General features: G+C 34.3%; 2 protein-coding genes across 6 annotated transcripts; one reads left to right on the forward strand and one right to left on the reverse strand.

Moving 5' to 3' along the window:
- Positions 1-4,703: 4,703 nt before the first annotated feature.
- On the reverse strand, positions 4,704-35,223 carry LOC120334462 (uncharacterized). 3 transcript variants are annotated; one of them, XM_078109496.1, is made up of 11 exons: positions 33,421-35,223; positions 30,403-30,507; positions 29,937-30,032; positions 26,418-26,471; positions 25,065-25,498; positions 22,955-23,098; positions 17,932-18,076; positions 12,007-12,181; positions 11,085-11,260; positions 10,535-10,720; positions 4,704-8,424 (listed from the first exon to the last, which is right to left on the reverse strand). In XM_078109496.1, the coding sequence occupies exons 2-11, from the start codon at positions 30,412-30,414 to the stop codon at positions 8,245-8,247; spliced, it is 1,602 nt and encodes a 533-aa protein (XP_077965622.1). In that variant the 5' UTR covers positions 30,415-30,507; positions 33,421-35,223; the 3' UTR covers positions 4,704-8,244. The 3 variants fall into 3 exon arrangements, with proteins under 3 accessions (XP_077965622.1, XP_077965624.1, XP_077965623.1); XM_078109498.1 differs by lacking the exon at positions 30,403-30,507; XM_078109497.1 differs by lacking the exon at positions 33,421-35,223 and having other exon boundaries at positions 30,393-30,512.
- A 15,269-nt stretch (positions 35,224-50,492) lies between these two features.
- On the forward strand, positions 50,493-53,897 carry LOC120334018 (sorting nexin-24-like). Of its 3 annotated transcripts, XR_013480598.1 has the most exons (5): positions 50,495-50,859; positions 51,755-51,901; positions 52,157-52,311; positions 52,955-53,608; positions 53,647-53,897. XR_013480598.1 is itself a non-coding variant. In XM_039401459.2 (4 exons), the coding sequence occupies exons 1-4, from the start codon at positions 50,803-50,805 to the stop codon at positions 52,955-52,957; spliced, it is 423 nt and encodes a 140-aa protein (XP_039257393.1). In that variant the 5' UTR covers positions 50,493-50,802; the 3' UTR covers positions 52,958-53,031. The 3 variants fall into 3 exon arrangements, 2 of the variants coding, with proteins under 2 accessions (XP_039257393.1, XP_039257392.1); XM_039401459.2 differs by lacking the exon at positions 53,647-53,897 and having other exon boundaries at positions 50,493-50,859; positions 52,894-53,031; XM_039401458.2 differs by having other exon boundaries at positions 52,955-53,897.
- Positions 53,898-54,741: the final 844 nt, after the last annotated feature.

Here is a 54,741-nt window from a genome sequence, read left to right on the forward strand (position 1 = left end):
GCATATGGTTTTAATGGAGATAGAGATAGCCTACATGACGTCACAATTTTTTCTGTTGGATCTGTATGGAGATTGATGTATTGCCAACAACACAAATATAATCCAAGATTCTAGGGTTTATTAAAACTGAATAGGGCATATATACAAGTGAATTTCATTCATATTATTCGATTCGTCACCTGGTACATTGTTTCTATGCATAGAATCATTTTAAATAACCTCCATCTGTACAAGCCGTTGCCATGAACCGGTAGGGAATATTTCAGTTAACCAACCTTAATCTGTACAACACAAGCTGATAGGCTATCGTTGGTGTCTACTAGTAGTGGCCAAATGTCTTTATTATTTGAATGTACTGTGTCAACTTAACTTTACTTGGTTTACTATAATTTATTTTTTCCATCATTGCACGTCGTTTAACACTTTCCATTGTAACCTATTCGTCACCATCAAAATCACTAAACTATTTTTCATGGCAGAAGTGCCTTGGCTTCGGGTAACCAGTTGGAGCGGGAAATACCGCGTTCATCTGGTCTGTAACAAATATCTACCTCTAGTAAGAGAATTTTGTTAGATAGTTGGCAATACGTTACGGAATTCACGAAAATGGGAGTAGTTCCGCATATAAAATGCCCGATATTTTTTATTAGATATTGGAAGCTTGGGTGTCGCTTATTGATAACCAGCTTCGGTTCCTCGCGACTTCCCTTTCGCGGTCTTTCTGTGTGATTAAATTTTTTCTCGAACATTGTATATGATTGATTTTTTATCGGTTGGAAAAAATAAACTTGAACTTCTAGTAATGTCACACAAAACAATAGTGCAAAAATAATATATAATTGTGTCCTAATTTACACATCTAAAAAGACCAATTTGCAGATCGGTGACCTGAACATTCGCCGGTTGCACCCGAACTACTGCATTATTATGCATGAACACACGCACACATGCAATTGCAAACAAAGGCTAAAGCGGTAGACTCGGAAAATTCATTCTTGGGCATCTGAACTGTCCACAATATAGTGTATGGACACATAAAATTTCCGATCCCGGTGAAATTGAATTGTCCAGATCAGGGGTCACCAAACTTTTTTGACCGCGGGCCGGGTATGACTCAAGTTGTGTTGAAACGGGCCGGATGAATATTTTTGTCAATGCAATACAATAAATTCACAAATGTTGGGAATATCGCAGAATATAGATCGAGAACATCCTAGGAAAAAAAATGAACAAGATTTCTATATCTAGACAACTATCCTGAGTTTAGCTGTTATCAAAACGTTGCTGTCATGAATTAGAAATGTTACAAAATCCGCGGCAAAAAATGTACGCATCACGTCTGCTAAGTACCGTTACGCCGTGTTGAAATACCGCTCATAAAAACGACTGCCTGTTGTAGCTTGGAATTCTATGAAATTTTGACATAATTTAGATAGAATAAACAACTATTATCTGGTATTTGATTTTTTTCATTAGCGCATAAATTTCCGAACATTCGACGTTTTTAAAAATTACGCTCCAGTTATACGTAGTGCAAATTAATGATATTGTCTATGGACACCAATAAAATTTATGTGGATGTGTGTATTTCTTTCCTAACTTGATACAATTTTTATGAAGTTTGTACAATCAGAACATCGTTAATTATTACCCACAATGAACCACTGTCAAACTATCATGCACAACTCCAGCGTTTATTTGGGACGATCTTTCGGCGGTGTCAATGACCGTTGCCAGAATAAAATCCTGAAATAGTCTCAATATACCATAGATGTGACGCACATCAAAAGATTAGTGATTGATTAGTGTTCTTTGTCCATATTTAGTAAGCAGTACAAAAGTTAGTGTAGCTTTTGAAATTGGAGCCGTACGCGAGGGATTACAGTAGGGTAAAGTGGGGAAGGTTGGGACACTTTTTTTCTTTTTGCATATTTTGAGCCGTTAATTCAGCATATTCACTCAAGTTGGCGGGACAAATGCATAGAGGGGTAAATGTAGTTTTTATTCAGCGACTAAGAAATTTCCTTGCGACACACATTTTATTACCAAAATGCTTTGAAATCGTTTGTCAAGTGTTCCACTGTACCCCACTTGTGGGGCACATTCGAACAGACTCTGGGGCACAATGGGTCAGTCTGCCAAAATTCAACGAAGTATGCCCTTAAAAATAAGCACTTAATCAGCATAATCGTCTAAAGAACCGTGAGACTTCAAATTTGAAGATTTAATATTTTTTAAATCAATGTTCAACTGGAATAGTTCAGATATTTGGAAAAAAAATTTTGCAAATAAAACTGATTATTTCCTTCCGTGAATCTAAATGTGGAAATATTATTGATTCTCGAATATATTCCATATTGGGCCATGGGTCGAAAGAAACCATAATACTACACAAAATATAACGCATCTCTAGGTCTCTAAGCACTTATTGTATCAAACACTGTCGAATTGTGCCCTGTAGGGCATGTCCCACTGAACCCAGGTCCATTGTTCCCCATAGGAAACAAATATTTTCAGACCATCCCACGGCGAAATTCGGAAGGCACATCCACTCGCCAACGTTATGAATATTTACAGTGGACTGAAGCTGAAAAATATCAGACGGTGGTTTGTCATGTTGGGAAGGCTACAGTAGAAAAAAAAAAAACTGAAACGGTGAAATTTTAGTTTCAACCTCCCAAAACCAATTTCACCTTATAGCTTGCGCCGCTCTACCCGTCCGTTGTCCGTTCGCGGGGACGTTGTAACTCACCGAAGGGCGGATTGAAACATCGAACCGCGGACAAGATTGCGGATATAGTATCAGTGCGAGAACTGATTTTCCACTGTGCCCCATGTCCCAACGTGCCCCACCTTCCCTTACTGTTAGCACAAAATGCACAATCGAGTTTATTTTAGCACAAAAAACAAACAGTTTCGTCGGAAGCACGCGCCACGAGTGTACAAGTGTATCACAGAAAACGTTACGTACTGGTAGAGAATTTTAGCCTATTTTGTGTCCGAGCGGATGCGTTAAGGCCCATTATTACGTCACTCTTTTGCATCTTGCTGATTGGCCAATGTTACGAAATAAACAAGAAAGACGATGCTCGTGAAAATCTCTCTTGGAAATAAATTTAGCCATTTTTGCGTGTTATTGCGGATCGGATACAATGACGCCGCGGGCCGGATAAAATGACGCCGCGGGCCGTAGTTTGGTGACCCCTGGTCCAGATGAACAAATTTTCGGGCTTTGTCACAACTTCTACTCCATGGCGGTATTCTGTAATTTGTGGAATGTTTCCTACTACTCCAACTGTCAATCTGTAGACCGATCTATAGTTTTGCTTCCCATTCTGCCATTTGTTTCCATCGCTGATGGTTTAGTAAATGAATTCCGGTTGCTAGTCTGAGGGTAGTTGAATTATTTTGAAATCTAAGATATTGCAGTACAGACATTCTAGCATTTTATAAAGCAATTATGCCGTTGCAATTATGATTCACAACGTTGTCGGTGACAGGTATCGAGAGTGTTTTGGTTGACGCTTGAAACTGTTCATGTTACATGTAGGGCTGGGCATTTCGAATCGATGCAGACGAAAATTTCGAATCGACGCCATTTTGCTGTTTTTGTCCACCAAAGGTCGATGTGTATTCCTCAAATTTTTTTGAAGCCATATCTTTACAATGCAATTTCAACATATATATGACTCCTTTCTCCTCAACGGCCTATTCGATGAAACCTGTTTGTTATTGCGTGTGAACGCTCAGCGAATTGTCGAGTATTGGATTCTATGATTTCGGGAATTGATGTGTCTGGAGGACATATTACAATAAAAAAGTCGCATACAATTACAACCTTCCAAGTATTCGAGATTCGATTCGAAAAAAATATTCGATTAGATTCTTAAATCCTCAGGTATTCGAAAATGCCCAGCCCTAGTTACACGTTCAAATCGAATCATTTGTATTTATAAAAATATTTTTCCATACCGCTTACAGGCAGTAATAGCTAATTTTAGCCTTAATATTCTCAAATAATACAGAAGTAATTTATTGCACTATGATTGTGGTTTAGCAAATATATATTGTAAGATATAGAAGTGTTCGGATAATCCTCCCACCCATATGTGAACAGAATTGTCATTATAGAATTTGAATTTTGCGAAAGTGACGTTCGCCATTCTTCTGCTCGTATTTCTATTGCATCTGCATTATTTGGAGCTGAGTAAAAACTCCCTAGAGTCATCGTTGCATATAGAGCGTAGAAACAGGAAGTAAAGGAATACCTCACTAATAAATCTTTAGTGTTGCATTCCCCAAATATTGACAAAAGCGACAATACTGTCATAAAGTCGAAATGATTATACTCTTCAAAACTCGAAGGAACTTTTTATATAATACCTTCATATCTGGTCTCGTGTTTTAAAATTTACCAAACGAAAACTTGGTCTCATGAGGACATTTGATGTCGAGTTCCTATTTTACCGCAACAGACTGATTGCAAACTAAGCATGTTAGTTTATTGGAGTATATTGCGAAAAGGCACTTTTCCTTTCATATACAATTGAAATTTCGTCAATCGACATCAACTTTCGAATTTTGCGCCATATCTTTGTTTCTGTGACGAGATGATTGACAATAGACGATTGTTGTATATGGCATAATGCGAAAAATATTTATCAAACAGTGGTGCACCCTGCAGTTTAAAACGACAGCTCGAACATTGTTATAATTATAACATTTATTCACAAGGAGCTACAAGACTGGAATCCCAGTCAGTCAACAAGGAACATCAGAAAGAAAAAATATTAAAATTCAAACCGGTACATCTTTTAGCAAAAAGATAAGAAGCAAGGAGAGAGAAAAAAATCATTCACACAATCAAGCAAAATTTTTCACACGAATCATTGATCATATTTAAAAATCCAGAAATTCCTATAACTGGCAACCCTAGTGGCACTTTCTCCAAAGAAAGAAAATAAAAATTGACATCATAAAAGAAAAAATAAACAAAAATTAGTTGAAAACAACTAGAACATTAAAATATTTCAATTAATAATCATGCGTAATTTTACAGCACATTGCAACATTTTTCAGAAAAGATTGTGAATCTCGAAATCCTTTGGATCATTAATATGCTGAATATATATAGCATCAGGATACCAATACACAGCAAAAAGCAATTTAATTATCAAAGTATACATAAGTATATAACATTACAATAAGCTAAGCTTATATCATAAGAGCATGTTCGAGAAGTAGCAGAAAATATAGAGATATTTATTCAATATGGCAAAAGGCACAAAGGAGTTAATTGCTGAATGGACTAGTTTAAGATTTACGCTTTCCCAATTTGACTATATTACTAGGCTTGCCATATACCGGTATATGAAACAGAAAACTGGGACAGTCCTGATTGAAAAAAACCTCATTTCAATTCCAAGGCTTCATAATATTCAACTCAAATGAATATTAGTGATTTTCATACCACTGCCAAAGGTGTAATTTCTTTTCGGCATTTCGAATAATTCAATGACAGTACATCTAACGTTAGACGTTAAATTGACATATTAAAAAATATTAATTATACCCTATCAATATAGTGGTTTTTCTATCTTTTACTGAACTCGTGAATCAGGGAAAATGGCTGCCTTCTTTAAAAAAAAAAATTTATTAATAGTAAATAAAATAATATTTATAATTGCCATACTGCATGACCATTTCAGTCTACTGGATGGGACAGCTTGTCAAAAATTGGAACTGTCCCAGCCAAACGAGGTCGTATGGTAAGCCTATATATTAAAAAATTTTGATGTTTCAAAATGCTCATATCAGTTTATTAAGGATAGTTGCAATAAAATGATAGCTAAGCATTATAGTTTTTAACTATGGCCATGCTCAACAAAGATATGCAAGAACAATGCTTAAAGGGGTAAATTTAACATCCGATAACATTGAATTGCCAAATTATAATATTTCCTAATCTAATAAAATTCATGGGGGCGAAGACAATTTTTTGATGGGGCGTTAAGCTAATAAAAAATAACAATATTTGTTAATTTTGATCTTGTCTGCCTCATTTTGGATATTCACATTTCACGATTGTTTGCATGAGGGGTGATCTAAAAAGTTTGAGAATCACTGTTCTAGACACTTTATTAGGTATAATAATGGAACTTAATATTATTAATATATGGCTCATCAAGCAATTTATGGATATTGCGAACAGACAACTACTAATTATTAGCAATCTAATATATATTGTTACACATCAAAAGCTGAATTATAGTATGTATACATATAATCAGTAAAAATCGCCTCTGAAACATGAAACACATGAAATATTTTCATGCAGCTTAATGGGATGCATCTAAAAACTGAAAAAATATTCAGATATCCTCCAAAATATATACTCTATTTATTCAAAACTGGCTACAAAGTATGGATGGATATTATTGAAAAGAAAAGTCAATCAAAATCCTAAAAAAAAACATTCTAACTGCATAAGTTTTACAGAATCAGACCACTACTCACTCAGATGACCCACTTTTCTGTTGAAACCATTTATAACTGTACTATTGCTGTCATTTTGTAAAAAATTCCAGATATTATTGGTGAAATAATACAGATAAAATTGCATTATTGGCGTCAATATCTGGAAGAGGTTGAATTTAAAAATGAAACGAAGAATGTACAATTACCATCATATATGTACGAGGCATTTTGAAATATGTCACACAAAAGATAAAGCTTGTTCGCATAAAGCATTACTTTGAAAAATTCCAGCAACAAATAAATAATTTTATTATGAAGGCACCCAAGAGCTCTATGTAAGCGAATTAAACACACCGCAGTTCCAAAATGCAGAAAATTCGCCTTCACTTAAGATTTGGTTACTAGTTTGCAAAAGGATCCATATAATAACAATTGTTTTGAAGACGAAACCTTGCTTCTGACGTTCGAGAGCTGCTAATATGTTCAATCCCTAAATTTTTTAATTCCCTTCACTAGTCAATTTGTGATTGTTTTAGTATGTGAATGAATTGTTTACATTAAAAAAAAAACGAGATTTTATATTATTAAACGATTCAATTTATAAGAAACAAAATAAAAAGAGTTGTGTGAAATTCACTTTTATTGCAGTGTAAAATATGTCCTATATCCAACTTTTTATCAAAGTTAACTATGGCATAATATATATCAATGTTCTGCCAGCCAATGGATCAATTAAAATCATTTAAAATGAATCGTGACAAGAGTTTTAGACTAGTGCCCTTTACTCTTCTAAATCCAAACCAGAAACCCCTGAAATTGAACTTAAAAAATAATAACAGCAAGAAGCACTCATCTTCCGAATTCCGAATCATTGAATATATGCATCACAAAAATTCTGAAATCCTGTCTTCATTTTTGGTTCACATAGAACATATCTATTTTGGAATCAAATTGAAGTCATATACTTCATTTTAAACATATTTGTGTTTTCTGGATTGTTTGTTAGAAAATATAATTCGTTTCTTTTCCATATGTATCAATAAGAACAACTCAAATATTCGAATATTTTTCGATATGATGAATTCTTAATTTTAGGAATAAATTAGAATATTTTTTTAGTCGTTTTGGGAATTTGATATTTATTTGTTGGTCAGACAAAAATAGATTGATTTCACATAAGAATTAGAAAATCCTTATTAAAAACAACACCTATTTCAACTATTCTTCATTACAAAATTTATTCCCTATAGTTCACTATGATTTGTGCGAATTTTACTGTTAACAATTACACAATTTAAAATATTTTTGATATTCCACATTCCAAAATATTATTTCATAATGTATTCCGAAAAGAAGAATATTCAACATTGGCTATTCCTGAATTTGCAACAACTATATATTCAAGAAGTTTAATAATCAACTCATTTTGAAAATTTAAAATTGATCCAGTGTGCAGAAAAGTTAGATATAAATCAAACTTTTATTTTGCTGCAAACTTGGAAGAAAAACCTGATAAAGTAATTATTTCAGCATCTCAAATACCAAAAATAAAATATTTCTTTAGAAATTTATCAAGATTTCTATTCCAATGCGAATCGAAGAACTTAATCACTGTAAAATGACAGTAAATCAGTTGCAAATTTATTACAGTGTTTTAACACAAAAAATTTTCTGCTTCGAAATTCCAGAATTGTGACATACGCGTCTAATCAAAAATCGGCGTACAATGGCAGAATATCTTTTTGAACGAAAAAAGGAAAATAAGTACTAATGATGATTTGATAATCTTTCATCTTGGCTCTCATAAGTTTCCACAGTGCACCTTGGTGTAGGCCCCACCCTTGGTTGGACGTATTTTTCTTTCTTGAAAAGTCTATATATAATTTCTTCAAATTCAGAAGGCCATTCGTAAACGTGTGTATCGTGACATAATGATGGCAAATCTCTCTAAAAAAATAGGAGCATTTTTGGTTAGCTGAATAATTTATATATAGTTAACTAAATTATAAATTATTACTGACATTAGGACAATTGGATACCCAAGTACTTAGTGCGAGGTTTCTCAAACTGTGATCCTCGAGCTTCTCCAGTGTGTTTCCGGGTACATGGTCAAAATTGGCCGTCATGGCGATCCGGCCGTACCTCGGCGCCTCTGGGTCTTAAATTTGGGCGGTCCAGAAGTATGTGTACCAATATGGGGGTAACTAATTTTGTTCGCCTACTCTAGTTGTGTGAAGAGACTGAAACCTATGGGCAGGGAGTATATTCACTTGGCTAACACAAACAGTCCTCGAACTAGTAATAGAACTAAAATAAGGTAAATCAGAATAAAATTATGGCCCAACCCTAACCTGGTACACATACTGCGGGAGTACCTAAATTTGTCTCCCAACTGGTGACAAACAGACAGGCCTTGCTATCCAAACAGACGGACAGGCCTCGTGCCAGTCTGAAAAGCATGACATTTTCGTCAACCGTTCAATATCGTTAACCGTCAGCCTAATTTTTATAATCGTCAAGTTTACAGTCAACTTTTTAATTTTACCATGGGCTAAATTTTTTTGGAAACCATCTTTCTCAGTGTATTGTTGGCTTAAGACTGGAAGATTCGAAATATGTCACGCATCCACAAAGTTAATCTATTGCACAATATTCTTAGCATCCATTTTAGCTTCTAATTTCAAGGTATTCCGTAGGGCAAGATAAAAAGCGCAGGTGTTCCGGGGCAAAAAATATTTAAGAAATGCTGTCTTAGTGTATCAATGGTCATATGTAATTTTCCTATCTCTCTAATATATTTGATTTGAGTAGAAGCTTGATGCTTTGCTTCGAAAATCTTACATAAAAATCAGTGTCGTCACCCAATGACTATAGCTCAAATCTTTCATTGAAAAACATTACTTCCATGGGGGATATCAGATGGTCATATAACATGAGTATGTTACTCTTGATCCCAGATTTCCTATTAATATTGTATTCAGAATCGCTTCAAAGGGGATGAAACTGTCTTATTGACATAGTTTAAACACGATTCAAAATTCAAATTTCAATATTCATTAATTTTTTCATTATTCATTAAGTACATTCCAGAAAGCAAATAAACATATTATATTAAAATTACAATCTTATTTAATAGTTTTATTGGACACGTTTAGTGGACATAACGATCGTTTTGTTGTTATGTTGTTCTTGTTCTTGTTGTTCCTTGACACTTTTTGGCATCTAGTGGAAAATCTAAAAAATCGCTTTTCTCTTTGATTACTGGACCAATTGCTTTGAAATTTTTAGTGGTTGAAGATGAAATTTTTCTCCATAAGGCTATTACTTTTATTTATTTTAAATATTTCTGTTAGCTCTGTGAGATTTGTTTTTGTTTGCTATGACGTCACTGAACGTTCTGCGGAAATCGGACGCCATTTTGTGTCCAACTGTACTGCTTCGCTTGGTGTGAATATATTTGTAGACTGTGATCTGACGGTATGGTAAACCGTACTGTACTGCGAACAGACGTGTTCATATATTTGGGCGTAGCTCTCTTGTTGGATAGTGTAATTATAACAATTTAGCTTAAACATCAAAATCAGTCATTATGGTTACCAACTAGGTAAAAAGTCCTCCCAAGTGACAATTTTACTACATTTATGTGTAACGTACGCTGGAAAATTAGTAGTTCAAATCTTCTCACTGGTACTTGAATGGCAATAATTTTATTTTTTCTAGGGTGCAGATTAACAAGAATTTCATTTCCTAACTAAATTTGAATGTAATGTAAGACCACAATATTTTATATTTCAAAATAGTTTGTACGGTAATGAGCTGATATCAGAGCAACTCTATTTCGTAAAAAGTGTTTTTTTATCAAGCCTTATTAGTTATTAGTGACGCTATATATAACAGAAAAATTAGTAGGAATGGGTGTCCCAAAAATGTCGTGTCCCATGTGTCCCACTTTGCCCTCGAACGCGAGGGACACATGGGACATGACAATTTTCAGACACCGGATTGGAAGCACTAATCTAAATATTTATACAACCTTATTAACAAGTCAATTACTTACCCTTGTGGCCCCGCCGATCAACACAGGAATAAACCTGAAGTTTCGAGATCCATTACCGATATATTCCGTTAATAATCTACTGTAGATATAGCGAGTGTGAAGTGAATGAGGATCAGGAGTTTCTGGCAGACCTGGTTCTACTTCTGATTTATAACTTGGACTTACACAAATGACGATGAAATCACACTGAAATCAAATAAAAATAATTTTTTAATAATATGGCATGAAAAAAGGCTTAACATATTAGATATACCTAAAATTAAATATTTTAGAGAAAAGTAACGTATATCCTCGCATTACAGCCAACCCCCCCAAAAAAGGCCCAAAAATATTGAATTCATAAAAACTCGCATACAGGCCGACCCTAAAAATCGTAACATGCCGTTATTTTTTTTAACTGTACTGACCGACCATCACAATCTGTTATTGCTGTCATAAAACTCAAGTGATCACATGATCAACTTGAAGGGTTGTTAAGTCTGTTCTAACTAGAGTTTAAAAATAGATTGAATAATTAATCAATAGTCAAATAATTCGAAATAAAATTTACCTTTTTAATATTGTCGTCAAGCCATGAACTGACGCTCATTGACATGAGAGTACTTTCCAACATATCGAGTCGAACTTGAATTCCGTTATTAAGTAAAGTTCGCGTAAGTTGAAGAACGAGTTTCCGAAAATTTTTGTCATGTCGCTCTTCAGCATATGTTATAAAAACAGATGTCGCTAAAAATAAGAAACGAATAAAATGAAATTCCTTATGTTGGCTTCGTATGATGAGAATCGTGGGTACAAATTCTGTGACAAAAACCATGTCCAGGATGTGACAAGTTGTGTGGGCAGGTCTGTCCCAACAAAACATAGTAGCACTTTTATATCGGTGGCTACTTATAGAGACCTTTGTTCAGATTGGAAGGCGCATAAAATATTGTATGTAAAAAAGGAACTATCTTTTTCCCTTTAGGATCGCAGTGTGTAATTTTTTCATAAATGTCTTACAATAAAATTTGAAAATTTTATGGACATAAAAATATTTGCTTGATTCAATTTAATGATATAAAAGCAAACAACACTCTATACACAGTCACAGGTGAACTAATATAGAATTTAATGATTTGTAAATTCATTGTGTTGATCATTATTGATCAGTCAATCAATCTAAAGCCTGCCAATTCAATCAAAAAGCTGTGGTTGTATTAGGAACCTTAGCACATCAAGCATGAACATTATATAAGAATGTAGCATATATCTGAATATGACATTATTTTATTTCTATCATAAAGTGAGTTTTTATGAGAAGTAAAAATGTTTTTGCTCGAAAAATCGTCATTTCGAAAAATAGCTTTTATCAACTTCTGATGGCAGATGATAATCGAGTAACCCAAATTTAATTTTCATTATCTACAGGTCAGGTCGAAGAAAAAAACTGAAAGGTAAAACTCATAAAATGATATATAAGAGTGTTTTCTAACATTTTTGTTCCAAGTCTTGGCGGCTAGCTTCATCTGCACGCTGGTTGATATGTCGTACGGCAGCTCCACTCTGACCACTTTGTCCTGACGATGGTCTGTTAAAACCATATGCACCTCCTGGTTGGGATTGCGATCGGACAAAATATGGTTCTGTGGATGCGGTTGCTGGTGGCCTCTAAAATAACATTAAATAATATAAAATGAACTCACAGGCCAACAGTGATTTGTGTTGAATGATTTTTGAGTCCTAAAATTTATCCAAAAAAAAATGTTTCGAACAGTAGATAATGACCTGTACTATCTATGTAAAAGCAAAAAATATAAAAAAAAAACAGTTTAAACAACATGCTGTCAAAACTGTCGAATAGATTCGACAATTCTTTTATATTCACATCGAGCGGAAGGTGTTATATTAGACTATAAACTCACGTCCCGTTTATATTGAGTTTTGAATAACCTCCTTTCATATGATTTTGTTTGTGTGTTTTAAAATCTGGGCCAGTAGATATGAAATAGCAAGGGAAAGAGAATAGAACATCAATGTTAAACAACAATACATGCATGCGGCCAGTGTTCGAGCGACAATACTTGGATAAAATTCGAAGATATGAGTTTGTTTGTATTCCAAATGAAATAATTCTTATGAAATAATACTAGTTGCTATCAGTTACGCATCCGCGTATTTACAATTTGATGAGAATTAGTGAACTGCTTTTTGATTCAAATTGGGAACTTCCATATTATTAATCAGTATATAATGACAGATCAATTTTGTAAGAGAGCCCAAGTACCCCAGAATCAACTTTGAAAAGTTGTATTAGGCCAGTGGTAACCAAACTTTTGAAAAAAAATTCCATGACGAACCCTTGCAAAAGGATTCCCGAACCTTGGGCACCAAACATTAAAAGATCATATAACGAAAATCAATGCACCGTATAGTGAAAAACATTAAAACGAACAAAAGTATATGACGAAGTTTAATGAGATGGGTGCTGCAATTGTTTCGTGGTTAAACAGCATTTAGAAGCGAACTGGCCTATCTTCATAAACTGCCTACTGTAACTCCACCTAGCAGCGTCAGCTATAAATCTGCAGTTAGTTAACTTGTAATGGCAGTAGGCAGCAATTGAACTCTTTCTGTGACATCACAGACACACCGTTCTGTGACATCACAATGGGGACGCGTGAATGGCGTGATCGAAACGGAAAGTAAATATCCAGTCTTAACCAGACTCCAAAAGGGTCGCGGACCCCACTTTGGGAACCACTGTATCAGATCAGGCAATGGGTGTCTACTATTTATCCTAAATTTTACAAGATTAAAACTTGTAAGATATTTACTACAAGAAAATTTGCTTCAAAAAACAGTGATAGGTTCAGCAAACTCGCTCAGAAATATAAGAGAATGATCTCTACTGAGCAAAGTTACAAACGACCACTAAAGTGCCAACTGCAGAGAACTACTGAGAATATAAATCATAAATGTAGAATTGTGCATAGCAAACATTAATTGGACCGAGACTTGAAGTAGTTCATGTTAATTTGATCAGGAAAACAGCAATGTGGAAAAGAAATCTACATAACTGGAGTTTTGGGGGAAAAAAATATGGCAAGAAAACAGTCCATTATAATATCTGTAAAATAAGCACAACGGCGCAACATTTAGTTGACGAGAACGAATTTGCAGTTCAGACACTAGTCATATTTGATATCATTTTATTTAGTTTGATCTAGGGCAGGGTGGTCCAAGGTTGACGGCCTCGCTGGCCACACTATTATTTTGGTATTGTTTGCGGGCCATAATAGTGCGAAGAATAGATGAATATTGCAATACAAAACAAACACTTTTATTGTCCAAACACAATTTTCAATATTTGTCATGCCAAAACTACCAAAAACTCTCTAAAACGTGCAAACATTTTACTATATCTACAGTTGATGTAAAATTTCAAACTCTTCATAACGGAGAAAATGTCATTTTGGATTGTCACCGACACAACTTGCAGACATATTAAGCAATCATTGTGGCATTTTTCCTCCGATATCCAGTTAAATAAATATCTGTTTGAATCGGTCAGCTTTCTTTTCTAACTCATGTTTACAAAATAACTGCAGATTGGTTGATTACCGAATTTTACCAAATTTGAGGGGTAATTACTCAATTTTCTGACATATAGGCAGCATTTTTTACTGTTTGAGCTAGTTGTAAAAAACCACTCGACAGGAGTTATATGCCTATTGTTCGGCCATTACTTCAATAAGTAGTTATCAGGCATAGCCAACCTAGGCTAATTAATAGATTCCTCATTCCATTTTAAGTTTTCTATTAAGCCTATTTTGTTAGCATATATTCCAGACCAAAAATAGAGAATCAATTAGCAATTTGCATTAGCCAAACACATTATTCCACTTCGCTAGTTGCCTCAGCTAGCCCTAACACTAGTCAATTCAGTGACATTTATTAGTAATGTAACAATATGTCAAAAGATTTTTCTGGTTATTTATACGACCAAATGCCATTTTTTGTTTACCCTCGCGCAAATGTGACGCGGGCCATAGATAATGAAGCGACGGGCCACATCACCAGGGTTTGGACCACCCTGGTCTAGGGTCAACAGGGGTTACAAAAGCAACCATCTTAGATGACAGGTAATAGTGTTCACATAAACTAACACTAGTTCACAAAACGGGGCTATTTTATAGTTTATATACAAAACATAATTATTTGCTTTTCTAATGAATCAGAATTATATTGTGTTTCACCCTATTTTAGCCAAGAGGAGGAAGCCACCATCTCAAATGACAGGCAACAAAGTTTATATAAAATAATACTAATTCACAAAACGGGGCTATTTTATAGTTTATTTACAAAACAAAATTATTTGCTTTTCTAATGAATCAGAATTATATTGTGTTTCACCCTATTTTAGCCAAGAGGAGGAAGCCACCATCTCAAATGACAGGCAACAAAGTTTATATAAAATAATACTAATTCACAAAACGGGGCTATTTTATAGTTTATTTACAAAACAAAATTATTTGCTTAACTAATGGATTAGAATTATTGTATTTCAAACTATTTTAGCCTTATTGAGTAGGAGGTCAAAAAAAAGAACAATCTAAATATATAAATACAATATATCAGATTCAATAAATGTATTGTGTAATGACAAGAGAGTTCATATTGCACCAGTATTAAGTAATGATATACCAATTAATGTAAAATAAACATATTATCAGGTTGGCCGGTTGATGCTTACAGAAAACAGTCAATCTATATCAGCGTACACAAAAAACATTGAAGATCTGAATACTGACAATGACGTATCATTAATAGGTATATTTGTTTCACATAATCAAACAGAACATCAATTCGTAAAAGGAAATCCTAAATTTGAATAATGATAATATCTGTTTATTGTGTGTGACTGTATGATAATTATTATCAAAACAATACAGATTTATCTTAACTAAAGAGCAATTGAATTTTTATTTCGAACTGGTGTATCATTTTTGTCATTGTTATGAGTTTAAAATAAATGGAAAAGTTCAAATAAGAGGTGGAAAGATAGACAATTTGATGCTCTGCGTTTGTGTTATGGATGGTGACTTCATAACCAATGAATAACATGACAAAGGGCAGTTACACCCTCTTTCACACCTTATATTATGAAAAATCGCACTATTCAAAATATTCCGATATTTCAAAATTTTAATACAGCTATGAACTTTGTTTTTTCTTTTAAATTTATAAAATGAAAATAATATCAATATCACAATTTTTCAGTCAATTACGAAAATTATCCCCACAATTGTAGCGATTCTGTTCAATAAAATTCACAGGATTTCATGCACATTACAATATTCAATGTACAAACAACATGATCAACAGAAACGAAAAATCCCAAGTTTAATGACTTCCTCTGCGAACTGAAATCACCTTTTATTAACAATTATTATCACTAATCAGATCAAAATAATGGTGCTTGATAACATATCCAAGTATGGGCTTTTAAAAAAATATAATTTTAAAAGGTGCGGTTTATACATGGCCACACTATAAAACGGCACTTGACTTTGGGAATGTTAAGAATTCAATTGCCCATTGGTGTGGGTTGGCATTCAAGTAAATTTTAATAAAACCTTAATCGTAACCTATGTGACAAACATTACGATGTGAGCTTGATAAAACAAATTAAAAGTGTTTTTATACAGAGATCACGAAAAGTTTTAGGCTTTAATAATAAATTTCTCATTTATAAAGTTTTTTTTGTTATATTCAGTTGTTAGAAAATACAATGTTTTGGCAAGACTAAATAAAATCAAGGACGTTTTTAATAATTTGATTGTTGGTTGAAAATATTTAAATTTACAAACCCTTTCTAATAGTAAATAAAACCTCAATATGCTTCAACATGAAAGCTATGATGGATATGGTAGATGGATGGCGAATAATGAATAACCAAAACAAACAATTGATTATTCCGATTATATTCTACATTCTAAAACTATCATTTTCAGATATAAAAATCTACATTTGGCCATAATATTCAACAAGACAACATCGCAATTTATATGATATGAGTATGTTTTGAGAAAGCTACAGAAAAATAGTGATTTCATTGGTGTTCGAATTTTTAGTTTTCAGAAAGTAATGGAGGGCGTTTTAATTATATTGTAATACTTTATTTTCTTAGGATGACAATTTCTCGAATAGACCCCCTATAGCTATTTTAAATTGAATCTCAGAATGAAAAATTTTAAATATCGAATTTAACGATTTATTTTGGATTCGGCTTCATCTCAGCCTAACAGAATAGGCCATACAAGTTAAAACGACAGCGAAAAAATCTTCATTTAAAACACTGTTACGAGAGTAAATTTCGTATTACACACAATTCGTGAATAAACTAATAATCTTAGATTGCATTTGCAACCCTCCACAAAAATTTGAATATCAAGATTTGAAACTTTCGGCATAATCAAATAATGGAATCTTCATTGCTGTAGGCATCAAAAATTTAAATTATTACCAAATCGTGAAGTTCGTCAAGATGTTGAAGCCTGAGGGTGTTTAAGATAAACCCAGATAACTAAATTTTTCCCAGAAGATGATAAATCATGAAATAAGTAATTGGAAAAGTCACGTACAAGATATCTCAGAAGTTCAAATTTTATTTAGCTTTATTAATTGTGTTAGGCTATTGTTTATTTTTGGAAATGCATAATAATTTGAATTACTGTATATGCTCGTTTTACCGCCCGATCTTGATTAAGGGCCTGTTCGAATAGCCGCCCGTGTGAACAGAACATAAAAATAAATAAGGGCCGGTGCTTGAATACCCGCCCGATGTAAAAGCTGATTTTTCAGTGGTAGAGAACAATAGGAAATAAAAAGCGCTTTTGTCACTCACAACGCTGTCGAATTTTAAGCGCCGGTAGATAACACCGCGCCTTAGGCATCCAAGTACATAACAGATAGCATTGATTACATAACACCATGGTTCTCAAACTGGGCGTCGCAACACCCAAGAGCGTCGTTTCAATATTGATACTGTGCGTCGCAAAAATTTTCTTCTTCTGCGGATCTGTACCTGCGGTGCGTAGAAAGTCAAAATTTTCGTTATCCTCGTTTAAATCATACTTGAGAACTGGAAATAACAATATATTAATTATTGTAACGATCGAAAATAACAAGCGGCCGTGCTTGAATAAGGGCCCGGTTAGTGAGTTGGTTGAAAAAAATATGGGCCCGGGCTACAAAACGAGCAAATACGGTATATCATAAATCTACACAATGTCAATATTTTACTTATGGATTGAAGGTTTAATTTTGATAGAGAACAATAATTGAAGCGATTAAAATTATTTAAACCACAGAGAATTCTGGGATACTACAAATGAAGGGATTAAAAATAAGATTACCGTTGACGTCGACTGTTGAGGTTCCCTCGGTGGACGAGCAGCAGTTTGTTGTTCTGACCTTCGGTGACGATCATCAGCTTGTCGTTGTTGTTGAGCTCGATGCTGATATGCAGCATCACTTGGATATACGGTGTGAAAACTCAGACTGAAATAGAGAAGGATTTATTACCATGTTGAATCATCTTATCTTTATAAATATTCAAATGAAGATCCCCACAATTGGACATTTAGGCATTTTTGTAGAGTTGGTACTTACAAAAAATTGAATTTGGAAATGGCAAAAATGAAAAATTTGCTATTCTGAATTCAGAACAATATTTTCAAATATGTTGAGAATTTATAAAATGAGTCATAGAAAACAATTCATATTCAATAAGTTTGTAACTAAAAAAAAAAAACGAGAAAGTTAATATACCAATGATCTGAATGGGTATCTATTGCCCAAACTTTCAGAAAATGAGGCCTTATTATTGGTCAGAAACTTCAATTGCTCAGAATGATAACTTACTAAATCAAACTACTTAAAATAATTCCATAAACCAAAAATTTTTAATATTGAATACGATTAATTTTGAATATTTAATTCATTCGGGCATCCCAAAACTGGTATGTTATATTTCAAAAGTAATATTCTAAACAAATAGTGCATTATCATCAAAATTTACTAAATTGAATATCCTAAATTCATCCTAAAATTTAATTGCAAATGACTGTATTCTTGACTATGGCTTTTCGCTGCCAACTCATAATACATTCGTGTGAGCTTACTTTGAGCAAATATTCATATGAAAAACAAACAGGACAGAGGAAAGTCCCTACCAACTTCTACAAAATTTCTACTGTTTTTGACAAAACATTTTCACACATTCTCTCCAACAAGACTTCTGTAGATGCAGCTATGGATATTTAGTTTAGACAGTAGGGATATTCCAAGTGTACGGGACAATTCCAGAAATTTTGCATATTGTTAAATGCAATATATTTTTACATTGCCAGCTACATGTTTTGTATCATTGTCCATTCAATTGCTTTATGGCGTTTAAACAAAATTGCACAAAAGTTACACACAAGACCTACTGGGTGAATATAAAATATATAGTAAAATATAGTGTGACTCTACAAGACAGCAAATCCACCATGCATGAACATCTCATTGTGTTGTAAATTGTCGCAATGGTACAGCAGGAGCCCATACTATTTTCTGATACAGTAATCGGAAGACCCCTCTATGTGCCACTCAAGTTACTCAATGTAACACTGTAGATCCATGGCGACAATGTGCACATTGTACGTGATACTATGGGTTGTGCTACTACCAGACATTTTTCCACCTCAGAACCACTCAAGTTACTCAATGTAACACTGTAGATCCATGGCGACAATGTGCACATTGTACGTGATACTATGGGTTGTGCTACTACCAGACATTTTTCCACCTCAGAACAGCGGCCTCTATCATCTCTTAAAATTCTGGTAATAAATCGTTATGTAGACATGTCCTACAGCTACAGCACTGCAAACACTTAAGCTTTATTAACTTACGTCCAGTGCATCTATTTGAAATGGAATAACTGTACCAGACAATCAAACAATTCGTGTTACGAGTCATCACAAAACATGTCGACTACGGTATATGATATCAAAATTTCTACATTTCAGGCAACTTTGTGTAAACCATCAAAAACCTGGGTGAAATTTTACCTTTTTGGTGAAATGAATGCAGTTCAATAAAATTGAAGTGTCTTTCGATATAAAAAATACAAAACAATTAATTTCACAAAAATTGATGAAATTCAACAGTTGCTTGGAATGGCCCAGTAGATATTATTAGTTGAATGAGTGGAATCTTTCGGGTTCGACATTACCCATCAAATTCATGCACAATGGGTAAGGTGGTGGGCACGGGGCGCTAACAACCAGGCAAGGTTTCTCACTGGGACCACAGAGCTTTTTTCTATACGCTATTAGCAATTGGTACATTTGCGTCGAATACATTATTAAGTACAAAGAAAGTGGTGAATAAATTATTCTTAGGCCATGAGGCAATTATTCTCTACTTTTATTTGTTGGAACATGACGTGTCATGTAAATCCAATAATTCGGATATGCTGATATCAAATATAAATCAAAGAATAATGAAGGAACAATGTTAAAGTTGAGTCACTGTCATTTTGAATAACAGTAGAGAAACAATAGTATTCAGCTGTCTAATAGTTGCAAACTTGCAATGCACAAATAAATGCAGCCGATTTTGTAGCTTTTCAAAAATCAGCGCCACACAAGTATCATTGTGAATATTGTACACAAATTCAATAGAATATGTTCTCTTTTGTATGTGAATAGCTAACCAAGCTACCTATATTAACAATAATATACAAAATCGAAATCGAAATAAAAATAGCCTGCATTTGCAGTTCAAATTCAATAGTAAAGGTATTGCATAAATAGAGATGGACAATAGGTAATAAACTTGAACTATCAGTTTTTTAAAAACAAATTTTAGGATAATGCTACTGAAAGCGGAAGTATACAAAAAAAAAGCAACCGTTAACAAATTAGGGTCACATGGACTTGAAGCAAATCTATTGCAAATCTAATTCATTGCAAACTTGACTATGACTATTATGAAATATTTTTTCAATAAATGTTATCAGCAAATGCTCAATAGAATTATGAATTTTCAAATGAAAATACCCTAAATTATTCCTGAAATCAAGGATCTATATCATATTAAATCAATTTCAAATATTACCTTCGTTTTGGACATTCGTGAGACTAATTATATGATACTATATGGTAATATAACTTACGAGAATAAAATTTTGCCAACGGTCTGAGATGACTCACGTCATTTTCAATAACGCAACGGAATTAAATCGAACGTCTACATCATCGTCACCGTGATATCATTAATAAAGCACACCAACATAGTTATTATTAAAATAAGCTGCTAAACTTCACCTCAATTTATTCTAAAAATAAATTTTTAATTAACGAACACGTAAGAAAACAATAACACGTCAGACGTTACATAAACTATTTCTCTAGCATCACAGAAGAGCCCGTATATAATGAGACTTGAGATACGAATGAGTTAATAAGCTCACTTTAAGGGAAATATTTAAATAAAATTTCAGAGCTTCTGGAGTTACGGTACATCTATTCTTGCTAGAAATAAATTGTGAATTACCTGACACGTAAAAAAACAATAACACGTCAGACGTCACATATAAGCTATTTCACTAGCAGTACGGGAGAGCCCATATATATTATGAGACTTGAAACACTATTTTGGTTTGAGTTTATTTCATTTTTGAGTGAGTTAATAACCTCACTTTGAGAAAAAATTAAAATTTAAAAATAAATTGTTAATTACGATAACTGACGCGTGAGGAATCAATAACATGTGAGACGTCACATAAACTATGTCCTTAGCATTACAACGGGGTTATGAATAATGAGACTTGATATACTATTTTGGTTGCATTTCTTTTATTTTTGAGCAAGTTGATAGAGAAAAAATTGAAATAAAATTTCAGAGCTTCTGAAGTTCTCTATTCTTCCTAAAAATAAATAAACAATAACACGTCACATGACTCACATTAACTAGGTACTTTTCTAGCATTACAGGAGAACACGTATAAAACAAGATTTGAGATACTATTTCGGTTAAATTTCTTTCATTTCTGAATGAGTTGATTACCTCACTTTGAGGTAACATTTTGAGGGGCAAGTCTTTATATAAACTACGGTACATAAAACATAAACTACGGTACTTCTCTAGCATTACAAAAGAACACATATGAAACGAGACTTGAGATTCTATTTTGGTTGAGTTTCTTTTATTTCTGAGTGAGTTAATCACCTCACTTTGAGGTAACATTTTGAGGGGGAAGTCTTATCTTTGATAGAGAAAAACCACTATAAAAAAAGTTTATAATCGAGCATTTATCAAAGCTGACCATTCTCGGTCCACATTCATTTACATCTTAAAGATAAACAAAATTTGATTTGAAGATACTATAACTTGGTTAAAGAGAATATTACTCGAAGTAATTAAAAAAGAGAAAATGTCTATCCCTATACATCAACGCTGTAATTATATCTTAATTATAGACTTTTTCTATCAAATTAATCTTTAATTGTTTGAATTATTTAATAATTGGCAAGATTATTCACCAGGTTCTATTTATATACCGCACACAAAGTTAGAAAATGATTCTGCTCAAAAAGATTTTAACTAATTGCTATTTTGTGACTGTACATCTACAATTAAAGCATACAAGTTTTTATTATTTGAAACGTGAAGACTAATTGTAACAAAACGAAGTGACACATACACCAGTTGAATTTGTTTAAGGCAAATAAAGGTCTAAATTAAATAAATATCATGTACAATCATTAAAAAATGTGACAAAGTCACTCATTAAATGAAACCAATCGAAGAAACGCTATAAGTTTTGTATTTTAGTTATGAACTCTTTCAATACATGACAATTTTGTCTCAATGCCCTACCAATTTGCAGCAATACAGCGATTGTTGAGTCATTGCCAGCATACTGATGTAACATATCAACAAATGATAAGTGCACGCCTATTATAACATTCACACGTACTAACACATTTATACTTATTCGAACGAAGGATATCCGTATTCATGAGCGGAAACGTGTATAATTGCTAAATTCCAGCATAGTTTTTTTATTATTCTAAAAATAATTCTAATTGCATCTCAAAATCACCAAAATCTGATATTTATTGACATACGATTGTCGACTGTTCGCGAACGAAACAAAAGGAAGAAATGACGCAGCATTAAAATGAAAGTAGTAGTAGTAGATTTTTTAATTTGTAGCAATACACACGGCTTTTGGAAGACACTTCCATCATTATAAATTGAAATATTATAATAGAAAAAAATGGTCAGATACTTTAAAAGAAAAACGATATTTGTCCCAACAACACTAAATACAATTTAACAAAATGATCTAAAGGTACACTGCTTTTTTATATAGTCACTTGCCTGCTGTCCAAGCTGCTCTGAGAACCATTGCTATTTTGACGAGAACAAGCAGACGAATCAATTTCAGGTGGACTTTGTATTCCAACCATAGACCTTTGCAAACCAGTGTCATCATCTGATGAAGGTCCATCATCAGTGAAACCACTAAACATAAAGTGGCAAAAGTTGTAAGATTACACCAAGCTTGAATGAATGGTATTCGATTGATAGCTTAGATCGGGGTGGTCCAAACCCAGGCCCATGAGTCACATGTGGCCCACAGCTTCATTATCTGTGGCCTGTTCCGCATTGATGCAGGGTACGGTAATCAAAAATTGCATTTTGTGTTATCACATCATAAAATAAACCAGAAAAAACTTGTAGCCAATTGTTAATTCACTAATGTCACTCATGTCTAATGAATTGACTAGTGTTATGGCTAGCTGAGGCAACTAGCAAAGTTGAATGTGCTTGGCTAGTCTAAAATGTTAACTGGCTTTCTATCTTTTCGGTCGGGAATATATGCTAACAATATAGGCATCATAGAATGCTACAAATCAAGTGAGGAATCTATGAGCCTAGGTAGGCTATTCCTGATAACTAAATATTAATGTTATAGCATAACAATATATTTCCTGCCGGGTGTTTTTTTGCAACCAGCCTAAACAGTGTTACAAAAAATGCCGCCTATATGTGAGAAAATTCAGTATTTACCCTCATGTGCCTCACATTTGATAATCAATCAATCTGCAGTTATTTGTGTGTTATTTTATAAACATGTGTTTGAAAAAAAAACTGACGTATTCAAGCAGATTTTTAACTGGATGTGGGAGGGGAAATACCACAATGCTTGCTTGATATGTCAGCAAGTTGTGCCAGTGACAAAATAATTCAATCTAAAATGGAAATTCCAAAGTTAAGCGATTTTGCTTTGAGAATCTTATCGATGTTCGAAAGCACTTACATTTGTGGAAGCACTTGAAATCTTACACTAAATGTAGATATTGAAAGACCATTGCACGTTTTAGCTTGATAAATGACAAATATGTCAATGTGTTTGCAACTTGTTTTGCACTGTTCACCTATCCTTGGTACTATTGTGGCCCGCGAACAATGCAAAAATAATCTTGTGGCCCCTAAGCTGACAACCTTAGACCACCCTGGCTTAGATTGTTCAAGAAATTTAATTGAAAAACTATTTTTTTATATTTTTAGAATTTGCCATTTTTATAGAGCAATCATGATTTTTTGAAATTTAACGAAATTTGGCAGAATTTTATGACATAATTTGGCCGCGAAATAGAATCACCTAAATACTGAAAATCAAAATTAATCACAAAACAAAACAATACAATACTGGACGGTTCCATTACATTTGAACCCACGTACATTTGAACCCATGACAATTGCACCTGTATGAAGTTGCACCTATGGAATTTTTTTTGTTTTTCGGATAGTTGAACCCATACTAACCCTAACCCATGGGTTTTAGCACTCGCATATAGATTGAACCCGTGGATATACACATGGGTTCAAATGTACGCAGGTTCAAATGTACGGTCACCTACTGGACATACCAGTGAGGCAAAATATTAGATTCAAATATTTTAACAAAATCAAAATAGAAAACTTTTTATGCTAATCCAAATAGCAAAATCAAAAAAAAATAAAATGAAAACTCTAACCACATGAAAGAAAACATCACTATAGTATGCTATATTATTGTTACCAACTATAATTTGGGCACTCCAGAAGTATGCGTACCAATATGGAGGTAACTGATTTTGTTCGCCTATTTTACATCAAGTTGTGTAAAGGGACTGAATCCTATAGGCAGGGGGTATATTCACTTGGCTAACACAGACAGTCCCCAGACCTAATAAAGGTACTAAAATAGGGTAAATCGGAATAAAATTATGACCTAACCCTAACCTGGTACACACACTATGGGAGTACCATACCGGTAATTTATACATCACCCTGGGTGTAAGTCATTGGGTAAGCAATGCTGAACAAGAAAGATTACTTTGCTTTGAAAATACTTGCTTTTTACATATCAGCGAATGCTTGTAGTAAGACTTGTTCAAAGCAAATGTGGAAAAGTAAAAACTTGATACAAAAAGTTATCTACCTTCGCCTGGAGATAGAATCATCCGGTATGCTACTAGAAGTTCTGTATCTATTTCCATATTCACTTTCAGGCATACTAATATCACTACGCATAGTGTCTGTATATTGATCTATAACAAATGATTCCTGATCTGTCAAATCGTCCTGAATCGCAATGGAATTATTTCGCCACTCTTGCACTTTTTCTTGGCTTTGTTGCATCGCAGTCATTTGGTGATTGTGGACAGGATTTCCAGAAGCAGCTATTCCAGTTTGATGTTCAGATGGTGTACGCATTGATAGGTTTTCCATTTCTTTAGCCATATTATAATTAGGATAATTAGGACTTCCATTGTAAACTCCATTACCCATAATATGATTATGGGGTCTATCGTTTGGATGTTCAGTTGGCTGACGATTTCCAGTTCTTCCCGAATCCATCATATTCAATGACCCCTGAAATATGAATTCCGCGATAAAATACACTGGAAATGCTGCACGGAATAGACTAGTTAAAAACAAAGAATTGGTAAATATAGTCAAATTCAATTCTAAACTATTGAATGGATGGGAAAAAATATTTTCGAATTCGCACACCCTATGTATAACACAACAAATGTGAGATAAAAATTGTTTAAATCCACTTTCTATTTTGTATGAAGGGTTACCATAAATTAAAGAAAGCCAACTTCAGCCTGGTTTTCAGATTTTAATTGCCTTTTACCGTAGATAGACAACTACCACAGGGGTGTGCAACGCTTTTTTTCTCTTTACATAAACTGTCGGAATATCGGATTAAAATTTTACGCTTGATGAGTGAAAATCTGAGTGTTGACGGCCTGATGGGCCAAGCTGGCTTGACGCTACTGTTCTAAACTATTTCTAAAATGAAATATTATACCATGAGTGCATACATGCAAATATATAGCCGATGGTATACACTGAAATACAATAGCCCAGAGCTGGTTTTACTACTAGTGGGAATTTTAATGTTTTAGGCTAGAAAATCCCATAATCCTTACTGTGGTAGCAACTAGCAAGACTATTATTTACTATTAGTATTACGATATTTAGTATTTACAAAATTACAAGCCACTTATAAATAGGAGCACAGACGAAATGCCCAAATATGAGGACACGGATCTCCTACATCAGCACCAGTATGGCCTTAGCTCAATAACCCAGCTTGATATAAAGATTGGCAGGCAATTGTGACATAATAAAATGTTCTTATACTCCATAAAAATGTTAACATGAATAAAAATAAAACAGCAAACGACGGAAGCGAATATTGAGATTTAAGATTGCTATACTGTAAAATACTAATTAAAATACAATTCCAGAATAAAGAAAATTTTTCTCCAAGGTCTCATACCTGCGAAGCAGAAGGTCGCAAATTCAAATTTCCTTCACTACAAACAGGTCTCATCTAAAAATTAAATTTAGCAAATATTTAAAAATGATCAATTTTCACATTACCAAATTCATTGAATAAAATATGAAGATTGTTATAATGTTGTACAAAATAAAATAAAAAACATGAAAGAAACAAAACATTCCAGACCCAGTAATGTGGAAGATAAGACAAGTTAATAAAATCACATCGCATAGATTAGTGGTCCCCAAAGTGGATTGATCGGGGGCCAAAATCAGAATCAGAAAGATATTCGCGAGCCAGGAGAGGGGAGCGCTCACATGGACGCGACTAGTGACTAGTAGGTATGTAATCCTAATACCAGTACGTATAATTAATACACCGGTATAATTGAATTGTGATAATGACGTAACCAATGGCGGTATCTAGAATGCAAAAAAGTAAAAACATAATAGTGTTGATAGGTTCGCTGGGACATATTAAATTGTTACACGGGCCGTAATTGGCCCGAGAGCTGCGGTTTGGGAACCACTGGTATAAATCAATTTCAATATCTATTACTGTCACAATGCTTCTGATTCCTGAATGATTCCTTTAAATAACTTGGTTCCACTAAGTAGGCTAAGTAGGAATAAACCTTCGAAAGTTTTTCGGATTTTAGAAATCTTATTACCGTAATCAACTATTTTTTCAATATTTGGCTTGAATACAGAAGAACTGTATCTAGCATAGCCATGTCTCTATTTTATACTTGAATGAATGAATCTATTCCATTGATGAATATTTCAGTTTTTACATTCTGACCCAATACACAAAATATTTTTGACCGCATTCTACTTATGAATTTTCCAAACCTATAAGTTGATTGTTTACAGATTCAAGAAATGATGTGATTATAATCAAACTAGATCCTAAAAATACATTTTTCCAACCTTTTCGTCTCAAATTGTATTCTATCTTTGAATTTAATAAATAATAGAATTTACATACCGTATATTATCGCACATAAAACAATAAATCTTGAATAGTTATTAAAATTGGATAGTTACTATATTAAGAGTTAATGATCTTGCTTTTCCCATATTACCGTAATTTCCGTAATTGAGGAAGTACCCATGCCAACGTTGAATCACATGACTCACAGAATAGTAAGAAGTAAGATAGGTGCTTCAAAAAAGACCATCATGATAAAATATAGACCATTGGTAATGTTAACTTGTTTATCTGCTAGACTAATATTGGCACTCTGCTTCCAAGGCATGGTAAAACTGAACTAAAATTTTTTATATACAGCCTAAAAAAATATATTTTTGAATATAGGATATCATGGTTGTCCCTAAATTTGTACACATCATTGTAAATTTGCAGAAATTCAATTTGGTAATACAAAATAGTTGAAATTGTTTTGATTGATTTTTTTTATTTTTTAACAGTCTTAGATAGTAAAGCTATAGGATATCGAACACTCAATATGACAAGATTCAAATGGGAATATTCTGAATTATTCCAACTCACTGTAATTATCAAAAACTATATTAAACTTACTATATCTAATACTTAACTTACTGTTATAATATCAAATTACTTCAACTAACTTACTATATCAATTATCAATATACTAATACAGTAGAATGCATTTAACTGCTCAATTCGTTTTTCTCTAATAGATACTACACAATCAAACCTTTTATACAGTATATCAAACTAAAAGTCCCTGTCTTACATAGCCCACTGTAGCTGTTTCTTTATGGCATTTGTAAAAAACTCAACCTGAACTTATATATTTATACCCTTATATGTTAAATTTTTTAATAGCTTAACATAGCTGCATTTGAATAAAATTGCAGCTGATCATGATAACTATTTCCTGTCTGAGAACCTACAAGGACTGGTTAATGAACCTAACCGGTTACATATTGATTACCGAGTACCTTCTGTCTACATAGCGGTAATTCTTAAAATACACAAATAATTGTAATTGTACTATAGTATAGTACAACAGACAGACTATACAAGACATAATAGGAGCTTTCTGGTTATTCATGTCTGATAATTACACAAAAATATAGGTACTTGATGAATATAGGAAATTATGAATATAAATTTATTGACGCTATGCTGTACTGATGAGTGACGACATATATTCAAATTTGCATGTAAAATAGGTTTAAGGTTTGAATTCCCTCCCTTGTGTCCTTTAGAATTCCTATTTTTACAGTTGTTATTTTGTATTCATATATATACAGTATGGTAAAATATATATGGCTTTGAAAAAAAGATTAAGTAATTAAGCAAAGCAGCCAAACTTTGCCTACCTGGAAATGGTTGATAAATTCGATGACACAGCAAAATTGTAGCTCTAACATAAATTAATTTTGTACTGACAACCTATTTCTTTGTCCTATGCTCACTTTTGAACAAATAAGTAAATACTTTCCAACTGATGTTGATGTGGGCAAACAAAAAAATATAAGTTTTACTACCGGTATTTAGTAAACGTCAATCTGAGACATAATAAACAAACTTTGACATATCTTGAAACTAGCTAAAATGAAAATAGGTTGTTTTCAAATTATAGCACTGATTGAGGTTCAAATTTTTGTTTGAAAATGTTGTAACTGAAGATATAAAATAGGATAGATGATTTATGAATGACTAATTCATCAAATCATTAAAATACTTTAATCAATTGATACATATTTGTTCTACAAACTTATACTACCAAATTGTAATTATTTGACTATTCATAATATCTCAGTTGGTATTTGTACAATAAAGTAATAGTTCAGCATATAAAAGGATTACGGTAATTTCCTAAGTGTAATGCAACATTCCAAGTCTTGCAGATATTTTAAATAACTCAAGACAAGACTAGAAGTATTCACTTTCATTACATTGACTTCATAAAATGAAGATGATAAATTAAAAAAAAAGCAGTATTGAAACAAAGTTGAAAAATTCTCAATACTTTACCTTAATTAGAAAAGGTATAAACTGCCCACGTCTGTCTGCTAAAATATTACTGTCGGCAATTTAAACTACCGGTAGCTATTGATTCGAATCGCAACATCAAGAAATAAAAATATTAGGATATATTTAAGTTCGTAAGAAACAACATCAGCTGTTGTAATTAACTACAATACTCGCATAATAATAGGATGACTTTTCTGCTAAAATAAAAACTTCAGATCAATAATGACCAGTATAGTCATTGGAAAATTTTGATAAAGTGTTAATTTGTATTGGTCAATTCGGAAAGAGTATGACAATTAATAACAGTTTATGTCACGTTTCACATTCTACTATTTGGCCATAAACGATTGATTTTGGCACAATCTAGCAAGTTTGCATCAAAGAAAAATAATGCAAGCAGAGCTCAAAATCAACCACAATGACTCAGTGACATTTGAAAAAAAGGGGAATTTCCTGACTTTTATATTCACAAGAAATCAATGATAGGTATTTTATTTTATACGACTCACAATTCATATGACAAATCATACATCAGCAGATACTCACACGTCGTGGATTTGTTGCCGGTACTCTGACGATGCGTTTGTACATGTCACGATCAGATGGAACGTATTGGTATCTCGGAGAAGATTGTGAAGTTGGCTGCAAAAATAAGGGAAAGACAATATATTCTCAATACCAAAAAAACATTACTAACATAAAACATTTGGAAATCACATACCAAGTTAAAATTTGTTTATAATAATTATTTTTTATTTGGCATTAAGAAACGCAAAAGATAATTTATAATAAGAGCAATACATCATGATATGGGCAATTAAAATGACATCATTGCAAAAATACTGTGCAATATTTGCAGTGCGCAGGAAGCTTCGACTGGTCAGCACATCATCATACTGCTGAAGTGCTGTGTACACTATGACAACATTCAAATTATTCAAAAAAAAAAAAATATGTACTAGCTACATATGGAAATTAGAATTTGTGAAATTTAAAACTCACAAAGACTTACATTTTGCAGCATGCTTTCTTAACTCGAATGTAGAGAGAATGCAGAAATCAGAATCAAAGATTCGCCGATATCCACTGGTAGACTACTATATTTAATCAATATAATCTGCGTAAAAACAGTATATATATATATATATATATAATTATATTCACATTAATATATAAAACATCATATAATTAACAATATGTTTAAGTTTAAAAAAACAATGAGGTAGGGTGCTGTCATAGGGTGGTTCACGTAACTGCTGGTCGATTACGGCTTCCTCCACCATCAAGTCCATGCTTCAGAAAACATAATAACTGGCTAATCCCATACCCGACATGGACTGATAACCGGATGAGAAGACATTGTTTACCATATGAATAAACCGTCTAACCTCGATTTGAAAATGAGGCCGCAATAGTATTAATCAAACAAACAAATTTATGCAAATCCTATATACGATCCCATGATTACTAAATCATAATCATATATCTATTTTGGTTCAATTCCTATGTAACTACATTTTATCCATGCTACAGTATTATTATTATCAACATAACAGGTCATCAAATGTCAATGCAATATCTGTATTATGGGAATAATGTCGCACAGACAGATATCAAATGAAGCTTTCTAATTCTATAATATAAATTGAAGAGCACAGGACGTCCTCCTAGGACACCCATACTGGGAAAATTCTTAGAGCAATTTGATTGCTTATGTACAGTTTGTTCAGATCTAAAGAACAAGTAATGAAAAAGTTTTGAAGAGTTCTCACTCATTTAAACTGTAATTTTTTTATTTTATGCTAAATACGGAGCACTCAATTAACTAGAGCAAAAGGGAAAAATATTTTTTATATTTAATAGGATTAATCTGATAATATCTATCAAATGCTTGAAAAACCACAAAAATCCTCTATCAAAGGGCAAATAGGTACAAAAAAGTTGTTTTACAGGAAAAAAAGGAATTTATCACTTTAGTTAGTTTTGAACAAATTTTTACGAGTAAAGATGAATATATATAGGTATAATGATTTGAGTAGGTCGAATCATTATTACATTGTCGCTGACACGTATGCTGGTTATATATATTATCATAGTTGATATGATACTGTTAGTATAAAATGATTAAACCATTGAAGCATTAAATCCATAATATTTAATATTTATACCATTATGTACTGTTATTAATTTAATGTGGCAGTCATAATAACATTGCAAGCAAATATCGAAACAAAGTAATTAGAGATGATAGACTAGACTTAGGTTTGAGTTATTTGTCAGCCACTGGCCAGTCATTCAGCAATAAACAAAACAACACAAAAAACTTCACCAGAGTGAATGAAACATAATAATAGAATGAAAACCTTCTCTAACATGAATCAGTGCACTTCAGCTTACTCGGCCATGTATAAATGAACAGACACTATCGAACAAAACTACAACAAATTTTAATAAGCAAGCAAGCATCAAAATGCAACTAACAAGACCAAATATGTCAAAAGAATATCGTGATAAAATCTCATGACAATATTATGTGATATTAATAGCTAAGCTTGAATATCAAGAAAAAATCGTCTTTTCCCATCATTTGCACATGATTTTGAATGAGGGCATATGTCCTGAGGGTATAACCAGAAATTGTCTTATATTATTAGCAATACAGTAAGCGAGGACAGCCTCATGTATCTGCCCTCGGGTCTTAATTTTCAATGTTGTATGTAATAAAATGTGATATCATTCATTATTATAAATAAATTTATAAAAAAACAAAGAAAATTGTACGAGTCACAGATGAATTGCAGTTATCCAATGTTCTTGCTATTACGGTGATGAAATAAATGAATATTTACATTGAGAATAGCCCTACATAACTTGATACTTTAATAAAATAGGAGATCAAAAAGCGCTGTGACAATATTATCAATTTGGAATAGGTTTGGGCAGCAGTGGACATTCATAATTTTAAAATTACTATAATAATAGTATTGATATTTTCATTTAAATTCACTAATTTTTTTCAACTTAGTTCAATGTCGTATTCAAAATGTTCCATTTCTGAGAAAAAATATGATGTATTGTGGTATAATGTAAATGTCAATTAAATATATGATAAGATGAAAAAATAGATACCAATATCTTTTAACAATGTTTTATTGTGTACTTTGTCAAATCCATATTATGCTGCTATACCGAATTGCATTACTAAGAAAATATTTGAGAGTAAAAACATCACAAGTTGGAATATCCCTAACTTGAATGCCAATTGTACAAATAATTTATAAGTAATTTATAGCAAGTCAAATTATGCCATTCATGACATGACATACCGTAATAAATCTTAATAAAAAATGCAAATAACATTATTTAAATGCATTGTGTGACATAGAAAAGTTTTTAATATCAGAATATTTGGATTTTTTATATAAAGATTTAATTTACTCATTACTTAAAAAAAAAAATTTATCAATAAACTATAAAAGCACAAAAAATATTTTTTCTAATTACAATACAAGACGAAATAATCATGTCACAATGTGATTAGATAATTTAATTTACCATTACAATAGATGTCGTTAAGTTGTGGTAAAATTAAAAATACCTATCGATATTGATAGAACATCTGATAAATATATAATAGATTCAACAAAAAGTGAATAAATAGGAATTCAATGTTATTGATCGGAACAATACTTGAAACTTTCAAAAATTTTCATCAAAATGAAAACGCATAAAAGATGCCAAATAGAATATCATGGACTTTAATTAGATGTAAAATTTATAATTTTTGCAGCAATATTATGATTGATCGAATAATTTACTCTGATATTCTAGCATTCCGCAAATGTTTTTTGATATTAAATTTGTATTATATTACAATTCATTGTAACACATTATATTACAAGTTAAAATAATCTTTGTACTTTCAATAACTTAATTTGGAAACGATACATCATCTAAATATCTCCATTGAAGAATAATTTAGTGATAAGTTACTTATACGTATGAGGGTGATAGGAAGACTTATACTCACTTTGGTCTGATATTTTGTTTATACCAAACAAAAAAGGTTGATTTCAATATCAATAATTTTCCGAATCTTGTTTTATGATTTGCAACATATTCATTTGATAAACAACTTAATCGCAGAAACAAAAAACTGTAACAAATGTATTGGATTCTGAAAATATAAGATAATTCAATTATAAAGCTTTAGACTATATTATAACCTTCCCCCTTACAGCTTTAATTTATGAGAATAATAAACAGATGTTCACTAAAGGGCGTAAGTACTTTTATTTGGCACGGCACAATCATTCTTGCATATGTAATTCGTGACCCCCACCTGGCTCCGTCATCTGAGAATTACGTCAATACGACCTCACAATCACGTCAAAAGTCTTGGCAAAGTATAGCTACGATCGCCCAAAATGGCATCTTTGCCAACGATAACGAACTCTCTAAAGCCAGTGACCTCTCATATATATCGGGATCGTCATGACGAGAAAAATGGCTTCCTCAATTTCGGGTGATTGTCTACCCGTCTTGAATGACAGTTCAGCAGTTAGTATAGTTCGGAGGGCCTAATTCCGTTACTATGACGTCGTAGTGGTGTAATTTTTTAATGACTTAGTCGGGTCAGCAGGTGAGGGTTGGGAAAAGTGACGTAATACAGCCCTCCAAAGTATTCGGACGGATAGTCGGCACAGATGCCATTTCAGACGATCGTAGCTATACTTTAGCAATCTCTATGACGCGATTGTGAATTTGTGACGTCGCAGTGATGTAATTTTTGGGTACATACTCAGGTGGGGGTTAGGAATATTATATTAATAAAATCGTTATGATAAACCCTCTGCAAGTACTTGACAACGCAGACTTCGAGAGACCCGGGAACTGTATACCAAGCAAAATAAACAAGGCTTCCATACCGTCCTTATTTATAAGAATTGCATTCTACAAAATACAATTTGTCCCAATTTTTAGGATCACTATTTGTTTCTGAGCCATGTCTACTCAGTTGAAATGAAATGTTTATAACTGAGCAATGAGAAATTGTCTGATTGTTGCAGCAAAACCATGGCAGTGATGTAAATACTTCAGTCTTCAGTACTTGAACATAATTGAAGCAACTCCGATTTTATCGCTGATTTTCAGATTTTTAGAAGATGAAAGTCCTGAATATGCACCTGATGGTGGAGAAAGGTGTAAAAGACCAGTGGCTACAGGGCTTTGACGAGTCCAGCAATCCTCTCGCACAGCAACTATCGCCACATGACAGAATGGCATTCGAACCTGTGAACCCACGCAGTCCTGCAGTCAGAGGTGAGGTGCCGAGCGTACCGATATATTCCTAAAGCATAGCACGATGCGCTATACATCTATACCAACAATGCCTCTCTGATTCTCTGCATGTCCCAAATTCGGGTCTGATATAGTTTAGTACCACATGCACTTCTAGTTGGCCTGGCTCAACAATTTTTGCATATGCCAATCCTAACCTCACCTGACTACGTCACCGAAAAATTATGTCATTTCGACGTCACATTGGCGTAATAAGGACCACCAAGGTATGCGGATGGTCGTCCAAAACGCGCAGATGATCACCCGAAATCGAGCAAGCTATTTCTCTCGTTTTCCCGTCACGATAGGAGAGAAATCGGCGGCGTTAGTGAGTCCGTTATCGGCGGTGCAGATGCCATTTCGGGCGATCGTGATTACACTTTGGCAATCCCTATGACATGTTTGTGACCTCTTATTGGCATAATTTTTGGATGGCATAGTCAGATGGGGGTTAGGATTAACATATGCAAAATTCGTTGTGATATGCCAACCGGAAGTACTTGTGGTACTAAACTATACTAGACCCCGAAATTCTGGGGTCTCATGTACTTTCTTACCTGAATAACTTCTAGTGGGCGTGGCGTAACAATTTTTGGATATATGATTCCTGACCCCTACCTGATGACGTCATCCGAAAATTACGTCACTGCGACGTCACAATAACGAAATACAGCTTGCCAAAGTATAGCGACGGTCACCCGTAATGGCGCCTACGAGTATGTCAACAAACTCAATACGTCAGCGACCTCTCTCTTATCGGGGTCGTTGTACAGAGCTCAAAAATAAACAAGAATCACAAGCGACTAAATTGTCGCCAAGGAACGTTCACGATATCCCATTCTGACCAATTTCTGTCCAGCAATAGCTCATGTATCGTGCTACAATCTAAAATAGAGCGTTATACGATACAACTCTAACCAAGGCTTTAGACAAGCAGAAAATACATGTTATTTTACGCAATGGTTGAAGTTGGGTACCACGCACATAAAGACTTATTATTTTATGTCCAGCAATAGCTCATGTATTGTGCTACGATCTATTAATAGGGTGATATACGATACCGCTCTGAGCTAGGCTTTAGACAAACAGAAAGAACATTTAATTCACGCAATGATTGAGGTTAGGTGCCGCAGACATAAAGACTTGTTATTTAATATCCAGAGACTGATCATGTATTGGGCCACATTTTATTAATAGGACGTGGAACGCTTTCACTCTATGCAAGGCTTTAGACAAGCAGAAACCGACATATTAATTTGCCTTAGCGCAATTGATGTAGTTTCTTACCTCGATAACTTATACTTATCTTAGCGTAACAATTTTTGCATATATCATTCCTGACCCTCACCTGACTTCGTCATCCAAAAATTACGTCAATGCGATGTCACAATAACGAAATCGAGCTTGCCCAATAATAGCGACCATAATGCAATCGTGATAAATACGCCTGTGTGACCGGTATGGGTGTACTTTCGTACCTCAATAACTTCTAGTTAACTTAGCGTAACAATTTTTGCACGTAATATTCCTGACCCTCACCTGATTTAATCATCAAAAAATTACGCCAATACGACGTCACAATAACGAAATAGAGCTTGCCTAATAATAGCGACGATTACTGGTAATGCCACCTATGGATGTAGTTTCTTACCTCAATAACTTATACTTATCTTAGCGTAACAATTATTGCATATATTATTCCTGACCCTCACCTGACTTCATGTTCCAAAAATTACGTCAATGCGACTTCACAATAACGAAATAGAGCTTGCCTAATAATAGCGACCATAATGCAATCGTGATAAATACGTCTGTGTGTCGGCTATGGATGTAGTTTCTTACCTCAATAACTTCTAGTTAACTTAGCGTAAGAATTCTTGCATATAATATTCATGACCTTCACCTGACTTCGTCATCCAAAAATTACGTCACTGCAACGTCACAATAACGAAATAGAGCTTGCTCAATAATAGCGACGATTACTATTAATGACACCTATGGACGTAGTTTCTTACCTCAATAACTTATACTTATCTTAGCGTAACAATTATTGCATATATTATTCCTGACCCTCACCTGACTTCATGTTCCAAAAATTACGTCAATGCGACTTCACAATAATGAAATAGAGCTTGCCTAATAATAGCGACCATAATGCAATCGTGATAAATACGTCTGTGTGTCCGCTATGAATGTAGTTTCTTACCTCAATAACTTCTAGTTAACTTAGCGTAACAATTTTTGCATATAATATTCATGACCTTCACCTGACTTCGTCATCCAAAAATTACGTCACTGCAACGTCACAATAACGAAATAGAGCTTGCTCAATAATAGCGACGATTACTATTAATGCCACCTATGGATGTAGTTTCTTACCTCAATAACTTATACTTATCTTAGCGTAACAATTATTGCATATATTATTCCTGACCCTCACCTGACTTCATGTTCCAAAAATTACGTCAATGCGACTTCACAATAACGAAATAGAGCTTGCCTAATAATAGCGACCATAATGCAATCGTGATAAATACGTCTGTGTGTCCGCTATGGATGTAGTTTCTTACCTCAATAACTTCTAGTTAACTTAGCGTAAAAATTCTTGCATATAATATTCATGACCTTCACCTGACTTCGTCATCCAAAAATTACGTCACTGCAACGTCACAATAACGAAATAGAGCTTGCTCAATAATAGCGACGATTACTATTAATGACACCTATGGACGTAGTTTCTTACCTCAATAACTTATACTTATCTTAGCGTAACAATTATTGCATATAATATTCCTGACCCTCACCTGACTTCATGTTCCAAAAATTACGTCAATGCGACTTCACAATAATGAAATAGAGCTTGCCTAATAATAGCGACCATAATGCAATCGTGATAAATACGTCTGTGTGTCCGCTATGAATGTAGTTTCTTACCTCAATAACTTCTAGTTAACTTAGCGTAACAATTTTTGCATATAATATTCATGACCTTCACCTGACTTCGTCATCCAAAAATTACGTCACTGCAACGTCACAATAACGAAATAGAGCTTGCTCAATAATAGCGACGATTACTATTAATGCCACCTATGGATGTAGTTTCTTACCTCAATAACTTATATTTATCTTAGCGTAACAATTATTGCATATAATATTCCTGACCCTCACCTGACTTCATGTTCCAAAAATTACGTCAGTGCGACTTCACAATAATGAAATAGAGCTTGCCTAATAATAGCGACCATAATGCAATCGTGATAAATACGTCTGTGTGTCCGCTATGGATGTAGTTTCTTACCTCAATAACTTCTAGTTAACTTAGCGTAACAATTTTTGCATATAATATTCATGACCTTCACCTGACTTCGTCATCCAAAAATTACGTCACTGCAACGTCACAATAACGAAATAGAGCTTGCTCAATAATAGCGACGATTACTATTAATGCCACCTATGGATGTAGTTTCTTACCTCAATAACTTCTAGTTAACTTAGCGTAACAATTTTTGCATATAATATTCCTGACCCTGCCCTGACTTCGTCATCCAAAAATTACGTCACTGCATCCTCCCAATCACGAACTAGAGCTTGCCTAATAATAGCGACGATAATAAAGCCGTAATAATGGCGCTTGCGAGTACGCTATGAGTGTATTTTTGTACCACACAACTAAAGCCTTGTTATTTGATGTCCTTCCGTACGTCATGTATTCGTCCTACCTTTATTCATAAGACGTTAAACAATGTTAAGATCCTTCAAATGTTAATACCCCTACAATGTTTCCAGACCTTTTTCATCTTGCGGTTCACTAACAGCGAAATATTAAGAAAAATGTTTTCTGTTCTCATACCGATCTTTGAACACTCGCTCGCTAAAATTGGTTAACAGAAATTTGACATAGTGGAGGAAGTGGTATAGTATTTGATCTCCAAGTAATTCAGGGGAAATGTGAAAAAGGATGAAAGAAGACCATATTTATAGGCTCTTCAATTTTCTAACTGTTGAAATTTGGAATGGATTCGACTTCAAGCGCAATCGATAATTAAGCATTCGTTCACAATCCTGAGTTAATTTCCAGGATGCATCTCTCATCTACCTGTCGTTACGTTTTAAATAGAACTTATAATCATATTGGATGATTGTAATGAGCAATGAGCTCAATAGGTAAATTATATGAGTAATTGTCAATTTCGTTTTTAATGTTTATGAAATGATCTATTCAATTTCCTCAGCACAGAAGCATCTTCTGACAAACTTCCGAAAAAAGAAAACTTTAAATACAATGATAGCAACGGCTATGTATAGGAACCCAATATGTCTAAACGTTTGTCCTTCGGTAGAACGTGGGTGTTCTATAAAATTATAGCGCTTTTCAAAATTGAAATAGGCACCAAACAAAGCCAAATTTTAATCAGAACAAGTAACATGCCTATGTCATAGTCGCGCAGAGAAAGAGGAGTAAAATGGAAATCACAAATACAGCACACATTAAAGTAGTGCATAATTATTCACACGTCTGTCTCAAATATTTTCATTGTCCTTTTTGAGAATCTGAGTACCCTGTGTCAAAAGTCTTCCGAATCCGACTATAGGGATAGAATGTCAAGATCCGTAAAATATTTGCCTTTGTATATGTGGCACTACACTCATTGGGGGACCGTAAATTAATATGCCTGTTTCTCATTATCCAAAGTCCATCCAAAGTCTTAGTCCGGCAGATAAGGGGACCTTTTTGGCCCAAGTTTGATTTCAGACATAAAGTTTTTTTTATTTGTGAGTATTCATCTTGGGGTCATTGCCCATCATTTCTACATGGGTGTGGAGTTTGCAGCCTTGAGCACTTTTTTTACGGCTCGATATTTGTATTAGTGTTTTTTGTCAAACCTGTGCATCATAATGACGCACAACCTGAACCATAACCTGTTACAATACTATGTTCAGGTTGTGCGCAATCTTGGTGCACAAACTACGCAAGCACCAAATTTACTAGGAAATAAAATCGATACCTTCTAGGTATTTGTTGAGCCCAGCTTTGGGTCGCGACCCATATACAGTATATGGAAATACTGTCGAAACATACGCGTAAAATAAAGAGTACTATTTCAAAATACCCGTTTTTTGTTGCAATTAACAGTACAAGCCTGCTAATGTAGTCGCCAGTGGTTCAAGTGGATATACCCGGTGGAGAACAGTCAATTATTTGTTGGCGAGAATTGTTATGCAGCGGGATGATCACGACGACGCAGTGAAAGATAATGATATCACGAGAACAAGAATGAGAAAATTGCTACATTTTATAGAATATCCCTGGGAAAGAATGTAGTTCATTCTTATGTTCCATGCCAATGCTTTTCATTGGCTACTACCACTTTAACTACTACTTTAACTACCAAAGACTCTCAACACTTTTGCTTCTTCTCTTCTATAAAAATACATTGTTATTATATATTCGCATTTCCATCTGTTTGTTCGTGCTCCCAGATAACCGATCAGCGCCTCCAAGGAGGACGGGGTCCCCTTTCATGAAACCCTGTCATAAACTAAAAGAGGCGATCGTGCTTCTCTTGCCTGTTGTCATGCTGTCCCTGGAATTCAGCTACAACAAAAATTTCACGAAAACGGATTTTTAAATTTCATGATTTTAATAATATTCTCAACAATGAATGATATACGGGTGGTAAAATGCCAAGTTATTCCAACAACATGATCATGTTTTGCAATTTACAACCAATATTTTGTATGTAACTTTGTTTGACAGAGCCCCAAGAGCTCTAACTACAAATATCAAAAATGTGAGGCTAAAATAGTCACACTACAACATTGTCAAATGTGCTGTATTTACGATAGATAACAGGTTTACCAAAACGAATTACATGCAAAATGGTAAAATAAAGATCAATTCAGCAATATCTACTTGGTGATATTCATCTGTTGATGATTTTATGTGTTTGTTTCGGAAGTTTAATAACAGAAGTAATTGTGGTTGTTGGGGATGTTTTAAAAAAGGTTGCATGGAAACAAGTTTTCACAAAATGTCAAGGTTTAATAGTAGTAGAGAAGTAGAAAAAATAATCCCATGTTTGTTTTTTCATTTCATAACCACGCCACAGAACTTCCCCGATAAGTATACGCAGCAATTGCGAGAGGCAGAAATGCTAAGATGGGATTTCATCGCATTACAAACCAATATTAGCAATTCTTATATATATTCGCGCATTCCCAGCTGAACAGCGTGAAAAAGATTGTACCCATCTACACACTTTAAGAACTATGTCAGATGAGCGTCATATTACCGAATATCAGTAAAGGAATAGTGCAAAGGGAAAAGACATATAAGGCGGAACTTTCAGTAGTATGCAATCAAATAATCTTATTGTAGAATATATATTTAAAAACATTTCGTCACGCCAACTGCAGTCCGAAACTTTTTGTCTCTGGCTGAGCTTAGATACCAATTGGCACTCATGTAAACTGGTAAGACTGTAAGAGGCACGCGATGGAGCAGATACTAAGAGTATCCATCCCCCAGCTGTCATTTTGAGTGGGTACTGCTGTTTTTATTGCAGATGTTACTGATCTTTTTGTATTAAAGATTTACTGGCATCACCGATTTAAGGATGCTGGAAACCAACACGCAATAATACAAAACTTACTTTCAACACGCGGTTTGAATGAATGAAAAAGCTGAAACTAGTATTCTTTAGAACAGCATACAAATTCTATGGAATGAAATCATACACAAAAGCTCGTCAAAAACCTATAGCTCAATAATCAAATGGAATTTGATGCATGTGCGCAAAAATGTGCGCGTTACCACGTACAACCGAAGCACGCAGGAATATGCGTGTGATGTACTAGTATTCAAAACGTTTGACTCAACTATGTTGGCATAACAGGTGCACATCTCGGTTTCGCATACGCATACCTTCTATCTCCACAAGGATATATCAATTTTGCCAAAGTCAATGCAGCACTGAAAGGTTGCGGTTCTTCCAAAAGAAAACACGTTACACATCTTTAGATACCAGTGGATGGTATTACATGGCCTTGTTCGGAGTGAAAGACGAGGTCAAATATTTCAATCCAATTCAACTAATAAAATATTTCCCAAGTTCCTAAGCTTAAACTAGGAAAACGAAATGCCAGATGTAGTTTGAAGAGCGCAATAGAAAGTGGCTAGATGCTGTCGATGGATCTTGGCTTGTATTAGTGAAATAAACTACCATTTATTCTACTAAAATTGAATTTCTGACATTGTAAGGAGATTCAATGTTACTATGTATGCAAACCTAAATCATGTAGTTATGAAATAATTGTTTTTAACAAAAAGGCGCTCTTGGAGTATTTGTACCAAGATGGCGCACAACCTGAACACTGTATGGTTACCAGGTTAGGGTTCAGACGCCTTCAGAATGTGCGTCATCTTGGACCGAATACTTTAAATCCACTTGTAAAAAAAAATTGCTCAACATTACTCCACACCCACCTGGGTATCATTATATATGTCATATACATTATATCTAAACAATAAAAAAAAACTTTATGTCCCAAAACAATAAGGCCCGATTCTGCCGGACTATCTTATCCAAAATGTATAGTTTACAAAAAACAAATTAAAATATAAACCTCACTGATAAATGGTGGCACAATACAAAATACACCCATATAATGTGCACGTAAATTAATATGTCCGTTTTTGCTTGTCTAAAGCCCTGCTTAGAGTGATATCGCGTAACGCCATATTAATATTGTAGCCCAATACATGATCTATGGCTGGACATAATATAACAAGTCCCTCCTTATGTGTGTGTGGTAGGGAGGCCGCTGCCCTCACTGAGTTTGTTAACGTAGTCGCAGACGCCATTACGGGTGATCAGCTCTATTTTGTTACTGTGACGTCGCATTGGCGTAATTTTTTGATGACGAAGTCAGGTGAGGGTCAGGAATATTATATGCAAAAATTGTTACGCTAAGTTAACTATAGGTAATTGAGGTACAAAACTACATCCATAGGTGTCATTACGAATATCGTCGCTATTATTGGGCAAGCTCTATTTCGTTATTGTGAATTCGCATTGACGTAATTTTTTGATGACAAAATCAGGTGAGGGTCATCAGGATTATTATATGCGAAAACTGTTACGCTAAGTTAACTAGAAGTTATTGAGGTACGAAACTACATCCATAGGTGTCATTACTAGTGATCGTCGCTATTATTGGGCAAGCGTTATTTCGTGATTGTGACGTTGCAGTGACGTAATTTTTGGATGACGAAGTCAGGTGAGGGTCAGGAATGGTATATGTAAAAATTGTTACGCTAAGTTAACTAGAAGTTATTGAGGTAAGAAACTACACCCATAGCGGACACACAGGCGTATTTATCACGATTGCATTATGGTCGCTATTATTGGGCAAGCTCTATTTCGTTATTGTGAATTCGCATTGACGTAATTTTTTGATGACGAAATCAGGTGAGGGTCAGGATTATTATATGCGAAAACTGTTACGCTAAGTTAACTAGAAGTTATTGAGGTACGAAACTACATCCATAGGTGTCATTACTAGTGATCGTCGCTATTATTGGGCAAGCGTTATTTCGTGATTGTGACGTTGCAGTGACGTAATTTTTGGATGACGAAGTCAGGTGAGGGTCAGGAATGGTATATGCAAAAATTGTTACGCTAAGTTAACTAGAAGTTATTGAGGTAAGAAACTACACCCATAGCGGACACACAGGCGTATTTATCACGATTGCATTATGGTCGCTATTATTGGGCAAGCTCTATTTCGTTATTGTGAATTCGCATTGACGTAATTTTTTGATGACGAAGTCAGGGCGGGGTCAGGAATATTATATGCAAAAACTGTTACGCTAAGTTAACTAGAAGTTATTGAGGTACGAAACTACATCCATAGGTGTCATTACTAGTGATCGTCGCTATTATTGGGCAAGCGTTATTTCGTGATTGTGACGTTGCAGTGACGTAATTTTTGGATGACGAAGTCAGGTGAGGGTCAGGAATGGTATATGCAAAAATTGTTACGCTAAGTTAACTAGAAGTTATTGAGGTAAGAAACTACACCCATAGCGGACACACAGGCGTATTTATCACGATTGCATTATGGTCGCTATTATTGGGCAAGCTCTATTTCGTTATTGTGAATTCGCATTGACGTAATTTTTTGATGACGAAGTCAGGGCGGGGTCAGGAATATTATATGCAAAAACTGTTACGCTAAGTTAACTAGAAGTTATTGAGGTACGAAACTACATCCATAGGTGTCATTACTAGTGATCGTCGCTATTATTGGGCAAGCGTTATTTCGTGATTGTGACGTTGCAGTGACGTAATTTTTGGATGACGAAGTCAGGTGAGGGTCAGGAATGGTATATGCAAAAATTGTTACGCTAAGTTAACTAGAAGTTATTGAGGTAAGAAACTACACCCATAGCGGACACACAGGCGTATTTATCACGATTGCATTATGGTCGCTATTATTGGGCAAGCTCTATTTCGTTATTGTGAATTCGCATTGACGTAATTTTTTGATGACGAAGTCAGGGCGGGGTCAGGAATATTATATGCAAAAACTGTTACGCTAAGTTAACTAGAAGTTATTGAGGTAAGAAACTACATCCATAGGTGCCATTACGAATAACGTCGCTATTATTGGGCAAGCTCTATTTCGTTATTGTGACGTTGCAGTGACGTAATTTTTGGATGACGAAGTCGGGTGAGGGTCAGGAATATTATATACAAAAATTGTTACGCTAAGCCTAATAGAAGTTATTGAGGTACGAAACTACACCTATAGCGGACACACAGGCGTATTTATCACGATTGCATTATGGTCGCTATTGTTAGGCAAGCTCTATTTCGTTATTGTGAATTCGCATTGACGTAATTTTTGGATGACGAAGTCAGGGCAGGGTCAGGAATATTATATGCAAAAATTGTTACGCTAAGTTAACTAGAAGTTATTGAGGTACGAAACTACACCCATACCGGACACACAGGCGTATTTATCACGATTGCATTATGGTCGCTATTATTGGGCAAGCTCGATTTCGTTATTGTGACATCGCATTGACGTAATTTTTGGATGACAAAGTCAGGTGAGGGTCAGGAATGATATATGCAAAAATTGTTACGCTAAGATAAGTATAAGTTATCGAGGTAAGAAACTACATCCATTGCGCTAAAGCAAATTAATATGTCGGTTTCTGCTTGTCTAAAGCCTTGCATAGAGTGAAAGCGTTCCACGTCCTATTAATAAAATGTGGCCCAATACATGATCAGTCTCTGGATATTAAATAACAAGTCCATATGTCTGCGGCACCTAACCTCAATCATTGCGTGAATTAAATGTTCTTTCTGTTTGTCTAAAGCCTAGCTCAGAGCGGTATCGTATATCACCCTATTAATAGATCGTAGCACAATACATGAGCTATTGCTGGACATAAAATAATAAGTCTTTATGTGTGTGGTACCCAACTTCAACCATTGCGTAAAATAACATGTATTTTCTGCTTGTCTAAAGCCTTGGTTAGAGTTGTATCGTATAACGCTCTATTTTAGATTGTAGCACGATACATGAGCTATTGCTGGACAGAAATTGGTCAGAATGGGATATCGTGAACGTTCCTTGGCGACAATTTAGTCGCTTGTGATTCTTGTTTATTTTTGAGCTCTGTACAACGACCCCGATAAGAGAGAGGTCGCTGACGTATTGAGTTTGTTGACATACTCGTAGGCGCCATTACGGGTGACCGTCGCTATACTTTGGCAAGCTGTATTTCGTTATTGTGACGTCGCAGTGACGTAATTTTTGGATGACGTCATCAGGTAGGGGTCAGGAATCATATATCCAAAAATTGTTACGCCACGCCCACTAGAAGTTATTCAGGTAAGAAAGTACATGAGACCCAAATTCTGTTGGTCAAGAATTTTGCAATACTTCAGCTTATGCTAATTCTGTAATTGCTGGCTTTTGCACTTGGTGCTAAGACGTACCGTATACCGGTCCCCCATAACTTCTTACTAACAAAAACACCTACACATCTGAGTGACACAGAGCTTTAGACATTCGCCAATACAGTAAACTGCAACGTTCTGAATTCCGACAGGCTAGCATTTTCTTATTCCAATTGACGAATTTGACCCCAATTAATTCCCTTTCCCAAGAGAAAGAACATTTGCATAGAAAATTCATCAAAACAAAAAATTGCACATGTACAATGAGAAAAACGAAAAAATATATCCCCGATATTTACACGACGAGCAAAACCTAGCTCTCTCGCTCTTAAGAAATCTGCAGATTGCCGAAGAGTATATCACGAATGTGGCGGCGCTGAAAACTTTCAATAAATGGCATAGCGTCGGTGAAGAGCATACTTTTGAACCTAAAAGTTGTTTCAAGCTACATATAGGATTTGGCCGCGTACTTGACAGGTAACAGCTATGCAAGTGGTCGGCAAACTTTATGTAGGCTACTTGCGGGCTAAATATATACATTTCCGGTAGCGTGCGGGCCGCATTATTTTCGCCTACGAACAATCGTTGTTTCTGTGTCATAGTCAAAGCGTTAAAATTGAAAGGCAACTTCATTGCCCATCGGTACGTCGTCCAAATGACGATCTGACAAGCAAGTTCGAAATTTATTTTTAGTGTAATGCATTTTAGAGAAAGCTGCTCACAGCAATATGTGCTTCCGAACGTGCATATTATACGTTTTGCACTAACGCACATATGCACAGTGGGGCAGCCCCGGGTCAAATTTCGTATTTGCAATAACACGTTTCGTAAAAAAGTTTAACATATTTCATAATAACTGCGATTTGAAAAGCGCAAAAAAATATTTTTCCGTCCAAGGACTTTGGGATGTTCGACCTACGTCGCAAACCGTAACTTTTAATTACAATCAACGACGTTCATCAACTAAATGATATAGAGCTGACGCTACTTCCTACAAAACAAGCGCCGTGCAGCAGCACTTGTTACCGCATAAATCCGTGTGTAGGCAATAATAAATTTAGAATCAATTTTTGTTTTATGCATTTAAAGTCGAGGGCCACAAAAATTAGTTCGCGGGTCGCATTTGGCCCTATAAACTATGGATTTGACTATTGAAATTGCTGCAGACAAGGGGATACTGATACGAACCTAGCTACTATTGTTTGAAGATTTGTTTCGGCACTGCCTACCCAATTTATTACACTCTATATAAATGAATGAAGTGCTTGATATTTATAACATGTGATCAACTGTTTTTCTAATTGAAACAAAGTGAAGGGCACTGAAAAGAAGCACAGAGACGAAAAATTATGACCAAAGGTTGCAAAAACGTTTTATTCCAAACCCATCTCCAAATTTTCAGATAGCCTAACCAGATGCCATAAACCAGGGGTGTGCAACAGGTGGACCACAACCCGGACCGCCAAGCCATTTATTGTGGCCCTTGTCAACACTCTGATAACCCGACAGTTTCTCTTTTAAAAAGCGTTAAAAGCTTCTCCAAACACAAATAATAATAATAAAAAATGCAAAACAATTCACGCATTTTTCGAAGCAGCTCATTGTTCGGACTTTTATTATCTGTAAGACAAATATTTTCATCGGGCAGCGATGGAGCTTCGACCATTGTCCCCCACCGTTTCCTAAATGTTGGGAACTTGTCAAAGATCCATTCGCCATCCCTGGGTAAAAATGAAAATTAATTTATAAATAATGTTTTTTTTTTGTAAATAGATAAGTAACTACTGATAGTTTTCACCCCTTAATGCAAACAAGACAACAACAATGATTTCGTTGAATTTTTACTTCTAATCTCTATCAAAAAAAGCTTTTTCCCTATATTGATTCTTTGTATAATGTCATATTATTCAGTCTTCTTCCAGAATTTTCTAGTTAGAATTTTACGGAAGAGAATTCCGAACCCTAAATGTTCATATTTCATTTTAACTAAAGACTAATCACACTTGCAAATTTGCTGTTAAGGCGCTATATAATTGATACCTTGTAAATTGTAATATTTTTGTTTGACTTTTTTCCATTAGGATTTTTTTGGGTGGGATTGGATCTGCTTGCGAGCTGAACAAGTCAGAACGTTGGTCTGCACTCCGGGCTTCTTTTATTCGATTGTGCTAGATTAGAATGTCGCTTGTCTAGATTCTTGTTCACAGTTGAGAACTTGGACTGGTGGCTGGCTAAAAAACAGTGGTTTGCCATTTGGGTAGAGAGAGAGAGAGATTTATTGATTCATCAACCAAATCAAATATAAATATGAAAGCATAAAAACAAATAAATAAACACTGTTTATGGCAAAGACTGGAGGGAGCGATACGACCATGCGGTCATCCAAGTCAGCTCCCCCCATATTCACTGTTATGCATAAGATTCACAGGTAATGGATGACTATGTGTGTAACAGCTAATTATAGAGTAATATACACTTAAATAATTGTAAAAAGCACAATTACAAGGGGCTATTGATTTAAGTTAGTTATCACGCTCATATGATCATTGATCCATGCATATTAATTACTAGGGGTCTGGAGAATTACTAATATGGTGAACAAATTGTGGGAGTTATACCCAATGAGCGTATTTGGATAATTATTATGGTAAATAAAAAGGAATATAAGTGAAAAAAATTAAAGTATTGGATTTGCGAAGATAGGATTAACTTTGGTTTATGAAAAACAATTGAAACACAATGTGAATATGAAGATCAATTTCAGTGACTACTGAAAGGGATTTTTCAAGGTACAAGAAGGGGGTTTGTAATCAAATATCTAAATAACTATTATCATTAATTAACAAAGGATGAAAAATAGAACTCTGAAATCAAATCGGGGTCTGTAGAGATCTAAGTTCTAGTGTCTACAGGGGGTGTACTGTGGAACGGGTGTACCCATTTGAAACATTTTCATCAAACAACAAAAATCTCAAAAGGTAATTGAATATATCAAATATAAAAACAACTTCGAGCAATATTGAATTTTCAAATAGTTCAAATACCTATAACAGTGCTATTGATAGGAAGTGGACCTAATGTATTTGTGGTAATTAGCCAAAATATAGTAAGAATTTTACAATCAGGGATGTAGAGGGATGAATATTTAAACTCAAACTTCACTTACTATATTGTGAATAGAATACTAATTTGAGTTTCAAAATTATCTATTAATTCGAAGGTTACAAAGAATTGCGCTTTACTTAATAGAAAAAAAAATGGATAGGATTCAATATTATGATAATCCAGCCATTTTCTGGAAAAACTATTTCGGAGTATGCAAGTTCAAAGTTGGGTCATACACGAAAAGAGGATTATATATATGTAATCGAATATTACAACATTATATAAAATATCTACATAACTGATTTGGTTGATTATATTTTTGCAATATTAGGTCAGCGGAATTATTCAGTTGACAACTTTTGAGTTGTTGCATCAATATTCCGCCAAGAATAAACTACATCATATACAACTAATTTCAAAACAAGTTATTCAGTTGACACTTTCTGATAAACTAATTCAGAGGATACAAGTTCAAAGTGCGATCATACATGAAATGAGAGTTATATATATTTGAAATGAGGGTATATATATTCAAATATTACAATATTATGCAGACTACCAGCAGAAATGATTTGATTGAATTTTAATCCTGCAATGTAGGACCATCAGAAATACTCTTGTGGCGGATTTACAAAATTGTTAGATTAATATTTGATCATGATTCCACTACAAGGAGAACAACTAGTAACAATACTGATTATATTATTTAAAGTTCCCATCTTGCAGATTGATAATTGCCCAAATTTGAGGTAAATCATAGCAACGCACCACCATGAGTATACTGATAACCACAACCAAAAGTATACCAAAATGTACTCCGGACCTAAGAGGAAAATAAACATTCAACCCAATCAGGGAGTACAATGACATTAAACAGTCAAAGGAGACTTCATCAAATATATAAATTGTTTCTTATAGATTTGTCATTCATAGTTTACAAAAAGAAAGGTGAAGACTTTAATGATCCTGTACTCAAAGCTAGAGTTACAGTTCGAACATAGAACTAATACTCTTAGTTTTCGTTTGTCATAGTTCAAAGAGTGAGGTATGAAGATTAAAGGTATGAAGATTAAATAGGGTAAGCCTTGTCATGTTCTTTTCTAAATCCTTGGAGTAAGTTCCACTGCATTGCATTGTGCATTATCGTACTACCGTGAAGCATCACACTTGTAACATACCGATCGACCGCCTAGTTACGATGTTTACCGTCATACATGCCCAGTGATGTGCCACTTCGTAAAAATTACCAATCACTATTAGTTCGACTCCATAATCAGCATGACAGGCAATAAAATTATTGATAAAAACAAATAACTAAAAACTGATTATAAAATCAAGTGAACAAATAAAACCTTAGACAAGGTTTAAAACGTACAGAATATAAGATGGAAGGTTTTGCCAGAAAGAAGTAGTACGTCAGTACGTGCTCACTCACCTAAAATTATTAAATTATTTCACACTCGCGGTCTCGCACCCATACACACACACAACCCCAGAGAAATTATAAAGTAAGAAAAACGGAATAAAATTTTTAGAAGGAAAAAAAATCTTCGACTTGACAGTTGACGCATCGTGCTAAGCACTTTTTCCCCTCCCGGAAAAATTATGAAAACACTACTGTATTCTAATTTTTGCCGCTCTTTTGCACCATCTAGCGAGCGACCCGTGGACAAATCACCCACTTGAGGTATTTGGTTTCGTTGCTGTCTTGTTGAGCCTGGTTTGCATTTTTATCTGATCGATCACGAATTTTCCAAATGTCAAATGTAATATATTCATAAGTCAATAGTTACGGCAGTTACAAGCTATTGCATTGATCACCAGATAATATCAGTACATCCAGTTATATCAAGTGCTGCAGTTATCAGCGTCCTGAACTTTAATTTGTTAGATTTCAGGATTTGGGTTCGGCCAAACCTGCAAACCCAAAAATTTGAAAGTGAGGCTCTTGTAACTAACATCTTATAGTTGCACATGTCAATGAAGCGGTAATGGAGATTGATGTTGTTGGATATCGCTCGGTGGAAGAACGCGGAAAACAGTTTTACGTGAGTCATTAAAAATTTGAACCATTCCGGTTCTTGCCGGAGAAGCAATAAATTCTGAAATTGGTGAACATACCGTAGTTCTGTACCGGTAGTTGTTGTCTGGTTGTCGCATAGTTTATTCATTAGTAGGTACCGGGTAACGTACTTCGTTACCGACCCACAGAACAGACAAATTTTTATAGAAATAGAACCCTTTTTCCCCTTGCAACCAATCTACAGATCTAAATATAGTTGGGTTGAAAAATGTAACAAAAGTTTTCGGCTTTTGGTTTGAGAGAAATATGCCAAACCTAGAATTTGTGGTATGTTGGTGTGAAAAATTATTTACATGGGAATGAAATGGGAATTCCTACTCAAACTTATGCTCAAAAAATATGAAGAAATTATCTGAATTCGACGGTATCTGTGTAAATTGATAACAATTCAATACAAATTTTATTATTAAGTCAAAAATAACTTGGCTCAACAGGCTAAGCGTTAGGAATATGCTCGCCACCGCACCTCTAATTACTCTGCGTGGGTTCGCAGGTTCAAATCCCATGCAGAAATGGTTATGTGTGAGAGGATTGCTGGACTCCTCGCCGTCGTTGGGTGGTTCACGTAACCGCTGATCACGTAACCGCTGATTGGTTACGGCTTCCTTCATCACCAAGTCCATGCAAAACAAACAAAATAACTAATCCCATACCCGACTTGGAATGGTAACCAGACGAGAGGCCGTGGTTCGCCATATGGATAAGCCGTCTTATCGGCTTTCCTGTCCCCGGGATAAATATGTAAATCCTATCCTAACTTGCAACGTTTTTATTAATATTCAAAATAAGCATGATAAATTTGCAATTGTCTACAGTATATGTATTTCTATTTTCAATGATAAATTTATTGTTTAATACAGGTATATATAATACAAACAAATGTTGCTGGAAGAAGCTATAAAGTCGAAAAACGGTACAGTGATCTGCTGGCTCTTCACAAAAAACTCAAGAAACAACTCAATACTCCAGCATTTCCTCCCAAACAGATTAGAAATCACGATTCAAAGGTTTTTTAATAATAATAATATGGTATTTTTAGCATAATAGACTAGATCAGTGTTCTTCAACCTTTTACTGTGTGGTATACAATTTTTTTTCCTTATTATACCTCTCAAACAACGAAGGTTATTTAATAACATAAAACATTTTTGGATATAATACTTTGACCATACAATAAACCTAACAGTAGAATATCAACATTTATATGAATTTATGAATTTATATAAATTAAATTTTAATATTATCATTTTATATTATACTAGGTACTTGAGGCACGAAGAATTGGATTATCTAATTATTTCCATGTTATTGCACAAGGGAATTTATTTACAAAAACACTTCTAGAGTTTTTAGACGTTCATCATTTTCCTGCGAATCTCGATATAGCTGCTGATTCTACACTGAACAATAATTATGGGTAAATATTATGTAAACTTTTTATGTGAATTCACTTTCAAGCACAGATCTTGCATATACAGTAATGATAAAGAGTCTAATTACTGGTGGTGTAAAACAATTCTATTTATAGCAAAATTATGTTTAAGGGGGAGTGGGGTATTTTCAAGAAGTTAGATAAATGAAAATTACTGTTTCATGATATTTCATAAATTACGGTCTTGTTTCAACCTATACAAATCCAGTGCTTCCCAAACTGTTGAGATCGCTACCGCTTCCAATATAATAAAATTTTTCATGACCCCCTGTTCGGACAAGCGCGCCGTTCTCTGATCATATGTATTCTCTTCAAATTGTGTTTTGCACTAAATCCAATAATTATGTTTGGAAGTCTAAAAAATACGATAGATAGGCTATAGTATTTTGTTTGAAATTGGCATACTCTTTGCAACAACTAAAATTTGTTGTGCCGACCCCTGCGATGCCGCGACCCCCAGTTTGGAAAGTCATGTACTATTCTACTGATTATACATTCTATAACATTGTTTTTCAAAAATTTCAATATGTCCTGAAAATTAATTATGAGATTAAATTTTGCATTTAGGGTATTATTCCCAACGCTTGTTACGATGCCACACAGCCATAATTTGTATTCAAAATTTCAGTGATGCAAATTCAGATGGATTCGGTCTTGATGACATCGACTCACCTAGTCATTGTGCTGTTCTGGAATATAGAGGAGATCCATTGTTCACACACCAGTATGAAACTTCCAATACAATCATCAAAGGTGTATTTAAAGCTTTGTATGAATGAGCAGATGTCATCAGAACATTTTCTTACTTTTTATATAATTAAAGAGAATCATAAGATTGAATTAGGCTTTGGGATAATTTTGTGTAGGCTATGTATGAGTTTATTGCAATGGTAAAATTTTCTCATCAGTCAACTGGAAATCTATGCATAAAGCATTTTATAAATTTTTACATTTTCTAATTTTTTTTTTTCACTGTCATTCATTCCATTAAGTGCAATTTGAGAAATACTGCTTTTTAGTAGCAATCATGAAGGAAGCTCATGCCTTCAAGTCATTTTACTATGTCATGAAATGTTCCCTGTACTAGCATTTTTTTAGCTTTGTTTACAATTTAGATTACCGAATGATAGCAAAATCACCTTTTACAACTTGTGCACTAAAACATTTCATCTTCAATATTTCCTAAATATACGGTATGCTGATTTATTGAATTAGCTTTTTTGTTGTGTGTTTTTGCATCGAATATTGTAAAGATTTAATTGTGGTTTTGAAGCAGAAGACAGTTGAAACAGACGTCATCCTTACATGGCGGTATAGAAGGAAAATTGCTTTCGAGAAAGCGACGTAGGCCGTGCCAAACAAGACTCAAGTGTCGAGGAGTGCTTCACCGTCGATACCTGCTGTCATCTCTTAAAAAACTGACTGTGAATAGTCTCGCAATGGTTTAATGGTATTTACACTTTTAGCTTCGACCGCTATTGAAGTTAGAAATTTCGTGTCTATGTTTCTTCCTCGCCTCAAATACAACAGTAAAATTTACAATAGACTAGGACTAGGCGGAGAAGCAGAGCGAGGAGCATCTTGTATACATATGTATATATATGACCTTATAGAAAACGATGCAAGAATAGTTATGCCAAAAAAAGACATTGTTACCTACCGATTAAAGTTCCTTCGTGAATTAATATCACTTTATTTATTGACTCTGATGTATTTGCTGCTTTGTATTTGAGAAATACACTTGTCAAACATACCGTGTTTCCCGAAAATAAAACTGGGTCTTATTTCAATTTTCTTTCGAAAAATAACACTAGAGCTTATTTTCGGGGATGTCTTTTATCAAAAATTACAAATTAGAACCTTACGAGATTTACAAAATGTGAAAACCGATATACTTCAATTATAAATATCACGTTTTCTTCTCTCACACGTTTTAGATTTATCACCTAAAAACCTAAAACGTGTAGGAGAGATTTCTTGCTATCGACTAGGACTAGGTCAAAAATAGTTCGCGCTATTGCCTAGGTCCTTATATTAAAATCATTTTTAAAATTTCGGGCTAGGTCTTATTTGCAGGGTAGGTATAATACTCGGGGAGACGCAGTATTAGTAAAGTAGTGTCGAAATGTGGCAACAGGACTGTAATTGAAATAGGGCATAATTTGTTGGAACTTGTTGAGGCCGTGGTTCGCCATATGATTACACCTCATTGTCACATTTTGACGCTACCGTTGTCAAATTTTATTCATGTCGCTATTGCGCCTTTATGGATGGTTACAAAATTAGTCAAGTCAGTATTTTAATTTGTAACGAAAGGTTTCTCTCACGGAATGCTGGGCTCCGCATGGAGCACTTCGAGACCCTATGCTGTAGATTTAGACCAGAGTTTCTCAAATTTTTGGTGTTATGGAGTCT

This window comes from Styela clava, chromosome 15 (assembly GCF_964204865.1).
Source record: "Styela clava chromosome 15, kaStyClav1.hap1.2, whole genome shotgun sequence".
In the NCBI taxonomy this organism is placed as follows: Eukaryota; Metazoa; Chordata; class Ascidiacea; order Stolidobranchia; family Styelidae; genus Styela; species Styela clava.

Coding starts and splice junctions, on each gene's coding strand:
- LOC120334462 (XM_078109496.1), bottom strand. Junction 12,182..17,931: donor CTCAACAGTCGACGTCAACG/GTAATCTTATTT, acceptor ATGTTATTTTAG/AGGCCACCAGCAACCGCATC. Junction 10,721..11,084: donor TTGACGACAATATTAAAAAG/GTAAATTTTATT, acceptor ATTTGATTTCAG/TGTGATTTCATCGTCATTTG.
- LOC120334018 (XM_039401458.2), top strand. CDS start 50,803: ATGGAGATTGATGTTGTTGGATATCGCTCGGTGGAAGAACGCGGAAAA. Junction 50,860..51,754: donor AACGCGGAAAACAGTTTTAC/GTGAGTCATTAA, acceptor TGTTTAATACAG/GTATATATAATACAAACAAA. Junction 52,312..52,954: donor ACACTGAACAATAATTATGG/GTAAATATTATG, acceptor TCAAAATTTCAG/TGATGCAAATTCAGATGGAT.